At 46.9% G+C, this 71,774-nt stretch overlaps 2 long non-coding RNA genes and 1 pseudogene across 8 annotated transcripts; 2 read left to right on the top strand and 1 right to left on the bottom strand.

The window, feature by feature from the left end:
- The first annotated feature begins 14,924 nt into the window (after positions 1–14,924).
- On the top strand, positions 14,925–23,772 carry LOC135268116 (uncharacterized; annotated as a pseudogene).
- A 16,227-nt stretch (positions 23,773–39,999) lies between these two features.
- LOC105707585 (uncharacterized) lies at positions 40,000–58,158 on the bottom strand. 5 transcript variants are annotated; one of them, XR_010341496.1, is made up of 9 exons: positions 58,045–58,158; positions 54,279–54,495; positions 53,901–54,007; positions 53,300–53,365; positions 51,859–51,928; positions 49,043–49,101; positions 47,702–47,773; positions 41,767–41,933; positions 40,000–40,836 (listed from the first exon to the last, which is right to left on the bottom strand). It is a non-coding gene; the product is annotated as an uncharacterized LOC105707585 (long non-coding RNA). The 5 variants fall into 5 exon arrangements; XR_010341495.1 differs by having other exon boundaries at positions 53,901–53,989; XR_010341494.1 differs by having other exon boundaries at positions 53,901–54,495.
- Positions 58,159–58,282: 124 nt separating this feature from the next.
- LOC105707583 (uncharacterized) lies at positions 58,283–65,464 on the top strand. Of its 3 annotated transcripts, XR_001105108.2 has the most exons (4): positions 58,701–59,104; positions 63,500–63,564; positions 63,882–63,963; positions 64,598–65,464. It is a non-coding gene; the product is annotated as an uncharacterized LOC105707583 (long non-coding RNA). The 3 variants fall into 3 exon arrangements; XR_010341498.1 differs by adding an exon at positions 58,283–58,539 and having other exon boundaries at positions 59,035–59,104; positions 63,500–65,464; XR_001105107.2 differs by having other exon boundaries at positions 63,500–63,963.
- The last annotated feature ends 6,310 nt before the right edge of the window (positions 65,465–71,774 follow it).

The raw sequence follows: 71,774 nt of genomic DNA, 5'->3' as shown, positions 1-71,774 counted from the left end.
TTGGGGTCTGATGTCCATTTGGAGTGAAGCGTCCACTTGAGTCCTCATGTAAACCTGGGGCCCAGGTGTCAACCTAAAGCCTGATGTTCACCTGGGGGCTTGTGTCCACATTGGGACTGGCTATTCACCTGGTGCCACATGTGTACATGGGGCCAGAGTGTTTACCTGGCCTTATGCCCACCTGGGACCTTATGACTACCTGGGGGTTAGGTATACTCATTAGGCCAGGTGCCTACCTTGGTTCTGCTATCCATGTCAGGCCTGGTGTTCACCTGTGGGGCCTGAGTGTTCACCTGTGCCCTGATACGTACTTGGGGCTTGGGTATCCTCTTGGGGCCTGATGTGCCCCTATGACCTGGTGTGTAACTGGGGCCTGGGTGTCAGCCTGGCACCTGAATTCAAAGTCCATTTGGGGTCTGGCATTTAGCTGGGCTTGATACCCACCTGAAGCCTGGGTGTTAAGCTGTGGCCTGTTACCTTTCTGTGGCCTGGGTGTTTATCTGGAGCCTGATGTTCACCAGGCTACCTAGGTATCCACATGGGGTCAAATATCTCTGGGCCTGATGTTCCTTTGTTGTTTGGTGTTCACCAAGGGCTTGGGCATCCACCTGTTGACTGATGTTCAGCTGGGGCATAGATACTCACCTGGGGCCTCATGTCTACCTGAGGCCTAGTAATCCCCATGGGGCCTGGTTTTTACTGGAGGCCTAGGTGTCAACCCACATCCTGTTTACCTTAGGCCAGGTGTTAACCTGGAGGCTGGGTGTCAACCTGGAGCCTGGGTGTCAACCTGTGGCCAGACATCCTCCTGGGGCCCTGTATCCACTGGTAGATGGGACGTCCAGTTGAGTTCTGATGTCCACCTAAGGCCTGGTGGTGAAATGTAAAGGAGAGCCTGAAAAGCTATCAAGCCACGTGAAACAAGGAGAGAAAGGGGATTCCATTCCAGCAGTGAGAAGAAATGTGAGTTCAGAGTTGGAGCTATGAACAGCTCAGTAGACATTGAAATCTGCATGAGGGAAGTAAGTTGTGCGTGCACTGCAATACCAGATCAGGGACAGGAGGATGCTTTTCAGCCTGCCTTTTGTTTTCTCCTCTAACATCATAGGAAGTCAGACTTACTCTTTGTAGGTCAGAGTTGAGTGTTATGTAACATAAACGCTTGCAGGAAATGAAGTGGAAACACTTTTCGTAGATAGAAGCAGGAGCACTTGCAAAAATTTAGAAATGTGAGGGAACATAAATTGGGAATGATTTTGTTTTTAGAACAATTAGTTCATAATACTTTAGTTTCTTTTTATTTATTTATTTATTTTTGAGACAGAGTCTTGCTCTGTTGCCCAGGCTGGAGTGCAGGGGCATGATCTTGGCTCACTGCAACCTTCACTTCCTGAGTTCAAGTGATTCTCCTGCCTAAGCCTCCTGAGTAGCTGGGATTATGGGCACAAGCCACCACGCCCAACTAATTTTTGTATTTTTAGTAGAGACAGGGTTTCCACATGTTGGTCAGCCTGGTCTCGAACTCCTGACCTTGTGATCACCTGCCTCAGCCTCCCGAAGTGCTGAGATTACAGGCATGAGCCACTGTGCCTGGCCAGTACTTTAGTTTCATACTGTTTATTTTATGCTATGGTTTAGCTTTATATGCATTTATTTAACAAACATATTTAAGGGAACAATTAATATCTTTTCAAGTCAGGGATTATAGATAATAAAGAAAATATTTGTATTGGATAAATACTTACATTTTTGTCAGTGTTACAATCCAGTTTTTCTTACTTTGTAATATTATTTTTTTTAATTCTGTTTCAGATCACACATAAATTTCAGTGTTAGAACTAAGTGTATGTCTGATGATGATGAAAAGTGTGCAGTATTTAGCAATTCCTGGAGATCTAAAAGACCTATAGGTTTTTGTAAGCTGGTTGGTTATTACATGAGTGCTTATATTTGATGTGTTTAGATGAAGTGATTCTGCTTATGGCATGAGAACCAAGATCTTGTAGGGATAGCATTTCCAGGTGTCTAGTTACAATATATATGTATTTTTTTGCTTGGAGAGCTGTTGTGTTCAGCTTTATCCCAGATATCTTTTCTGGGCTTATACCCAAAAGCACTGTACTAGGGTCTACATTACTTCAACACATGCAAGTGACGTGGTAGGATATTTAATCTTTTTAATGTATGTTTACTAGAAGTTATTGAATAGAGGAATTTTACCTCTCTAAATGGAAGGGGATTACAATATGAGCCTTCTTTAACTGTCCAGACTGGTGAGGATTCTTCCTGGTAACCACTTCATAGACTTCTGTTCCTTTTGTTCAGAGTACTATCTTAATTAGCAAACATATTTCAGTATATTTACTTTATTATGCCTGCTTACCCTAATAGACTGTGTAAGCTCCTTGAGATCAGGATCCATGCACCTGTCATCTCTCTTATATCTCTGGCACAGTGCCTGCCTCTTAGGAAGCCCTTAATAAATATTTGTTGAATCAAACTCAAGTGACTACATAAACTACACACCTAATGTGTGCCAAATATTTTATGAATGAAAGAGAAACACTGAGACAGCATTTTATAATTGTATTGGTATTTGAAGAAGCACTTGATGAACACAGGTTTTGCTAGCACAACTTTCAGAACATACTGCATGAGTAAATCTGGGGGTATCTCTGTTTCCTCTCTCAGACATCCCCTAAAGCTATAGTGAAAATGTGCCTGTGGCAGAGATGCTAATTCTCTCCCTGTACTATTACTATTCCTCTCTTTCCCAGTAACTGCCCCAGTGGAGCATGTGTGCAGTTTAGGGTGTGTGGGGCTGAGGAAGGTGACACAACTTGTTCTATGAATGCAGTCTTCCAGCAGTGTCTATGCAGCCTGGGCTCCCTGAGAGGATTCCCTTCCTTTGTCCTGTTTGGTGTGATAGATGTGTATGTGTATTGTCTGAAAATTGTTTCAAACATTTTTATTACTTTTAGAGTTTGCTAAAACTAGACATAACTTAGAAGTACTGTAGTAGTTTCTGAAATCTGCAGACATGTTGTTCATAGTCACCACATTTCAGTAAATCTGCCGTTGTGATAAGCTGCCTGTACAACAGATGAACTTGACCTAATATGATTTTTGAACTCCAAAGCTACTCTCAAATTAAGTTATATAAAATTACTAACATTGTATTTTTGAAGTATGTTCCAGCCTGGGCAACATAACGAGACCTCATCTCTACAAAAAAATTAAAAAACTGACCAGGCATGGTTGGCACGTGCCTGTAGTCCCAGCTGCTTAAGAGCTAGAAGGAAGAAGATCGCTTGAGCCCAGGAGTTCAGGGGCTGCTGCAGTCAGCTGTGATTGCACCACTGCCCTCCAGCCTGGGGATCAGAACAAGACCCTGTCTCTAAAAACAAAAAGAAAGTAATATATAGGCTTGATCTCAGAAATTTTAAATAATGTTGTAGTAGCTTATGATACGGCAGTCAGCGATACTGAAGGTTTCCCATTTATGTTGTGTTGCACTCATCTGTTGAAGAGATCCTGGTATTATTAGACTGATTTTTCTTAATTGATCAGAGGCTCAAAGAGATGATGTGTTCATAATTATACCAGCTAGGAAGTATTGAAACTGAATATGTGTAGAGTTGTTGTCATGTTTGAGCATACATGAGCATTCTGAGAAAGCAATGTGGGTGCTCACGAGTACATCTGTCAAGGCTTTCTGTGAAGTCTGTGTAAATATTTCTAATTTAAGTTTTATTTTTCCTTTTTAGTCTTTACTTTCAGAGGATGATGACACAGACAATCCAGAGGACAGCATGTTCTACCAAGTGCAGTGTCCCTTTTGAATCTTCGATGGAAAGCAAGCTGCAGTGTGATGTGTATGAGAACTTCTGGAAGGTATTTCACCTCATAACTCTTTAGATTTAAGGCTGCTATATATTTGGAGTTTGGCTCCACTGTTTCCCTGGTGATAATCATTTTTGGTCTTTATTAACTCCAGACTAATTCTGTCACCAAGAACCTATAAAAAGATTGTCTCTATCATTCTTCTTGAAATTGGTAGTTGGTTTCAAATGACTAGAATGTTGAGAACAGCCATTCATTATTCATAGAGATTTGCTAATAGTAATTATTTTGAATATTTTTATGATTCTTATTTTAGCTCTTTGAAATATTTGTTCAGATGTTTCCTCTAAAAGTACATTATTTTTCAATGCTGCTTTACTATGTTTCACATGTTGAAGGACAACCTTATGTTTTATCTCGTAGATTGGTTAGTTTCTAAGAGAGAAACCCTCCATTTCATGGCCTTAGATCTCACGCTGTACCCACTTATGGTAGAGGGTCCAGGGAAAAGCATAGATGGCTGAATAGAAGCACATCTTGCTTCCGTAAAAGCTTCCACATCCTAATACGTAGTGAACTTGGTTGTTAGAAGCATTTAAGTGCTCTTTCACATTCCCTTTCTATTGCATTTGGGAATTACTACTTTTTCTTTAAAAAGTGTTTGCAGCTGTCCACTTTGGGCCCACTCCAGGTCTTCACAGCTGTTCTCATTGGGCCCAGCCCAGTTATTCGTAGCTATTTTCCTTGGGCCCAGACCAAATGTACACATCTATCCTTTTGGGATGGAAGAAGCACTTGACTGTAACTGGGTTCACTGCCTCAGTGTGAGATTTCTATGGGACCCAAGCTTCAGTGTCCTGCTCTGTAGCCATGTAACTAGCCGGCAGGTGAACCCCTTAATCACAATGAAAAGAAGTCTTTCAGAAAACCAAGGTTTCAAGCTGAAAAAAGAAAAAAGAAACCAGTCCACCCTGCTGTGCAACAGTGTAACCAGAATTCACACCTCTCATCTAGTTGTGATTTCATACCCATTTGCAAACCTCCCACGCAGCCTCAGGTAGCCACCATTGATATTTCTGCGTCTAGGAGATTGACCTTGTTACATCCCACATGCCATCTTTCTTTCTCTGCATGGCTGATTTCATTCCACCTGGTGTCCTCCAGGGTTCTCCACCTTGCTGGAGAAGAAAACAAAACCATCTATACTCAACTTTGAAAAGAAAAACACCAGAGAAGGCACACTGTGAAGAAGCTCTCACAGAAGCTCCTACCTCAGCAATCAGCACTGGGAACAGGAGCTATTTCTTCCCCAGGATGCGACCCAAGTCATCTAAAAGCTTCCAGTGGCACCTGATGGGTCCTGAGGGAAGAAGGCTGTGAACACCCGAGCTGGACATAAGAAGGAAAGCTATTTACACTTGGTCTGGGAACCTATAAGCATGCCAGTGAACAACTAGGCTGGCCCCGGTTTGGATGGCTATGAAAATCTTGGCTCAACCCAATGAGGACAGCTGTGAACATCTGGGCTCAGCCCAAGGAGGAGAGCTATTGAGCCCTGCGCTGCATCCCCATAAGAAGGAATGTAAGTTCCTGGGCTGGCTCAGATGAGAATGGCTGTGAGCACCTGTGGGCTCCAATGAGGACAACCATGAACACCAGGGCTGCCCGCTCTTAGATGGCTGTGAGCAACTGGACTGGGCCAGTGAGAACAGCTTATGAACCATGGGCTGTGCCAGCGTAGACAGGTTTGAAAACCCGATCTGCCCTGATGAGGACTGCTTTGAAGTCCTGGGCTTGGCCCAGTGAGGACAGCTGTGAACACTTGGGCTGGCCTCAATGAGGATGGCAAGGAAGACTTTTTGGGGGCCTAGTAAGGACAGCTGTGATCACCTGGGGTGGGCCTACTGAGGATAGCTGTGATCACTTGGCTGGCCCTGATTAGGATGGCTGTGAACAGCAAGGCTGGGCCACGTTAGAACAGCTGTGAATATCTGGTTGTCCCTGTGAGGACGGCTATGAACACCTTAACTGAGCAAAATGAGGACAGCAGTGAATACCTCGGCTGGTGCTTGTGGGGGATGGCCATGAACACCTGAGCATTCACATCTTCCCTTCCCACTGTTTAGAATGGATGCTAGGTTGTTGTTAATGCCAATTTACCCTGTGCATGACAGTACAACCAGAATTCATGCCTCTCATTTAAGCATGACTCTCTACTGATTGGTAGCCCTCCCCCACAGCCTCAGGTAGACACCATTGAAGTTGCTGATTCTGGGAGATTAACTTGTTTAGAATCTGCATGCCATGTTTGTCTTTCTCTGCCTGGCTCATTTTGTTTCACCTGGTGTCCTCATTGCTCTGCCTTGCCAGAAGTGAGGTGATGTTCTGAAGTTCAATGACTGAAGGGTACTCTGTGTGCATACATCCTGCAGTTTCTGCCTCCCTGCACCTGGGGAATGAACAGGTAGGCTGACTCAATTCCTTGGCTCTTGTGAACAGTGCTTCATGAAACAGAGGAGGGCAGTCATCTCCTTAGGGACTGGTTTCCTTTTCTGTAAATGTCTACCCAGTGCTGAGGTGGCTAGATGAACTAGTATTTGTAGTTTCAAGTTTGTGAGAAACCTCCTACTTTATTTTTCCACAGCATATATAATACTTTACATTGCCCCCAAGAGTGGAGTAGAGTTTTTCTTTCTGCAAGTCTACCCTGGCCCCTGCCTTGAAAAACTTGTATTGCCTTTTGAGTAATACTAATTCTCAGTGGGGTTTGCCCTCACTGGGGCATGTGAGTGTGGCTTTGATTTCTTGGGGAATGACTAGTGATGTGGAGAAAATTTTCTTTTCCCTGTGAGTCAGTTTTATGTCTTCTCTTCAGCAATGTCCATGCTGTTCCTTTGGGCACTCTTGGCTTGTGGATTGAGTTTTATCTTGTGGCTCAGTATCCCTTGTTTCTTATGTATGTTAGTTAAGGGTTCCTTTCAGATACCTGACTTTTTCATAATGTTCTCCCAGTCTGTAGGAGGCCTTTTCATTGGGTTTATTGTTTTGCCTCTTTTGCAGAGTCCCTAAAGTTGTCCTTAGTCTCAGGTGTTTATATTTGCTTTCTTTTTCCTCCTTCCTTTCTCCGTTCACCATATATTTGCTTTTTTATATCTGGGTCCTGTGAGGGGAAAAGAGGAAGATGGTGAGGCTGTTGAACTGTCTGTGGTTCTATTTTTTATAACTTGTTTTCATTGCAGCTTGGGTGCTTGCATTCAAGTTGTCCCCAGATAAATGCTCAGCATGTTTTCCTTGGAGTTTTCTGGCCTCAGGATTGGACTTAAGTGTTCAGTTTATTGTGTGTTGATTTTTTGGGTCCTTTGCAACACAAGGGTCCTGTTTCAGTTCTTTGCACATGAATACCCGGGTTTCTCAATGGTTGTGTCTTTGGTGTGCTTTCGAACAATGTATTGACTGTCTGTCATTTTGGGTGTATCTTGTGGCTCCCTTATTTTGTCCATTCGGTTATGGCTCCACTGAGAATAGCTGTGAAAACCTGGACTAGGCCCAACATGAATGGTTCTGAACACTTAGGCTTGTGTGATAAGGATGACTGTAAACTGTTACATTCACCCAGACCAGGATGGCTATCAACACATGGGCTGGCACTGGTGAGGACAACTGTGAATACCTCTCATGAGCCCAATAAGAACAGCGATGACCACCTGGGCTAGGCCAAGTGAGGGCAGCTGTTGACACCTGGACTGGCTGTAGTGAGGACAGCTGTGAAAACTTGAGCTAGAGGCTGGGCATGGTGGCTCATGCCTGTAATCCCAGCACTTTGGGAGGCTGAGGCAGGCAGATCACAAGGTCAGGAGTTCAAGACCAACCTGGCCAATATGGTGAAACCTGGTCTCTACTAAAAGTGCATAAATGTAGCTTGGCATGGTGGCACATGCCTGTAGTCCCAGCTACTCGGGAGGGTGAGGCAGGAGAATCACTTGAACCCGGGAGGCAGAGGTTGTAGTGAGCTGAGATTGCACCACTGCACTCCAGCCTGGGTGACACAGCGAGACTCAGTCTCAAAAAAAAAAAAAAAAAAAGAAAAAAAGAAAACCTGAGCTGGGCCCAAAGAAAACAGCCATGAAAAACTGGATTGGACCTAATTGAGGATGGCTGTGAATACCTGAGCTTGCCCCAATGAGGACAGACGTGATCACCTGGACCATCCTCATAAGGGTAGCCCTAATATTATACCTTGGCTGGATTCAAAGAGCAAATGTGAATGCCTAAGGTGTCCCTGACAGGGACTACTGTGAACGCCTAGGCTGGCTCCCATGAGGATGGCTGTGAGCACTTGAGCAGGGCACAATAAGATGGTTATGAACACTTGGACTTGCCCTGAAAAGGACCACTATAAACGCCTGGGCTGGGCCCAATGAAAATGACTATAAACACTGGAATTGGGTCAGCTGAGGATGACTATGAATGCTTACGCTGGACCCAGTTAAGAGCTGGGAACTTCATGCTTGGGAATAACGAGGATATCTATGAAAACCTGGGCTTTGCCCAGAGAGGATGGCTATGAAAACCTGGGCTGACCCCTAGCAGAAGGGCTTGGAACACATTGGATGGCCTCTATGAGGGTGACTAATAACACCTTGGCTAGCCCTGATTACCATGGCTATGAACAAATTGACTAGTTTTGATGAGGATGGCTATGAATATCGAGGCTGGTGCCAATGTGGATGGCTGTGACTACCTAGGCTGGCCTTAATGAATGAAGACCACTGTGAACACCTGTAAAGGCCCAGATGAGAACAGCTATGAACACCTGGGTTGCTCCCAATGAAGATAGCTCTGAACACCTGGGCTGACCATGATGTGGTCAGCTGTGCACACCTTGGCTGGGTCCAGTGAGGACAGCTATTGACACCTGAGCAGGGCCCCAGTGAGGACAATGATGAACACCTAGATCAGGACGACTGAGGATAGCTGTGAACATCTTGGCCGGAGGCAATGCGGACAGCTTTTAACACCTGGGCTGGCCCCAATGAGGATAACTTTGAACACCTGGGCTGGCCTCAATGAGGATGGCCCTGATGAATACCTGGGCTGCCTCCCATGAAGATGGCTAGGATCACCCGGGCTAGACCCAGTGAGTATTGCTAGGAACACCTCGGCTGGCCTTAATGAGGACAACTGTGACAACCTGGGCTGGACCCAGTGAGAACAGCTGTGAACACCTGAGGTGGGCCCATTGTGGACAGAAGTGAACACCTGGGTGTCCCAGATGATAGCTATGAACACCTGGGCTTGTCGACGTTAAGACTGCAGCAAACACTTTGGCTAGACTCAATGAGGACGATTATGAATACCTGGACTCACCCCGACACAGATGGCTATGAATAACTGGGCTGGGCATGAAAGGATGACTGTGCATATTTGGGCTGGGTATAATCAAGACAGTTTTGAACATCTGATCTCTGAGGACAAGTATGAACACTGAACTGATCTTCTTGATCACTGAGAACACCTAGGCTGATCCCAATGAGGGAAAGCTACCTAACACCTTATGAGAACCACTGTGAACACCTGGGCCTGCCCAATGAGGATGATTATAAACGTGGGTTTTCCCAGATTAGGCTGTGAGCACCTGGGTTGGGCCCAATGAGAACAGCTGTGAACACTGAAACTGGGCTCCATGAAGATAGCTGTGATCACCTAAACTAGGTCCCATGAGGATGACTGTGAACATTTGGGCTGAGCCCAATGAGGATGGCTGTGAACACCTGGGCTAGACATGAGTATAGTCTTGAATACCTTCATGGAGCCACATTTGGATGGATATAAACATCTGAGCTTGCACTGATGAGGATGGCTGCGAACTGATGATGAGGCTGGGGAATGTACACCCAGGCTTTGCTGATGAGCATGGCTGTGAACATCAAAGCTAGGCCCAATGAGACTACCTGTGAATGCCTGGGCTTCCCCCTGTTAGGATGGCTTTGAAAACCTGACCTATGCCCAGTAAGGATGGCTGCCTATAGCTGGGCCATTCCTGATTAGAATGGCTGTGAACAGCTGGGCTGGCTTCAATGACGATCGAGTCAACACGTGAACTGGCACCAAGGAGGAAAGCTTTGAACACCTGGGCTTCACCCAATGATGAGAACATCTGGGCTGGCCTCAATGAGGACAGCTTTGAACATCTGAACTGGGCCCAATGAAGACAGCTATTAACCCCTGGACTGGGTCCCCATGAAGAGGACTTGAAATACTTGAGCTGACTATTAGTAGGGCTGTGAACACCTGGGTTGGGCCCAATGAGGATGGCTCCAGTAGCCTTCTAACTCCCACTTCCATGCCTTGCTTGGATTATCATCATCATTTCTGCTGTCTATCACATCGGCTCTTAAATGAATGGTCACTAATCATGGGCTTGTGGGCAGCCACTGCTCTCTCCTGGAGGAAATTGGCGCAGCCACTGCTCTCTCCTGGAGGAAAAGGCAGTGTTGGGGTGATCTCTCTGGATGCGGCACCCAGGCTGGTAACCTGTTCTGCCTCACAGACAGGAACACTCAGCTCAGAGCACAGTATTTTCCAGCTCAGTTTGGCGTTCAGAGCAGCAGCTTTCTACCAGGAAAATGTTGAAAATATGTAATTTTTAGAGATAATTGCCCACTCCAAAAATGATGTTTACACCAAGACTTCGCTGTGTGTTTACCTGCATAGCTCCGTGTAGAGTTGCAGTTTTGTCTGCACTGCATTTTCCTGCCTTCTCCTGAGTGAAGACTTCTGCCTTGGAGCATCAACATAGACTAGATCCTGAGCAATGTCCAGCTGCCTCCTCCACAAATGGAGCTAGATAATTTTGTGCTATCACTTCTGCATTCTGAACATCACATCTATGCTTAAACAGAGAACAAACTCTCAACTCCAGTAGCTGGTCCATGAAAAGCTACAAAACTTCATCAGTTGGACTTCAGGTGTATCCATCAACCTTTCCCATAGGTGGCCTTGCAGCCTGACCTTGATGTCAAATCTAATTAAAACTACAGCTTCCCAGGCCATCCCCAGCATTACAAAAGAGCCTGCATTTGGAAACTCCCACACTGTACATTTTTAAAAGTGTCCCACACGCCTGTGCACCCTAGGCCAATGCATAGATGGCATTGCCTTGCTGGGAAACCTTCTTTCCCCACCTGGATATCTATCCAGCTACCAGCCAAGCAGCCAGCGGATCTTGGTCGACCTCTTCCTGATTTCTGGGCATTGCACAGATCTCTGCTGCGAGGGAGGAGCTCCCCACCTTGAGGAACTCTTAGGGCCTGTTGGAAGGCAAGGCACATGCCCAAAAAGCGTCCTCCACACAGGGCTGTGTGTGGACTGATTCACTACATTCTCGGGGGACCTGGGGAGAAGGAGTTCTGACTTACCTCTGGGGCCCAGGGGCTTTAGGTAACCCACCAAGGGCACAGGGATGAGAGAGCGAGCCAAGACACACTCAGAGTCCCCCAGAGGCCTTCCCACCAGGCCACTGCCCCAGGCCACATCTAGACAGTTTCCTGGAGGAGAGAACCATGGAAGAGGGACAGAAAACACCCCTACTATCTGCTGAGACCATCCAGTCCCCCTGGCCAGTCCTGGACCTTGTATCCCAGCCTGGCTTCCCTGCCCTCTCTCTGCAGCATAAAGGGGAGAATGTAGGGACTGCAAGCAGGAACACATGGTGACAAGAGCAGTTGTGCCTGCAGAATCGATGGAACTCAGGCTACTGATAGCCTTTCCAGCACTGTGCCCTGCTCCAGCACTGTCACCCTGCTCCTTGATCCTCCCCATTCCCCGTCTGGCCCACACCCTGCTCCCATCACATTTTGCTTCCATCTTTATCTCACTGTGGTCTGTGTCTGGCCCACACCCCTCTCCCATCCTCACTCTGTTCCTGCCCCCTGCCCTGTGCTGTGTCCCTCTCTTCACCCTGCTCCTACCCGCTCCCTGCCTGCACCCTATCCTGGCTGCTGCCTCCTACACTGCAGGCACTCTCCTGGCCTCAGTCCAGTGACAAGGGCAGGATGGACAGCAACACAGAGGGCCCCAGAATCTCTGCCTGGAGGTGCCACCCTGGCAGTGTCCATTGCATTTGAGTGTCCCTCGAGTTTGCTGTGTCCCAGGAAGGTATGGGGCAGTGGAGCTGAGCACTGCACCCAGCGGTGGAGGCTGCCTGCCAGAGTCACTGTCCCACCAACAGCGGGCCCTGCTCACCTGGGCGATAGTGGAGGTGTTTAATGCTGCACCTGCGTTCCTTCTCCAGCTCTGCCACCATGGCTGGCAGAGTGTTGTGGAGGCTCTTTTAGGAAAGGTTATTTTTCCCTCCTGCGTTTTTGCTGCGCTGGTGTTTAAACACCTGAAAGCCTGTGATTTCTGGGGTGGCTCCCCTGGAGGGGCTGCCATTGTCTGAGATCCACCCAGCAGCCTTGGAGTCCTGTGCTGTTGCTTAGCAGGGCACCTAAAGATGTGGCCTGGGACAGCTCAGCCCCAACACTTAGTACTTTAAATAAGTGTTGACCCGGTTAGGGTAGGGTATGTGGGGTAGGCTCCAGGGGACTCCCAGGGGTGGGCTCCAGGGGCTGCCCCCCTTGGCATCTGCGTCTTAGAATCTGCTGCCTGTGCCTGTACATCATGACACTGGCTACTTCAGATGGGCTGCTGCTGCCATCAGCTGGGCCTGTTGCCAGGGCGTGGACTGGGTCTCTAGGGGATGAGGATATTTCCCTAGCTCACACAGGCAGACTCACATGCTGGCTTACCACAAAGACACACTCTTGTCTGTTCTCATGCAGACATGCTCCTGAGGCTATGGACACAGTGTGGCTGCTTCACACCCTCATTCCACCCAGGTCCATAAAGGAGCCGTAGCCCCTCTTACCACTCACATACACAAGGATCCTACATGGGCACACAGGAACACATAGCCTTCATACATGCGGGCGTATCCTGTCATTGCCAGGTATCCTGGAACCAGAACTACAGAGCCTCCATCTAAAAGTTACATTCATTTAAAAGTGGCACCTAGAAGTTTCTGGTATTTCACTGCTCAACACAGGTGTGGCTTCCCCCATTGCATGGATGGGAAAACTGAGTCTGGGGCTCCCCCACAGGTCCCAGGCTGGCCCCACACCCCAATCTCCCACAGCTCCACAGCAAGCCTCTCATCTTCCTGGCCTGATTTCTTGGGTCCCATTTTGTGGCAAGGAAGGACCTGCCCTCTCTTTCTCTGGACCCAGGGGCCTTCTGCTCCCAGCATGAAAGAGCTGGGCACTATGACTTGGCAGAGTCCCTTTTCCAGGCTGCTGGGACTCCCTCTGCATAGAGTCTGGATGGTCTACCTCTGCCTGCACCACCAGGTGTCAGTGCGGATAGCTGAGGCCAGGGACACAGCTCTGCCTGCTTCACTTCTTTCTCCCTTTCTGGCCAGAGGCTTCACCAGGCTTCCCTGGACCCAGCCTGCTTTCTCCACCATGCTAGCCTGCTGAGCCAATCTGACCTCCAGAAGCCACCTGCAGCCCTCACTGGTGGGCTGGGTGCACTGTGGGGCACCCGAAGGTGGGACCTGCAGAGAACCAGTGGGGAAGGGCATTTAGTGGATTGGCCTAATGGCCTTGATTCTGCAGAGTCACTTTAGGGACAGGCTGAAAAAATCAGTGTTCCCTTGGTGCTGTGAAGAAAATGGGATGTGTTAGCCTAGCGGGGAGCTTATGGCCTTTCAGCCAAGGGAGGAGGAAACCAGTTAAAACTATAATGTCTGTTACAATGGAGCTTTGAGTGCCAAGGGGAAGGAAGGCCCAGAAGCTGCCATTTCCCCTAGGATTTCTTCTTTGTAGCCTAAGGACCCTGCAGATAACCCTGGCATTAACTGGGTAAGGCTGATACCAGCAGTAGCACCCTTGGGGGCTCAGAGCATGCTGCTCCTGTGCTGCGAGCTGCCCATGTGCCTACTCACTTTATCCTTCCCACAGGCCTACAAGGGTTGCTGCCTCCACTCATTTCACAAGTGAGGGAACTGAGGCTTCCATGGTCAATGAACTCTGGTGCTGGGGGAAAGGATGTATGAGCTCCCCAGCCTGGACCCTTTGGCTTGCTCCAGCCCCTTCTCTGGGCCAGTGGTGGGGGTCATGGGGTGGGGCTGAGGAGGGCTCCCAGAGGAAGGAGGTGGCCCTGAGCCTGCCCATCCACTGGCAAGTCATCTGCCTCGGGATCCAGTTTCCTGGGGACAGTCTGGCCCAGATACAGAAATGATACATGGAACTGTGCTCAGAGGCTGAAATAGGAGCCCCTCAGGGTCTCAGCTGCTTTCTTAGGCAGGACCCTTGCTTTAGCTGATATCAAGGAGTGTGATAGGTCTAGGGACAAGCAACAGGTATGGCCATGTCAGAGGAGGCTTGAGGGAGGGCCAAGTTCTTCAGGTATGGTGGGAAGACATCTGTGCCAGTGGTGGTGCAGGTGTGTGGCCAGGATGTCAGGCTGTGGTCCTTGCACTCCATGTTTGCCTGCCTGGGAATCTGGCATCTGATGGAAGCTACTGTGCTGAGGACGGGGTTCAGGGTGGAGGCTGTGCATCAAGGGCCAAGGGTCAACTGTTTCCTTGTCCAGAACAGGATTTCCTTCCCACGTCCCAGCAAACCCTGGGAGAAGGAAGATGGGCAGAGTGGAGCACAGCCCAGCCCTCACCTTGACACTTCTCTCCATCCTGTTGGAGTGGAGGTAGCTGTGTTTCCATTGTGGCAGCCCCCTCCAGGGGGTGCCAAGAGGCCACTTCCTGGTTCTAGAGCTGTGCCCCCAGCCACTACCCTGGCTGTGCCCTCTATCCTCCCCACCCCCACTTTCCCTCCTTTCCACAGCTGTTTCCCCATGAGTGACTTAGGATAATCCATGGCAGCAGCTGTGGGTAGCCCAGGAGACTCATGGGGGAGTCTCAGCTCCTGCCAGTCTGTGCTAGCACTGGGGGTGCACTGGGGAGACAGCAGCAGGGACCTCATGAGCTGTCACTTGGTAGGGAGAGGCAGCAGTCAAAACCCTGTGTGGCGATTTCTTCCACACGCATGTGTGGTGAGGTGCAGGAGATTGAGAGCTGGCTGCCAGACAAGGAGCATGCCCTGGCCATGGCCACAGGGGACCATGGCATTGGGGCCATCTCTCCGTGACCATCTGTGCCTGAGTCTGCCATCTGTGCTCTGTGGGGTGGGCGGGGTCTTTGGCCTCTGGGAGGCTGTGGGTCAGTGTGACTCAGAAAAGTCAAGCTCAGGGGTCCTCTGGGGTCTCTGACCTAGGCCCCATGCCCCTGGAGGGTGGAAGGGGTGAGAAGGCTCCAGGACTCCCAGAGCCCACCTGCCTTCCCCACCAGAGTGGCAGCCCAACCCAGGAGGTGACACTGTGCCCCCTGAGGCAGGCTCCACCTCCCCTGGGAGACCTTGGAGGACCCTTTTCTGACCCAGGCTCCAGGACACTTGGCAGTCCCTGAAGTCCTGCCTTCCCTCCCTGCCTTGGTCTTCCCTTCCTGAACTCTAGGGTGAGCCCCAGGCATACGGATGGCTCTGAGCAGACTAGGCCTGAGCCTCTATGGAGCCCTGGTCTCATAGATGTATGATTGTGGGGGCCTCAGGGACCCTCCTCTCCTTTGCCTCAGAGCCTGGAGGATATAAAGCCTGTGGATCCCTGAGCTGTCCCTTCTGAGACCCCAGGCAAAGCAGGAATATGTGAGAGCAGGCAGTGAGGTGTCTGTGTTCCTGCAGTTTCTCCCTGCTTGGCTTCTGTCCCCTAGAGAGCATAAGGCAGGGAGATGGTACAGGAAGGACTTTGAAGGTGGCAGTTCAGGTGGCACCAAGAAGTACAGTGGCCCAGGCGCCACCTCAGAAAGGTCACCTGTGTCCCCAGACAGGTGTGCACCCACCTTGTGGCATGGTGGGTGCAGGCATTTCTCTCTCAAACTGGGGGTACCCAGAAGGCCTGGGGCCATCTCAGGGGAGATGTCTGTGGCCTGCAGGCCCAGGTCCCACAGCAATGGAGGTGCCTGCCAGGTTCAGGTGCTGGCAGTGGCACTTCTGTTCATGGTTCTGGGCTCATCTGTGCCCTGGGCAGCTGATATCTGTGCCCTAGAGAAGCCCAGGGATCCAAGGAAGTGGCTGAGGGGTAGTGTGGCCCCAGGCAGGACCCAGGGGAGGCAGGACAAGGGCCATCGAAGTTGCTTCCAGTTTCCTCCTGTGCCTCTGTGACTCCAGAGAGGGTGTGCTTCTACCCACGGGCTCTTCCAGCAGGAGCTGGCAATGGGCCCAGCAGCTAGGGGCAGAGAAGGAGAAAAAGGGTAGGAAATAGTTATGAGTTATTTTTTTTATTGAGATGAAATTCACATAACATAAAACTAACCTTTTTTTAAGTGAGTGATTTGGTGGCATTTAGCACATTCTCAGCGTTGCACAGGCATTGATTGCCTCTATGTAGTTCCAAGACATTTCCATAACCTCAGAAGGAAACCCCATGCCCATTAAACAGGTGCCTGCCACTCCCTCCCCTGGCCCCTGATAACACGCAGTCTGCAGTTCTGTCTCTGTGGCTTGGCTTCTTGACATTTCATCTACATGGACCTTTGTCTGGCTTTTGTCACTCAGCATAAGATCTTCAGGGTTCCTCGCACGGTCAGGCATGTGTCAGGCCCTCTTCCTGTTGGGGTGACTTGTGCTCCATCGTGGGATGGACATGTGGGTGCTTTCCACCCTTTGGCAGTTGTAAAAAATGCTGCTAGGCACATGCTTGTTACAAATATCCAAGTCCCTGCTTCCACTTCTTTTGGGTAAATACTTAGGTCACAGGCATGATATTGGCTGCCAAACTGTTTTCCACAGTGGCTGAATCATGTTTCATTTGCAGCAGTTTTGCAGAGGGGTCATCATTTATCAGGTCCTCACCACCACGTGCTATTCTCTGGTGCGGGTCTAACCTGGCCATCCAGTGAGTGCACAGTGCTATCTCATTATGGTTTTGGTTTGTCTTTCCCTGGTGACGGTGCTGCTGGGTGTCTTACCTTGTGCTTACTGGCCAGTTGCCTGTCTCTTTGAAAAGCTTCTTTTCGAGCCCTCAATCAGGTTGTCTCATGGGTGTCCTATCATGTGGCTGACTTTACTGTCACATCTGTACCCAGAGCTGTTGAGAAGTGGCTTCATCTCAGGTGTCCGTCCTGCAGTGTAGCTGACTTTGCTGGCACAGCTGCACCCAGGGCTTCTTAGAAGGAGCTTCACTCAGGGGCATCCCTATCAGTGTCTGAGTCCCAGGTCCCTTGTGGGAAGGACGTGGTGGGTTTATCTGTGTCCTAATGGGAACATTGAGTCACCACACCCTCAGATACCCTGAGAACATTCTCAGAAGACCTGGACTCAACACATTGAATGCAAACTTCCTGGAAGCAATGATGTTACCACTTACGTGTGAGAAGGGGCTGCTGAGGAACCCCCTTATAAAGGATGGGAGGAGGGGGAAGGGGCCAGGGACCCTGAACTCCACTGATGAGGCAGGGCTTAGCAGTATGGGAAAGCAGGGCTGCTCTCTCTTGCTCAGTCTCTATCTGGACTCAAAATAACCTGGCAGATCCGGTGTGAGTTGATTACTGTCATTGCTGTGGTGTGATGTCATGCTGCCAGCCCTGGAGCCACCTTCCTGGGAGAGTGGTGCTTGCACCTAGGCAGCTCTGGAGGCCAGCACAGGGGTGGGCTCCTACAAATCTGATTGCTGGGGGTTGGAGAACTGGCATCCATAGGCAAACACTCCATAGGCAGAGGCATGTGTTGGGCTGCTCTGCCTTGCCTTTGGGCTCCCAGGGAGGAGTTTCTGTCCCCATTCCCAGCTGGGGACAGAGTCAGAGAGGTCTTGTTTCCGGCCATGGCTCATAAGAAAGGGGTGCAGAGGCATGGGCTGGGCTGCCCTTCCTTGCCTTTCTGCTCGTTCCCGTTGCTGAAATCACTCCTTTGGACTAGGCTCACATCTTTGCCTCATGGGTTAGTGGCCTAGGAGGACACTTGAGGTTCTGGTCCTCTTTTGGTCCCATGTCCCTCACCCAAGAGGGACCACCTAGGCCAGAGCCCATCCTGATTTCCATCATGCCCAGAGTCCTGCTTCTTAGCCCCTGGTCAGAAGTTCATTAGGTAAATGCTCCTGCACAGACATCACACAGGCTCAAAGGGCATCAGAATCTCAGCTGAGAAGAGCCTCAGCATCAGGTACAAAGCTCTCATTTGTTTGAGCAGGTGTATTCATTATCTTGGCCAAGCTGGTGCATTTGGGCTGGGTGGGTGTGGAATTGTGGGTGGTGGTCATGGTGCTGTTTGGGGCCCACACCCCTCAGAGCAGAAGACTGGGCTTGTGTGCAGAAGGCAGCCTTGGGGTGCTGACTCCCCCAGTGCCCACTTTCTGACAAAACCTCAGCCATGCCCTGACACCTACCCACCCATGTCAGAAGGTTCTGTGACTTCTTAGGGTGTCAGAGGCTCAGGTCCTGGTCACGGTTCCACCATGAGTGTGAGAGGAGATTTCTGGTTCTCCATTTTTTGGCACAGAATGGGGAGAGGGATGTCTGTGTTCACCAGTGGGTGGCTCAGGTGGAGTCTTGGAGGAAGAAGCCTCCAGGAAGAGAGGACTATGCAAAGATGGTGCCATCCAGGCCACCTGTCCTGGCTGGTGGCTCAGGAGGAGAGGTGACTGAACAGTCCCTGCACCCCACACTGGTCCCCTGCTCTACATTTTGGGAAGAAGGAATTTAAGTCTGGGACTCACGCTGCACTCATCATGACAGTTGTCCTCATTGGACACCAGGGAGGTAGCTGCCCTTGGCATTTATTGAGTGTCCAGTGTATGCACTAGGCTGTCCATGCATCTTCAGAAGCTAGTGTTTTCTTGGTGGTTTGACAGAGAGATGCTTAAACTGAGGGCACTAGGAATGGGACAGGCTGTCAGATTTTCCAGATGGAGGGACTGACTTGTTAGTGAAGTTAGGCTGTGGAGCCATGAGCTGAGGCAGTTGGCTCCCCAAATGAGGCTCCTGTGGACCACTCAGTCCAGCCTGCCCTAGGCCTTTGCTCCTCACTGGCTCAGTGCCGGGTATCAGGCCACGACACGATGGGCAATCTGATGCCTCGTCGTGCCCCTTTTCTTTTATGGTTTAGACACAACTACACTGTATGAAAGCTCCAATAGAGATCATAAGACTGACAGAATGGAAGCTTTGGGACATCAAGGTACCAAATTGTAAACAACACCAGGCGAGGGTTGAGTCACACACCCCTAAACCTAAGGAATAAACTGTTCTGACTGCCACAGGGTTTTCTTTGTCTCCAGCAGCTAAATAAGCACTATTAAAACCATGGTAGCTCGGCACCAGACACTGACTAACTGGCCCCAAACCCCTCTTCTAGCAGCCATAACTACAGCTCTGATGGGACAGGAGACTGTTTTTAGTAACTTTCTTGTATGAAGAGACAACCCACCATGGACTGATTGTGGCCGGTTGATAGAGGCTGTGCACTTGCGTGCCTTGTGTCCTGAAAAGACCTTTTGAGGTAAAGAGCCTAATTGTAACACATTTAAATATTGTCTTCACCCCAAAGCAAACATGGGTCATATGTTACATGCATGTTTGGTCTGTACATGTGCATCAGGACTGCTGTCATGAATATTCATAGCTCCTGTAACCTGCTGAAAGTTTCTATTTAGCCAGATTGTCTAGGGTAAAACTCCTGCCCCGACTCCCTTCCACGTGCAGTGCCAGGCTCTTCCCTTCGTGGGAGATGCGCTTCCCAGCCTGTAGGGTGGCCCCTTTGTGGGCCATATGTAACCTTTTATAAGAAATAAAGTTTCTTGCTGAGCAGAAGCTCTTTAGTTCAATTAGGTCCAATACCAAGCCTCAGCAACACGTGATTTACCCACATAGCAAGCCTGCACATGTACCCGTGAATCTAAAGTAGAGGGAAAAAGCCCCCTCTCCATTTCCAAAGTCATACATCATGTGATTGTTTAAGTTAACAGAGTGGATGAAATGGTTTGTTCGTAGAGCAACATTTCAGGTCTACATTACCTTTTGTTACCTGTTAATCCTGTAATACTGGTTAGTTTCCCTGAATGTTTGTATTTACTGTCAGTCAACTTACACTGGCTGTTGCAGAAGTAAAACCCACAGTTATCTTACCCTTGGCTTGTGCCATAAAATGACAGGCCCTTTTTCATATATTTGAGAGGTATTTGGGGATTTTTAAACTGGAATATGCATGTGGCTTTTAAAACGTGTTTGCAGTTTTCCTACTATTCTCCTTTTGAGAAATGGAGTCTGTGCTCACACTCACTGGTTAACCAGACTTGACACTGGTGCTTACTTGTCACTGGCAGATGATGTCGAAGTGATCTTGTGTAACTAAAATTATGATAGAAACGCCATGAGCATCTGCCTGCTTCATTTGGGACACACGCCAGTGTCTGAATGTCCCCAGACTGCCTGCTGCTGGGAAGTCCGGTAAGTTCTCCAGCCAAGCCCAAGTTCCTGTGTGGACCTGAGCATGATGTCAAGTCCAGATGATTCCAGTCCCCTGCTGTGGATTCCATCCCACTCCGTGAGACTTCTCTGCAGTCCCCAGACATCAGGTGCACCAATAAGCTATCTTTTCCTGTGTTTTACCTGAATTCCTGTCACTGTGAAGCATTAGCAAATTGAAATGTTTGTTTTCTACCAGCATTTGGGGGTATCAGTTTTTTATTCTAAAAAAAATCACAGTAAAGACATCAGGAATAACACACTTGCAGGTCATTCACGAGGTACAGAAGAGTGCACACTGAAATCTGGACTTGTCTTTCCCTCTTCTGCAGCCTGCCAGCTTCTGCCTCTGGAAGTAACAACAATGAAGTTTCTGCACATCTTTCTAGATTTATTAACTGAACAATCATGTAGCACTGACACCATGACAAAGCTTTGTAAAAGGGTTTTGACTATCAATGTAAAAGACTCATTTATTTTCATATACTGTGAACACTCAGGTGGCAGCAGGAAAGAAAGCCTTATGCTCATTTTTTTGTATTTTTCCTAATATATTCTGTTTTTAAAAATTTCTTTCCCATTTTGGCATTAAGAGATATAAATCTGTTGTCTGGATTTTTAATTAAGTTTTCTCTCTCACACACACATATGTGTATATTTATATGTGCACACCCCCACATTTTTCTATTCAGTTGTTGATAACTAAAATTCTCCATTTTCACAGGTATGTTCCTTCCCAAATCCTGTTAACCACCCCTTCAATGAGATAATCCCTGAAAAAAATTGTAGTATTGGCCGTGCATGGTGGCTCATGCCCATAATCCCAGCTTGGGAGGCCGAGGTGGGCAGATCACGAGATCAGGAGTTGAAGACCAGCCTGACCAACATGGTGAAACCCTGTCTCTACTGAAAATATAAAAATTAGCCAGACATGATGGCACACACCTGTAAACCCAGCTAATCAGGAAGCTGAGGCAGAAGAATTGCTTGAACCCAGGAGGTGGAGGTGGCAGTGAGCCGAGATCGCACCACTGCACTCCAGCCTGGGTGACAGAGTGAGACTCCATCTCAAATAAAAAAAAAAGTATCTATATCAATGCAGTTTTTTTTTTTTTTTTTTACCTAAGCTATGACCCATTTGATTTAATAATTTTTAAAACCTATGATGAATCAACACTGATGGAAATTTGTACTGAATTATTTTAAATCTATTTTTTTTCTTTGAGACAGTCTTGTACTGTTGCCCAGGCTGGCGTGCAGGGGCAAGATCTCTGCTCACAGAAACCTTCGCCTTCTGGGTTCAAGCCATTCTCCTGCCTCAGCCTCCAAAATAGCTGGGATTACAGGTACTTGCCACCACACCCAGTTAATTTTTGTGTGTGTGTGTGTGTGTGTGTGTGTGTGTGTGTGTATTTTTAGTAGAGATGGGGTTTCCCAATGTTGGCCAGCCTGGTCTCGAACTCCTGACCTCAGGTGATCTACCTGCCTTGGCCTTTCAAAATTCTGGGATTACAGGTGTGAACCACCATGCTTAGCCTCATTTCCTATCTTAATGGGTAGTATCTACCTTTTTAAAAAAATTACGATTCTCATTTTCCAAAAATTTTATCTCTATTATGTTTTGGGGGTTTTTCAATTGCCTTCAAAGTGCTAATTCTCATGGTCAGAGCATAGGAATGTGTGTGATCAGGTGTTGACTGATGAACCAGAATGCATATTTGATCCTGGAGTTTGAGGTTATCAGAACTCTCCATTTAGAAAAGCATTCTTTATATATTTTCAAACAACCCATGATGAACACACAGTGCTGATTTCTTATTCATCTGTCAATGAATATCATACCTTATATATATATAGTCAGGGAAATTGCTAAATAAACTCAAGAGATTCAGAAATCAGTATGCAAACTTAGTTGCATACAGAGAAAAAAGGAGGTGTAATGTACGTAGTAGATAAGATTTTATATGATTACTAAGAATTATATTATCAGAGATTAACTTTAAAACTGAACTTATACATTTTAAATTTAATTTGGAGCTAGTTTAAAATTGTTGAACCTAGGACTGTGGTGACTCAGGAATGGTAGAAATTGGTAGGAATGACATTTCAGAGCAAGCAGGATGTATAGAAGTGATGCTAGGAAATCACAAATGAATGTTTACAAAAGCAGCGATGACACCCAGTGGGGCCCAGAGTTCATGCCCACCCGCCTGGCCCACCTTCACACATGTAGGAGCCATTGATGCTCTTACAAAACTGTGCAGCACAGCAGGGAGGTGTCTCAGCCACACACTCATCCACATCTGGAACAGAGCAGCACAGCTGTGAGTGGCCCAGGACGGCCTGACCAGGGAGCAGGGGAGGACCGATCATGGCCAGGGCCGGCTGGGGAAGGGCAGGGAGGGCAGCCCCTGGTGGGAATTATCTCAAATGCCATCCTCAGATGCCCCAAATGGCAGGAGAGGGGATGAGGCAGCAGCTAGGTCCTGTCCTTAGACACTCAGCGCCAACCGGGAGAGGGGCCCGTGAGGATGGCAGCGCATCATGTGAGGATGCTCTCATCCTGCAGGTACAACAAGAGGGAGGACCTGCAGCCGGGAGCAGGCATGCTGGCATACACGCACATCCTCATGGAAGTGGCCCCTGACCTCCTGGCCCTCTACAGGGACACGCACCGGGTCCTGGCCAGTGCTGCAGGCACCACAGGAGTGAGTCTGAACCTGACCCAGCTGCCCCCCTTCAACATCCACCTGCAGACAAAGCTGGTGCTTCTGGAGAGGCTCCCCCAGCCGTCCTGAGGGGGACTGGGCAACCCTCAGCAGCCACAGGCCCTCCCGGAGCTGCTGTCACGGCCAGTTTCCGCACACTTGTGACAATTCAGAGAAGCAAATCAAAGCACTGTGCACATGGCTCTGACTGACACCAGAGCAGGGCTAGGGCCTCCTCTGCAGACTCACCTGGGGCTGGCAGTGCCAGAGAATGAGGGGCCCAGGTCTTGTTGGCACCCTGGGAGCCACTGCCTAGGGTGATGGTGGCCTGCTCAGGCCTTCCTGCGGGTGGGCAGGGTGGGTGACACAGTTGTCTGACATCCAGACCAATTGCCATTCGTGACTAATCGGGAGCAGCAGGCCCCCCCAGGCACCTGTCTGTGAGGCTATGTGTGTCCAGGCCTCCCAGGGGGATCTGTATTTTGGAAGCACCCCACACCTGCTGCACAAGGGTCTCTTGGGGCATCTAAGACAGCACCCCCTCTCGGGAGGCCATGGTGACCCCGGCCACCCCTCATCCACCACCGCCTCTGCAACTTGTGTATTCGCAGGCATCCGATCTCCATCACAGGTGAAATTTTAGGAGCTAACCATGTTAAAAAAGGAATGAGATAAAAAGAATAAGGCAATAAAATGTTGATTGGAACCTTGAGATTACAGAAAAGAATGAGAATGGAAACTTTACTGTTTCCCGTGTTATAGCTTATCACATGTTATTATTCCAGGTGCATGGTCAAGGGACAGTTTGGTGCTGTCAGCTTCATTGACCATACATGTATAATGCACCAAAGTGCGTGTGATGCTGCTGGGCACTGGAGACTGGGGACTGGGTGCTGCTGCACACACATGCACACACGCTCACGTGCACACACCATGCACACACCATACACATGCTCACCTGCACACATGCACATGCCATGCACATGCCACACACACACCAACCATGCACATATACACACATGCACACATCACACACACGTACTACACACCATGCAGACGTGTGTATAAGGACACACTTTCTTCCTGAGCTCTTTTTGAGAGTGTGTGACTGTTGGCCCAGGTGCCCTGGCACTGCCTCTCCACCTGGTGCCTCCTGTTTTCCCCACTGCATCTGGCGAACATCCGTGCAGACATTTCCTGACTCAACAGAGGCCAGATGTTGAGGCTGGAGAGCAGGCTTCCTGGCCCCTGAATCCCACAGACAGGGCCCCCTCCTCCCCTGTCTGTCCACCTGTGTGTCTCAGGTATTTACTGGTTATCTGCACTCATGTCACTAGGTGCATATGGATTGCTTCCCGACTCCAGAGGTCTGTGAGTTGCTCCTGTCTTTAATGATTCTGGTGTTCAGAGATTTGCTGGTGGGAGCCCTGCCACGCTCCACTGGTACGCTATACGCTGTGCCCTCTCCTTTGAGCACCTCCTTATGACAAGGCATGGTGGGGTGTCCTCTTGAGCCTCTGGCCTCAGCTCTTGCTCTGTGGAGCTTGGCCCCATTTGGTAGGGAATGCATTAGAGACCAGGGTCTCAGCACAGGCGTGCTCAATGCCACTGGGTGCCTGGGCTTTAGGCCCTTTCTGTGGACAGGCTGGGGAGGACGGGGGTGTGCTGACATGCAGACACACATGCACATATGTAATATGCATGTACAGATCTGAAACAGCACAGCTGTGCCCGCACCTCGAATTCCATCTCGCCTTGCAGGGTTCTCCGTGCACCCCTGTCCCTCCATTCACCCCTCCCCCATCTCCACCCTGAGGACTGTGACCCCCATCAACAGCAGCCTCCTCACACATCTGCTGGGGAGTCCAGTGCACTCCTGCTCAGGAGCTCCAGTGCTGCTTTGGCACAGGATTGCAAAAACAAACCCGCCATCAAGAGGTTGGGATTTGGGCGTAGTTCACTTCCCACCCACAACCGCGGGTGCCGTTGCGTGCTGTGCTGATGAGTTCCTTGGATTGGCTTCTCCACCAGCAGTGTGGTGGTGCCTTCATTGGAAATAGAGCTGGGTTCACCCTTCCCGCTGGCTTTCAGTCTTTGCTTTGCACCCCATGTGCCATCTTGTTGGGTTTGTAGAGCATGACTGTGCTTCTAGATGTCAAAACTCCTAAAGGCAGGTGCCCTCAGGGATTAATTATGTCTTATTCACCTCCTGTCTCAGAAAATCAATGTCTGTTAGAGGAACACACAGGAAGACTTCTAAATCAGATGCCAGCATCTCCTCATTCCTAGAGAATGAGGCTTGCTCAAGATGCATATTATATCCAAGCACCACCAGGCCATCCACACCCCTACTGCACCCCTAGATGGATGCTCCCAGGCTGCCGTGATTACTGCTCTCAGACATCCACAGCCAGGTTTCTCTCTCTTGCTTTCTCTCACCACATGATCTCTTTGGACCCACCTGCTCCTTCTTCACTCCCTGCCATAAATGGACTCAGCCTGAGTCCCTCACTGGGTGTAGCTGCCCAGTGGTAGACTTTTAGCCACCAGAATTATGAGCATAACAAACTTCCCCTGCTGGCAGCGGCACAGGGTGGGCAGACCCGAGGGCTGGCTATGATGTCACTAGACAATAAGAGTTTTTGAGCTCCTTTACAGTACAGGTAACCACCATTGTAAATGTGGTCCACCATTGACCAAAATGTTGTTATGCAGTGTATGATTATATAGGTCTGTGTGTGGTATGTAAACCTAATGTGTTTCAGAAAGACCAGGGCTTGGCAAACTACAGCCTACAGGCCAAATATGCTCTATCACCTGTTTTTGTAGGGTCCACGAGTTAATAATGGCCTCTTTGTTTTTAAATGGTTGGAAAAAATGTCAAAAGAAGAATATGTCATAAATGAAAATTATATGAAATACAAATTTCAGTGTCCATAAATAAGTTTTATTGAAACAGAGCTCTGCCCACTTATTTACATATTATTTTTGGCTGCTTTTGTGTTACAAAGGCAAAGTTAAGTACTTGAAACAGACATCACCTGGCCTGCAAAGAATCATGTCATTGACAGCAATCTAAGTTATCTAAATACACACAGACACACACACATATACACATGCATACTTCCTAATTCTATCCACTGAGATGGCCAAGACACAATGATACCTCAAAAAGGATGAACACACCTTGCACTGAAATCTTAGTTTCTAAACAGCATTCTCCACTAAAAATCATTAGAACTCCTTGCAGAAATGGCTGATTCCGGAGCTAGGACTGTAAAAGTATACAATCAGTCTGGAACATCTTGTGCCAGAAAGGAAGTACTTAAAGAATGAGGATACATCAAAAGACTATGGGAGCCTTTTTGAGAAATAAGAGAAAATTTGAACATCAAAATAAATAATAATAGTAAAGGATTGCATCCTTCTTTTGTTCCCTGTATTCAGCCCTCCACCTGCCCGCGGGGCCGCCTGCCCCACGCCACACCACCGCTGGCTAAAGTATGACCCCCTCTAATATTAATACAAATACATTTTAACAGATATTCCCAGCTTTGAAAGGCATGACTCCAAGGGTTAATGCCTTAGTGGTAGAATGAAAATCAGTGGGTAAAGCATACATGCTCTGTCAGGAGTGCAATGAAGTGAAGTTAGATTTAGGCAGAGGTATGTATGTGCTTATTCATAATGCGTTAATATATATTTGAGAGATATGAACTCTGAGAGGGACAGGGGAACCATGCTGTGGAAAAAGGAAGAACCTCTGATATCTAGGTCAGGCAGACAGATGGCAGTGAGGGGTGGGAGAGATTGAAAGTAGAACACAAATGAACACACACATGTGTGCACACACATACGCACACATACGCACACATACAGGAAATGGGATGAAATTACCCAAAGTAAAGGAGAAACTCCACAGCTTGCTCTAACATTAATGTGAGCAAAGGCATGAAAGAGGAAATAAGTTTATTGGATATCTATTTTTATTATCTTCTTGCCCAACTTCCCTTCCCTTGGTAAAAAAAAAAAAACACCTTTTTCCTGTAGTAAACCAAGTCTACAATCTGATCCCACTCTCTTTGTCCTAGGGGATACAGACCATATGTCCCAGGATTGAGCATTCAGTATGTCCTGTATGTCCCTGGCTGTGGTGATTCATTCCAAGTGGGCACCTGACCTAAATAAGCACAATCAGAATCCTCCGCAGCAGTGCTTCCCAGACTGTAACGTGCATTTAAATCACCAGAGCACCTTTTAAAATGACAGTTCTGACCCAGAGGTCTAGGGTAGGACTTGAGATCTTGGACTTCCAATAAGCTTCCCAGTGATGCTAATACTGCCGGTTCAGGGACACAATTTTGAACATTAAGTCTCTTTAGAACCTTCTGCCAGAGCAATGAGGGATGATACACTCTTTATACTAGAGCTGCTAAGTGACAGACTGTGATTCTCAGGCTGTTGGATTTTCCATAAGTGATTTTTTTTTTTTTTAATGTTTCTGTCACTTAACGTCTTTGTGTATTCTCTGTCATTAGGTTATATACTCATAAAAAACAAAAGTCATATATTTAACTTCTGTTACTCCCCACAAAGCCTTTTTTGGTATTTTATACATAAAGATGCATAATCAATGTTCTTCAACAACCAAATGGGGAAAAAACTTGAATTCTTTATATGAAAGAGATGGAGAATATATTTTAATGACATTGTGCCAGTTTAATAGTAAGTGTGCTGTGTGTTGGCAAGACTCTAATTCAAAGTAGTATTTCTACAATATGGACCTTGGGATTACTTTTAGCACATTCACTACCTGTAAGCAAGACTTTGGCCCTCTTCATGGTACAGATATTTACTGGGCAATACCTCCCAGCACACGCTACACACTGGAAATAGAGAAAGAAGAAGTGACTGCCTTGTGGAAGGGGAGGAGGTTATCTTCATGCCAACACAACCTAAGGGAAGCTCAGAAATTCCATCCTCAATGACTTTTTTCCCCTAAAAGCATAACGCATGTAGTAGTTCCCCCCTTATTTGTGGTTTGTTACCTACTGTCAGTTGAGGACAAAAACTACCAAATGGAGAATTCCAGAAATAAACAATATAAATTTTAAATTTCCCACCATTTTGTGGTGATGAAATCTCTCACTGTTCCACTCAGCCCTGCATGGGACAAGAATGATCCCTTTGTTTAGGGTATCCACATTCATGCTGTATATACTAACTGCCTGTGAGTCACTTAGTAGCCATGTTGGTGATCAGATGGATTGTCATGGTATTGCAGTGCTTGTGTTCAAGTAACTCTTATTTTTCTTAATAATGACCTTAAAGTGCAAGATGGAAGATGATGGCATGTTGTTATAATTGTTCTACTTTATTATCCATTACTGTTGATTTCTTACTCTGCCTAATTTATCAATTAAACTTTATAATAGGTATTAATGTATAGGGAAAACATGGTATATATAGCATTTAGTACTATTAATATCTGCAGTTTCAGGTATCCACTGGGGGTCTTGGAATCTATCCTCCACAGATAACAGGGGATTCCTGCATATTGGTTGATTTAAATGGATTTCCTTCATCCACCCTGCCATGTGAGTCCACCATAGCCTCTTTGACTAGACCCCATGATTCAAAAACAATGTCATGGTCTCTAACATGACAGTAATTCTTTAAAGACTTTTAAATGAGTCTATATGTTGGCAACTGTAATTTCATGTGCATTTTTTCTTGATAAATTTTGACTAGCTAATGAAGTATAGCAATACCTAATAACTACACAATATTTATAATAACTCCTATTTCAGCCTCATATAAAAATTTAAATTAAATCTTTAACATAGTATGTTGTGGTTACTTTGAAATATCATGAGCTGAGGTAGGGTGCTGATTTGTTTACTAAGCACTTACAAATATATTGTGTTTCGTTTACTCTCAGTATCACTTTATTGTTGCCTCACTTCCTTCTATGTTTTAAAATAACTGTTCTATATTTTAGAAATAACACATACAGCCAAAAGCTTGGAAAACAAATAAAAACTCAAAAGAAACAGGAAAATAAGTTACCCTAATCCTATTGCACATGGGTGGTGTTTTGGTACAAGACAAATACTAAAGAGACCAAGCTTGGATTTGTTTTAACAGGCAGGTTCGTGGGGAGGAAAAACACCAGCCGAGAGTATATAGAAAAAGAGATTTATTTACTATATATATATATATATATATATTTACATTACCATCTGCATCAACACCGGCAAAGAAATCAGCACGGGTAATCGCAAAGTCAATCTGGAGGCCTCACAGCAACACCGGCAAATAAATCAGAAAGGAATCAGCACGGGCATACACCGGAAAGAAATCAGCACGGGTATACACCGGCAAAGATCAGCACGGGCGTCCGGCAACAAAGATCAGCACGGGTGTCCGGCAAAGAAATCAGAAAGGAATCAGCACAGGTATACACCGGAAAGAAATCAGCACGGGTATACACTGGCAAAGATTAGCACGGGCGTCTGGCAAAGAAATTAGCACGGGTAACTGCAAGGCCAAGCCTTCTGTCGACTCTTAGTAATAAGCCCTTTTCTGTAACGTAACACTAGACTGTTCTCTCTCTCTCTTCATAACGCTAAACTGTCTTTCTTTATACTGTATTAACACTGGACTATCTTTATACTGTACTAAAAAAAAGAAATTCATTTCTTTTATACTGTGCTAAAGAAAGAAGTTTATTTACAGTTTAAGATATGCTGACTCCATCTTCATTACGCAACTGCGTCCTTGAATTGCTTATTAAAAAGTGGACCACGGGAACTGGCCAGGTTCCCAGATCCGGGTTCAAGGTGAGTTGAGCTCACTCTGTGCACCGAATGCTCTCAACTTATACAAGGAAATGAAGATTATGTGGAGTCTGTGTAAGACTTCATAAACAATCTAGTTAACCCTTACAGGTGGCTTCTGTTATGTTTGGCAATGCCTTATAATGTTTATTTCATGTATCTTATGTTGCTTGACAAAAATTGTATCACATTATATTTACAGCTTTGCACCTGTTTTCTATTAACAACATATGGGGGCTGTTTTCCCATGTCAGCAAAGATTTCATTAAATGGCTGAATAGCATTGAAGTGTACTATTCTTAAACTGCTGCATGCTGCCTTACCATGCATCAGCAGAAATACAGCCCCAGAAGCAGTGGTTTTATCCAAACCAAGAAACCATTCTTTGCATTCTTTGTGAAGGGTCCTCCCCTTAGGAATGTGGAGCTGATGATGCCAAGTGTGTCCTTGACCTTCTGGGCGGGATGGAGATCTCATCTATTTTCTCAGGCTTCTTCTTGATAAGGATGATCTGGGATTCAAGATTAATTACTTGGGAATCTAATTTATTTGCAGGTGTTCAGAATTTTCATTGGTAACCTGATACTTTTATTCATTTGCTGACTTACTTTAGAAACTCACCAATGGAAACCAGTATCAATCAACAAAACCCCAATTTGCACCCTATTTACAATTCTGAATCAGTTTCTTTTCTGTATTAGTGCTTTTCTTCCTATGTGATTGTTTCTATAGTGGTCAATATCAATATTTCATATTTGGCTACCACTTTATTTAGGCAAAATGTTCATTAGTTGTTTAAAAATGTAAATCCAATAAAAAATTTACCTCACAACTTAACTGTAATATGTACATGAACGGGTATATTTACCTATATCTATTATATTGTTATATGCATAATTTTTAATAATGCAAGTTTCGATTTTTAAAAATATTTTTCTCTTGAATGTCTCATTTATATAATTCATGAAGTTATTAAATCATCTTGGGGTTGCCTGTGACCCCTGAAGCCCCAGAAGGAGTGTTACTCTCAGTGCCATTTTAGCTCTGCCATCCATGGACAGCTTAAGTGTTAACACCTCAGTAGAGGGTCAGCATGACAGGCTTTTGTACCTGCACCTGAGTTCTTATCTGGTGTCCAGGAGGAATGTTGCATGAATGAATTTGAAGGATGGTCAAAATGGGGGATTTTATTGCCAATGAGAGAGGCTCTCAGCAGGAAGGGAAGCTGAAGAGGGGATGGATTAGGGGAAGATAATCTTCCTATGGAGTCTGGCTGGAGATGGGCCAACTCATCTCCAAAGCTGTGCCATCAAGCTGTCCCTCTGAAGTCAAGCTGCCTCTCTCCAACTGTAGTCTCTGAGATCCAGCTGCATCTCCTCTTCTCCTCCCTCTGCTGGCTGAGCCTGTGGTTTTTATGGGCACAGGATGGGGAGTGCGGTGGGCCATGGGTGGTTTTGGAAAAGGCCACATTCAAGTGGGACAACAGGGATGTATGTTCTCACTTGGGCCATGGTTCCAGGCTTGAAGGTGAGGCCTTTGTCAGGGACCCACCTTCTTCTGCCTGGAATGTCCTTGTTTCCTGTCCTTATCAATGTGAAAATCGGTTTTGATTTAAAATGATTAAATATTAGTTAACAGAATCAAGTTTTTTATTTCTAGAAAGACTTAAAAAATAGATCCCACATTGATCTAGCTTTGTGGTGACAGAGCCTGCCGCTTAAGGGACGCTCGATAAATATTTGTTGACTCATGATTGGAAAGTATCAATTTTGAGGCTAAAATGAAAACTGTACTTAGAGTATAACAAGTTTATATAACATATCTTAACCACTGTAATGATTTTAGCTGAAGTTTTCATTTTTCTTCCTTCATTTAGATTTCCTGACCTCTGAAAAGTGGAAGACAATTTTATGTTAAAAAAATTATCTCTAAGACAGTTGTGATGGTTCATGCCTGTAATCCCAGCACTTTTAGAGGCCAAACTAGGAGGATCACTTGAGGCCAGGAGTTTTATTTTTTTTATTTTTATTTTTATTTTTTTTTTGAGATGGAGTTTCGCTCTTGTTACCCAGGCTGGAGTGCAATGGCGCAATCTCGGCTCACCGCAACCTCCGCCTCCTGGGTTCAGGTAATTCTCCTGCCTCAGCCTCCTGAGTAGCTGGGATTACAGGCACGCGCCACCATGCCCAGCTACTTTTTTGTATTTTTAGTAGAAATGGGGTTTCACCATGTTGGCCAGGATGGTCTCGATCTCTTGACCTCGTGATCCACCCACCTCGGCCTCCCAAAGTGCTGGGATTACAGGCGTGAGCCACCACACCCGGCCACAAGGCCAGGAGTTTTAGACCAGCCTGGGCAATATAGCAAGACCCTGTCTCTACAAAAAATAAATAAAACAATAGCTGAGTATGGTGGCACATTCATATAGTCCCAGATATGCAGGAGGCTGAAGTAGGAGGATCACTTGAGCCTGGAGGTCAAGGCTGCAGTGAGCTATAGTCTCTCAACTGCACTGCAGCCTGAGTGACAGAGCAAGACCCTGTTACATATACACACAAACTCTCTAAAACCTCTAAAATAATATGATGGCTGGGATTAGCTTCAAAACAATGAACAAGATGAGCTTCAAGTTGATCACTGTTGAAGCTGAATGATTCATACAAGGGGTGCATTATATTACCCTTTCTACTTTTATATATATCTAAAACTTTTCAATAAATAAGTTTAAAAAAAAGGATTTGTAAGATCGAAATGTAGTTCCTGTGTCTTTCCCAAATATTTATTTCTTATTCTGGGTTCCTTACTTAAAAGACAAATGGAGTTGGGGAGAGCATTTCCAGACTCCAAAGAGTAGTACTGATTATCTCCCTAACCCTAGGCCTCCTCTTTAGGAGCTGCTGGGTAGGAATGAAGGCTTTTGGAAGCTTCCGAAGACTTATGGTTGAACAACCTACTTTAGTTTCCATTACCTTCTTTTCTGGATTAAGGAAACGCCCTTTAAGTTCAACAATATACAGGGGTGTGACAGGGGAGGTGGTTTTCCATTGAGAATGAGAGAATGGCTGCATTCCTTGCTGGAGAAAGAAGTTGCAAGGATCTGTTGCCTCAGGGCACACTCGGGCAACTGCAGCCAGCTGTTGCTTACTGGGCTGGCTTTCAATTAATTATTTTGGTAATTGTGTTGGCAATTTTCCCTTTTCCTTAGTCTTAAAAAAAAGCAAACACATCTAACTGTTTATGTAACTACTAAAAGAAACACAAGGTTCTTAGCAACTGACCTAGTGTACCTTGACCAAATTGTATTATATTTTGTAGGCATGGACTGTCATCTAACTTGTGAGTCTTTTTTGATCAGTTGTATTTTGCTGGAAATATTTCAATGAAGGAGAGGAGATACTTGGGGCTGTCTTTGCTCTTGCATTGTCAGATGTTCTCAACTTGCTCCAGTATAATTGAGCCAATGTGAGTTTTAATCTTTTCTTCTTCATTAAGAAATGCTCAAATTTATATCTAGAACACTGAAATTCAATATATATTTAAGAAGTTCTCTCTGGTCAGCTTAAAAGAAACCTAGTACATTTGTAATGCTACAATGTGTATAAACTGGTTTTGACTTAAAATAATTAAATATTAGTTAACAGAGTCAACACTTTTTTATTGCTAGAAAGACTTAAAAAAACAAACCCTAGAGATTATTCTATCTGAAAGTTCTTACTTTATGGAATAGAAGTTACTGATACCCAGAAAAGCCATGTGACTTGTCCACTATCACAGGTCCCTTTGAGAAAACTCAAGTTGCTTTTGCTGTCTCTGAAATGCAGTTTTACAGAGCCTGACAAGAAAATTCACTCAGCACAGCCATAGTTCAAAAGTAAGTGAGCCATAGGAGGTATGGCAGAATAGAAAAATGAATTTGCTATCATCTGCAGTTTTATTTTATGCAAGACACATACCATGGAGCCTCCAGCTTTAGGGTTCTCAAGGAGACAATGTAATGTAGTATTTCTATTACAGAAAAAAATAGAGAAAACTTAGCCATAAAAGATCCAGTTCAAAAATTCAGTTAACGTGCATTTGGGAAATCAAAATATCCTTCTCATATTCAAAGAAAATAATTGCTGTTAAAGTCAATTTTGGGGAAGCCTGCTTTTAATAATACTTTCTTTAGAGAACAGTCACTGAAAAAAATTGAGAAAATAGATTCAGCTTGAAGTCAAATATTCTCTATCGACTATACTGATAAGACAGAAATTGGGGGCAAGGAGAGTCTTTTAGAAAAGAATCGGTAAATGGAAACTATATCACCAAGTGAAATGCACCTAATATTTTATTTCTCCTGAAATAATATTTATAAGAATTAACTTTCTTTTGTTTATGAAGTGTACATTATTTATAGCTATTTAAAGTAACTAAAAGAAAATTGAAAAGGCAATTTAAAAGTGTTTACATTCTCTTAACCTTTTTCATTTTGAGTTATTCGACCACTACCACCATACACAGAATCTTTCCCATTCTAAAGGATACACAGACCACTTTGTAGAACAAAAATGCCTTTAAACACTTATCTTGTGGTCTTGGGAGAGTGGAGAAAAGAGGGGGAAGGGAAGTAATGAGGGTAGAAGAAAGGACTCCTTTCTAACAACACTTTAAGAGCAGTATTCTTAGAAATATTTGACTCCTGTAAACTTTGCCTTACATAATTGCCAAGTGCTAATGTAAAAGAGTAGAGGAGACAATAATAACAGTGGGTTATAAAGGTGGAAGCAAGACAACAAAGGTAACTCCAGGAAAGGAACAATGCCCGTCCACTGACCCTGGGGAAGGAAGCAGGGCCGTCTATGTCTGGACAGTGAGTTGCAAAGCACCACTTGACCTTCAGTTCCTCTGTGCAATATGTAAAATGAATAGCATCCCCTTCTTCTTATTTCAATTCCAGGTAACCTAGGTGCATGAAACTTGGGAACTGCATCATCTGTTCCCTTTACTGCTAATGAGAAACTTTGAACTGAGTAATTTCACATGTATGAGCCTGATTATCTATCAAAATGATCTGAAAAAATCAGATACTGACATACTGTGGATATTATTTATACATTATACTATTGACATACTGTAGATATTATTTTAAAGGGCCTCAGAACTATTTTTTGCATGTGATCCACTGTAAAAAATACATTTTATATCATGACCCACATATGCATACATGTAAATCTAAATTACTGAAGTGGAAGTTTTATTTAAAAAATCCTTTTCCTTACTAGGTATAATGCATTCTATTTTTGAATTTCATTGTATCATTTAAAAAAATTCTGCATTCAATCCATTAAATTGATTTTACCACCCACAAAAGAATTGAGACTCAGAGTATGAGTCTGAATCACAAACATAAACAAATCAGGGTGCTGGTTGTGTTTGAGAATAATATGAAATTCAAGTACATTTTATTTAAAACAAACAATTCTGGTAGAATCCAGAAGTTATCAAATTTGGGTTTTATTTGTCATAATATAAAACTTAAAGTTTTTCAGAATCAGGTATTTTTCCAATTAGTATGCGGTTTATGCTGTTGAAAGATGATTTGGCAGGATAGCTCTTTTAAATTTTAGACATGTTGCAACAAGAACAGTGATTTCTCAGTTCTGGGGGGTGCGTTTATTATAAAGTTGGGGCCTTAGATAAGAAAGAAAATCTTCTAAATAGAGAATTGCAAGAAGAAACTGACAACAGTCTGGAGATAGAAAAAGACTCTTAAAAATTATAAAATACTAACTAACACATTGCACCCTTACCATTGAATTTAATTTTCCACAGGATGATGAATGCTTCCAAGAATCTCACAGTTAAAGCATCTTAAAGTTTTGCTTTCCAATGCCCCACTCAATAAATGCAGGATTCCCCTGTGTTATTCTTTCAATTATTAAAAATCTATTTACTAAAAATCTACAATATGTCCAGAAATCCAGAAAGCAACAAAATTTAAAAAGCTGTCCCCAGGATGCCTACAGTTAGTTAGAAGAGCTAAAGATGAGCAGTAATATCCTAAAATGGATGATTCTCCCCAGTAAGTGGTGAGCTCCTCGGGCCCAGCACAGGCAGGAGCCCAACCTGGGGAGGCTGGGCCTGGAGAGGAAGCTTCGGGCCTGGACAGGCCACCAGGAGTCAAGAGCTGGCCCGGGAGAGTCCATGAGAGGTGAGCGGGGCCGAGAAAGGCTGGTGCAAGGAAGGACCTGGGCCCAGACTCGAGGTCAGTGCCAGGAGATAACTAGGTCCAGAGACGTCTGCCAGAGGCACAAACTGGGCCTCAACTGGCCATTGTGAAGAGGCACTGGGCCTGTGGAGGCAGCTGGGATGCAGCCAGGCAGCCAGGCAGGATCCTGACAAGGGGAAGATGCCAGCAGGAAGCAGCTGGTACTAGGGAGGCTGTGGGGAGTCCAGAGTTGGGCCCGGAGGCCCAGTCCTGCTGGCCTTGGGAGGCCCAAGCATTGGGTCCTGAAGTCCGCCTCTGCAGGCACAGCTTTTACCCTCCCGGTGGCCCCCCCAACATGGGCACAATACATCATCACGTGGTCCCCTCCAGGGCCAGGTTCTACCTCCCGGCAGATCCCTGTGGCCCAGCTCCTGCCTCCCTTTGATGTCTCCAGGAGGTCCAGCCTCTGCCTCCCTACTGGCTGCCTCCCAAGGCCCGGAACCTCCTCCTGGCCATTTCTACGGGCCCATGTTTTGCCTCCCAGAAGGCTCTTTTGCTCAGCTCCTGGGGGCCAGGCGTGGTGGCTCACACCTGTAATCCCAGCACTTTGGGAGGCCGAGGCGGGTGGATCACTAGGTCAAGAGATCGAGACCATCCCAGTCAACATGGTGAAACCCCATCTCTACCAAAAATACAAAAAAATTAGCTGGGCACGGTGGTGTGTGCCTGTAATCCCAGCTACTCAGGAGGCTGAGGCAGAAGAATTGCCTGAACCCAGGAGGCAGAGGTTGCGGTAAGCTGAGATTGTGCCATTGCACTCCAGCCTAGGTAACAAGAGCAAAACTCCGTCTCAAAAAAAAAAAAAAAATACAAAAATTAGCTGGGCATGATGGCACGTGCCTGTAATCCCAGCTATTCAGGAGGCTGAGGCAGGAGAATTGCCTGAACCCAGGAGACGGAGGTTGTGGTGAACCGAGATCGCGCCATTGCACTCCAGCCTGGGTAACAAGAGCGAAACCCCATCTCAAAAAAAAAAAAAAGAGGCTGCTGGGAGGCAAAACGTGGGCCCATAGATGTGGCCAGGAGGAGGATCCGGGCCTGGGGAGGCTGCCAGAAGGGAGGCATAGGCTAGACCTCCTGGAGAGGCTGACAGGAGGCAGGAGCTAGGCCCCAGGGGGCCGTTGGGAGGCAGGAGCTGGCCCTGCAGGGGCCAACCTGATGACGTTTTGCTCCCATGGGGAGGAGACACCAGGAGGGCAGGAGCTGGGCCTGGAGAGGCCAATTCAGGACCCAATGCTTGGGCCTGCTGAGGTCAGCAGGAGGAGGCCAGAGCTGGACCAGCAGAAGCTGACTCAGGGACGTTTGGGGCCTGGAGGCACCCTGGGAGGGCAGTAGCCAAGCCTGGAGAGGCCAGCATGAGACATGAGCCAGGTGGGTCTGGAGAGCCTGAGACAAGGGCCTGAGCTTTCGGGCCTACAAAGGCTGCTGGGAACTGGGTAGGAGCTGAGTCCACAGAGGTTGCTGTGAGGCGAGGCTGGAAGGTGGGCCTGTAGATGCCACCAGGAGGAGGAGCTGGGCCCCAAGAGGTTGACCTGAAGATGTTCTGGACATGGAGAGGATGCCAGAAGGTCAATGCTGGGCCCAGGAGGGCTGCCGGGAGGCACCAGCTTGGCCTGAGGGGGCCACGGGGAGGCCAGGGGCAGGGCCTATGGATACAGGCTGAAACAGAGGCAGGACCTTGGCTGAGCAGAGGTCACAGTGAGGCCACAAGCTGGGTCTGGAGGGTCCACTGAACTGTGGACGCTGGGCCTAGAGGGGCCTAGCACAGGCAGGAGTCAGGCCTGGGGAGGCCACCGGGATGCAGGAGCTGGCCCGGGAGAGTCCATGAGAGGTGAGGTGGGCTGAGAAAGGCTGGTGCGAGGGAGGACCTGGGCACAGACTCGAGGCCAGTGACAGGTGAGAGGTGGGTCCAGAGACGTCTGCCAGATGCAGGAGGTGGGCCTCAACTGGCCAGTGTGAGGGAGGTGCTGGGCCTGTGGACGCAGCTGGGAGGCAGGCAGGATTTTGGACTGGGGAAGCCGCCGGCAGGCAGTGGCTGATGCTGGGGAGGCTGTGGGGAGGCCAGAGCTGGACCTGGAGAGGCCACTGTCAGGAGGTAGCTGGGCCTGTCGAGGCCACCAGGAGGCAGAAGGGATGCCCAGAAGGCCCCACCTGAGGAAGCTTCGGGATGACAGATGAAAGGCTGCCAGTAATTGGCCAAGAGACGAGCCAAAAGAGACTGCCGGGAGGCAAAATGTGGGCCCATAGACGCGGCCAGGAGGACGATCCTGGCCTGGGGAGTTCGCCAGTAGGGAGGCACACGCTGGGCCTCCTGGAAGGCTGGCGAGACACAGGAGCTGGGCCCCATGGGGCCGCTGGGAGACAGGAGCTGGTCCTGGAGGAGCCCACGTGACAACCTATTGTGCCCATGTGATGACATATTGCGCCTATGTTGAGGGGGCCACCAGGAGGGTAGGAGCTGGGCTTGTAGAGGCAGACTTCAGGACCCAATGCTTGGGCCTCCCGAGGCCAGTGGGAGGAGGCAGCGGGAGGAGGCAGCATGAGCTGGGCCAGCAGAAGCTGACTTGGGAACGTCTGGGGCCTGGAGGTGCCCTGGAAAGGCAGGAGCCAAGCCTGGAGAGGCCAGCGTGAGGCATGAGCTGGGTGGGCCTGGACAGCCTGAGTTGAGGGCCTGAGCTTTCGGGCCTACAAAGGCCACTGGAAGCTGGGCAGGAGCTGAGTCCACAGAGGTTGCTAGGAGGCAAATTCGGAAGTTAGGCCTGTAGATGCAGCTGAGAGGAGGAGCTGGGACCCGAGAGGCCTACCTGAAGACGTTCTGGGTCTGGAGAGGATGCCAGAAGGCCAATGCTGGGCCCAGAAGTGCCGCTGGGATGCAATGGCTTGGCCCGATGGGGCCATAGGGAGGCCAGGGGCAGGGCCTGTGGATATAAGCTGCCACAGAGGCAGGAGCTGGCCCTGAGCAGAGGCCACCATGATGGCACGAGCTGGGCCTGGAGGGTCCGCTGAAAGGTGGAGGCTGGGCCCGGAGGGGCCTGGCACAGGCAGGAGCTGGGCCTGCAGAGTTCGGGCCCAGAGAAGAAGCTTCGGACATGGACAGGCCTCCAGGAGGCAGTAGCTGGTCCGGGAGAGTCCATGATACATGAGCTGGGCTGAGGAAGGCCGCTGCGAGGGAGGACCTGGGCCTAGACTCGAGGCCAGCAAGAGGTGAGAGCTGGGTCCAGAGAGGTTTGCCACAGGCATGAGCTTGGCCCCAATGGACCAATGTGAGGGAGGCCCTGGGCCTGTGGATGCAGCCAGGATGCAGGCAGGAAGGCAGGCAGGATCTTGGCCTGGGGAAGCCACCAGCAGGCAGCAGCTGGTGCTGGGGAGGCTGTGGGGAGTCCAGAGCTGGGCCTGGAGTGGCCAATGTCAGGCAGTAGCAGGGCCTGTCAAGGCCACCAGGAGGCAGAATGGAGGCCCGGAAAGCCCCACTTGAGAAAGCTTCAGGCCGACAGAGGAAAGGCAGCTGGAAGCTGGCCAGGAGCTGAGCCAAAAGAAGCTGCTGGGAGGCAGGACATGGGCCAGTAGATGCGGCCAGAGAGGAGGATCCGGGCCTGGGGAGACCGCCAGAAGGGAGGCATAGGCTGGACCTCCCAGAGAGGCTGAGGGGAAGCAGGAGCTGGCCCTGGACGGGCCCATGTGAACACATTTTGTGCCCATGTGGAGGAGATGCCAGGAGGGCAGGAGCTGGGCCTGGAGAGGCTGACTTCAGGACCCAATGCTTGGGCCTCCTGAGGCCAGCAGGAGGAGGCAGCAGGAAGAAGCTGACTCAGGAACGTTTGGGGCCTGGAGATGCCCTGGGAGGGCAGGAGCCAAGCCTGGAGAGGCCAGTGTGAGGCATGAGCCAGTAGGCCTGGAGAGCCTGAGTTGAGGGCCTGAGCTTTTGGGCCTACAAAGGCCGCTGGGAGCAGGGCAGGAGCCGAGTCCACAGAGGTTGCTGTGAGGTGAAGCAGGAAGATGGGCACTTAGATGCCACCAGGAGGAGGAGCTGGGCCCTGAGAGGCTGACCTGAAGACATTCTGGACACACAGAGGATTCCAGAAGGCCAACGCTGGGCCCGGGGGGCCACCAGAAGGCACCGGCTTGGCCCAAGGGGGCCATGGGGAGGCTGGGGGCTGGGCTTGTGGAAACATACTGCTGCAGAGACAGGAGCTGGGCTGAACGGAGGCCACGGTGAGGCCATGAGCTGGGTCTGGAGGGTCCACTGAGAGGCAGAGGCTGGGCCTGGAGGGGCCTAGTGCAGGCAGGAGCCAGACCTGGGTAGGCCGGACCTGGAGAGGAAGCTTCGGGCCTGGACAGGCCACCGGGAGGCATGAGCTGGCCCGGGAGACTCCATGAGAGGCAGGCTGGGCCGAGAAAGGCCAGTGCGAGGGAGGAGCTGGGCCCAGATGCGAGGCCAGCACCAGGCGAGGGCTGGGTCCAGAGACGTCTGCCAGAGGAACGAGCTGGGCCTCAACCGGCCAGTGTGAGGAGGTGCTGGGCTTGTGGACGCAGCCGGGAGGCAGGCAGGAATTTGGCCTGGGGTAGCCGCCAGCAGGCAGTGGCTGGTGCTGGGGAGGCTGTGGGGTGGCCAGAGCTGGGCCTGGAGAGGCCACTGTCAGGAGGGAGATGGGCCTGAGTAAAAAAAATCTTGAGTTAAAAAAAAAATCTTAAGTAGAACTTTTTGTTAGACAAGCCCCCCTTCCCTTGACCTGCTCCTTCTGCTTCTGTAATAATCTGCTTACCGCCCCGACCCTAAACTGGTATAAAAATGTTGACTGCCCTTTGTTCTTGGCCGAGAGGTTTGAGCTCTAGCTGACTCTCAGATGCCAGCATAAATGTGGACTCTCAACAAACTCAGTGCATGGCGCTTCTGTTTAAACTCGCTAGGGCATAACACTATGAGACCATTTAATGACTGCCACTTCTTTGGTAGGCTCTAAGCCCTTCCTCCACTTGGTCACACAAGTCTATGCAATCCCACCACACCCACATGGCACTCCTCACTCCACACACAATGGGTGAAGTATGTGAATATGTGACCATATTTGACACCTCCCTGCCTTTACTCATATTTGAAACAGGTTCCCTTTCTCTTTTCGCTTTTTGTAAGTGAAGCAGATTATGTTGTGGGGCTTCTGTTGTGATGGTGATTAATTTTTGTGTTTAAAGATGATCATGTTCAGCACTCCAGGTTGGGTGACAGAGTGAGACTGTCTCAAAAACAAAAACTTAAATGGTTTTCTTTGATGGAATTTGTAATACTTTGCTTTTGCTTTCTCATTGATCTTTAATGAGACAGTTACTGGATATGTCATCCTTGCTTTCTTCCCCAAAAATGCTCAATAACTTTTCATTTTATTTTTCTTAGTATTAAGCCCCCAACGACAGGGTTCTAGTCAGACCCAATTTTGCACATCTAATGCTTATACTAAATAAATGTTTGTTCAATGAGTGAATCTAAATATTAATTGTAAATATAAAGAAGTCATAATGAGACGGGAACAAAAGGCCCATCTTCATCAAATTAATCTCTTCTTAATTTGTTTCTGCAGATTATCTTACCTTTTAATAAAAATTTAATTCAGTTGCCCACTTGACTGATGTTTTCCAGCCTTGGAATTCCATATCATGAGGGACTTCTGAAAGGAATGTTTTCCAGTAGTCCTTCCACATACAAATCATTTGAATGTGCTTTAAAGTTTTGGTCTTAAAAGAGATCTTCAAAGATCCTAAAAGATAAAACTTTTTTTAAATACCCTTAGGAAGAGAGAGAAAGAAAATTATTATAGAAAATAAAGAATACAACCTAAATAGTATTTTTTTTTTTTTTTTGAGATGGAGTCTTGCTCTGTCACCCAGGCTGGAGTGCAGTGGCATGATCTCAGCTCACTGCAACCTCCACCTCCCAGGTTCTAGCAATTCTTCTGCCTCAGCCTCCCAAGTAGCTAAGATTATAGGCACTTGCCATCATCACCTGGCTAAATTTTTTATTTTTTAGTAGAGACCGGGTTTCACCATTTTGGGGAGGATGGTCTCAAACTCCTGATCTCAGGTGGTTCGCCCATCTCAGCCTCCCAAAGTGCTGGGATTACAGGCATGAGCCATCGCACCCAGCCTGTAAATACTATTTGGAAGCAACCTTTTGCTACTCCCTGCTGGTGACCTTTAATAACCCTCCTCCATTGCTGCTGCACACTGGCACATTACAGGCTACACTTTCATCTGCACTGCAACCACAAGATCAATATTCTTTACCCCTTCAACCTTGTAAGCATGCTATTTTAAAAGAAATAACTTTCCATAAAGAATTCATGGAATGTGAAATAACAATAGTAAGCAGAGGCTGGTTTAGATTAAAAGAGGCATAATAACCAAAGTTAGCACAAGAAGATTGTTTGGATCCAGATATAAAGCAAACAATGAGCTGACACCAAAAAATCATTTTTAGTTTTGTCAGATGTGATGAGATAGTGGCTGTTTGGGGATGTGCACTGAACAGGTAAAATGATGTGAAGACTGTGATTTGCTTTACAATATTCTTGCAAAGGGAAGAAAAGAAATAGAACAAAATGTAGGACAATCTTAATGATCACGGAAATTCAGGAATGGGTATTTTAGTGTTCATTGTACTATTTTCTCTACTTCTGAATAGGTATAAAAACTGTAATTTAAAAATGTAAAAAAAGAAAAAAAAAGTGGCCAGACACCATGGCTCATGCTTGTAATCCCAACTCTTTGTAAAGCCAAGGCAGGGGCATCACTCGGGTCAGGAGTTCGAGACCAGCCTGGCCAATGTGGTGAAACCCTGTCTCTAGCAAAAAAAAAAAAAAAAAAAAAAAAAAAAAACTGGGTGTGGTGGCAGGCACCTGTAGTCCCAGCTACTCATGAGGCTGAGGCAAGAGAATCAGTTGAACCCGGGAGGCAGAGGCTGCAGTGAGCTACTGTACTCCAGCCTGAACAACAGAGTGAGAATCTGCCTTAAGAAAAAATAAGTAAAAATGAATTTACTAATCCCTGCTCTTAAGCCTCATCCAAACAGAACTCTAAAGAGAAACATTCAAGCAATTTATGTGATGCTACTTATATATAGATCTCCCATGCACCTCTGAATGTAACATTTAAATATTTTGCAACATGATGGCTGGGAGTGGCTCAAACCTGGGCATGGTGGCACATGGCTGTAGCCCTAGATACGACTTAGGAGACCGAGACAGGAGGATAACTTGAGCCCAGGAGTTCTAGCCCAGCCCAGAAAACATAACACGACCCTGTTTCTTTAAAAAGAAAAGTCAGGGAGCTGTCAGGGAGCTCACTGATAATTTATTTTGGTGCTATCAACAACTGCTATCAAAACACTACTACAAAATCCAAAATTATATCTATTGCCAGACCTTTCTCCTTACTTCCAAACTCATTTACCAAACTGCCTCCCCCACCTCCACAACTCAACTTGAATGTCAACTTGAAATTAATTAATTAATTTCTTTGCTATTAGATTGGCTTTCCTCTAACATCTAAAGACTTGTCTTAAATTCTTAATTCATGTTATTAGCATCAAATCTGAAGGGATCTAGTGTAGGAGCTCTTTGACATAAGAAACACATGTATTTTTGAGAAATCACACAAAGTGAAATAACTATCATAGCTGTAAAAAGAAATATGCCCATAAATAAATAACAGTAAAAGATTAGAGGCTTTCAGTCATACTAGAGAGTGATGTTAAATCAAATTATTCTGTTAATTCAACAAGAAAATATATAAACCTAATTCTGACAAACTTTCTATAAAACAAAAAAGAACCCTTTGTTGTGGTTGAGAGTGAAAACTGAAAGTTTTAGAAAGAGGTGAGACCAACTGCAGAATGTGCTCATCACGCATCACCAAGGCTGTCCCAATCACACCCTCTGCCTCATCATCCCCCTTATTCCACTTAATTCTTTCCCAGACCATAACCCCTTCTTACATAGTAAATATCTCCTACTTACTACACATTTCCCTGTCAGATTAAATGCTCCGGAATGCATGGGGCAGGGCACTGTCTTCCACACTGCCCAGTTTCCAACACCTGACTCACAGGTACCAAATGACTTCAGGATTATGAGGTTGGAAGTAGTGATCATTTCCTCAATACTTGCAGTGGTTCACAGCAATGAAAATCCTAAGATTTCCTTTCCCCTTTTGGGGACCATAAAGAAAGCAGCAATATTGTCAGAGGCATTTGAACCAGAGCAACTCCATCTAAAATAGGAGTTGGGTAAAATGAGGCTGAGACCTGCTGAGTTGCATTCTCAGATAGTTAAGACATTCTAAGTCACAGCGTGAGGAAGGAGGTCAGCACAAGATACAGTTCATAAAGACCTTGCTGATAAAATGGGTTGCAGTAAAGTGGCCAGCCAAAACCAAGATAGTGACGAGAGTGGCCTCTGGTCATCCTCACTGCTACTACACTCCCACCAACACTATGACAGTTTACAAATGCCATGGCAACGTCTCAAAAGGGGAAGCATAAAAATAACCCATTCCTGGCCAGGCACAGTGGCTCACACCTATAATCCCAGCACTCTGGGAGGTCAAGGTGGGTGGATCACCTTAGGTCAGGAGTTTCAGAGCAGCCTGACCAACATGGTGGAACCCCCATCTCTACTACAAATAAAAAATAAAATTAGCTGGGTGTGGTGGTGCACACCTGTGATCCCAGCTACTTGGGAGGCTGAGGCAGGAGAATCACTTGAGAACCTGCTTGAGAAGTAAAGACAGGCATGATCTGGGCTGTCAGAGCCACTATGCTGAAGCAGGAGGAAAAAGTCAGCCAGCAGTGCTCTGTGAAAAATAAAAGGAGGATGAGTCGGTGAGCCTCGAGGCTGAGGTGAGACAGTGCTCAGTGAAGACCTCTCCAACATGGTGACATTTCGACTGTAATGCTAATAGAAAGAAGAAGCACAGAAAGGCCTCAACTAACAGCATTCCACAAACACCAGCCCTCAGTGCAACAGTGCCAGGAGGCTGTGACCTGAGAGGAAGAAAGGCACACAAATGACCAGAGTGGCTGGCACAGAGCAAGTGAGCCACAGTGGGCACGTGGGAAAAGCAGAGGAATGGCAGAGGGCAGCTCACCCATGCCCCTACAGATCCAATCAGGGTCTGAGGTTTACTCCAAGTACAGTGGAAGCCATTACAGATGAGAGTCCAGAGAATGACAGGCTCCACCTCCTACTTTCAATGAGCCTGACCTGGCTGCTCTGTGGCACGGCTCTAACTGAGCACTGGAGGGCAGTGAAGGAGGATGGGGTAGAACCTGGGCTTTGTGTTCGGGCAGAGTCAGCAGGCCTTGCTACGCTGGATATGAGAAGGGAGACAATCATACCTCCGGGTAACTCCTGGGCATCTGGCTTGGGCTTGTAGACCCTGAGAGGAGCTCATGGAGAAGGAAATGGGGACTTTGCCTGGGACACATGAAGCCCAAGGAGGGGTCAAGCAGATAGGTAAATACAGAGGTCTGGTATGAGGAGCATCTATCTTTAGGGCCAGGAATGAGAGTCTCAAAGACACAGACAACATAATATTTTCAAGAGGTGGGCAGGGTGGGATTATCTGTAAGTAAGACACAGTAAGAGAGAAAGAGGCTGGGCAAAGTGGCTCATGCCTGTAATCTGAGCACTTTCGGAGGCCAAGGCAGGCGGATCACGAGGTCAGGAGTTCAAGACCAGCCTGACCAACATGGTGAAACCTCATCTCTACTAAAAAAATAGAAAAATTAGCCAGGCATAGTGGCAGACATCTGTAATCCCAGCTACTCAGGAGGCTGAGGCAGGAGAATCGCTTGAATCAGGGAGGCAGAGGTTGCAGTGAGCCAAGACTGTGCCACTGCACTCCAGCGTGGGTTACAAGAGGAAGATTCTATCTCAAAAAAAAAAAAGAAAGAAAGAAAGAAAGAGGGCTCAGGATGAAGCTGCCAGCTGGCACTCTCCAGTGTAGAGAGGATGAGGGCAGGGGCCTCAAGAGACTGAAAATGAGACAGAGAGGAGCCAAGAAAGAGTCCACAAGATTTGAACATTTTTATAAAAAATGAGGGGGCAGAGAACAATAACCTAGAATTCTGCTGAGAAGCAGAATAAAAATGGGGCAGAGAGCAACTCTGGGTGGCAAAAGGTGTTGAATAAAAAATTAAAACTAAGTATTTTGAAGTGTTGATGAAGTATTTAAGGAACAAGATAGAAAACACAGGTTGGCTGAGGTTGTACCTTCAAATGCCCAGTGGTGGCTACTGCCAAAGCTCTCTCTGTTACTACAGAGTGGCACCCAGGCACAGGTAAAGCCCAAAGAAAAGAGGCTTCCCAATGGTGTCAATCCTCCTGCAGAAAACCTTTGACTGTACAGAAAAATCTACTCAGTAAAAAGCATAAGTGTTTCCATTACTCGACTCTCCTCCTATGTAGGATTAAAATTTCTATAATCTATTCATATTAAAAACTGTAGGATGGCCAAGCATGGTGGCTCACATCTGTAATCTCAGCAATTTGGGACACTGAGGCAGCTGAACCACCTGAGGTCAGGAGTTTAAGACCAGCCTGACCAACAAGGCAAAGCCCTGTCTCTACTGAAAATATAAAATTAGCCAAGTGTGGTGGTCATGCCTATAATCCCAGCTAGTCAGGAGGCTGAGGCAGGAGAATCACTTGAAACTGGGAGGCAGAGGTTGCAGTGAACTGAGATCCTGCCATTGCACTCCAGCCTGGGTGACAGAATGAGACTCCATCTAAATTAAAAAAAAAAAAAAAGTCAGAGAGTCCAGATATAGTGGCTCATGCCCGTAATCCCAACATGTTGGGAGGAGGGGGAATCAACTCAGGTCAGGAGTTTTAGGCTAGCCTGGCCAAAATGATGAAACCCCAACTCTACTAAAAATACAAATATTAGCCAGGCATGGTGGCAGGTGCCTACAATCCCAGCTATTTGAAAGGCTGAGGCAAGACAATCACTTGAACCTGGGAGGTGAAGGTTGCAGTGAGCCAAGACAGTGCCACTCTGCACTCCAGCCTGAGCAACAACACTGAAACTCCATCACCAAAAAAAAAAAAGCAGAACAGTAAGAGAAAACTGGAGCTGAGTCCTACTCATTGTACATACTTTCCTAAGATAAAACTTTATACAAAACATTACCACCAGGTGTGGTGGCTCACATCTGTAATACCAGCACTTTGGGAGGCCAAAATGTGGGAATCACAGAATGAGGAGTTCAAGACAAGCCTGGCCAACATGGTGAAATCCACCTCTACCGAAAAAATACAAAAATTAGCTATACATGGTGGTGTGCACCTGTAATCTCAGCTACTCAGAAGAGTGAGGCAAGAAAACTACTTGAATCTGGGAGGCAGAGGTTGCAGAGAGCCACTGTACTCCAGCCTGGGTGACAGAGCAAGACTCCATATAAAGAAAAGAAAACAAAACAAAAGACATTACTCAGTAATATACTTTAAAGGAGGAAAAAAAGGCTTACCAAATTTTTTGCAGAAAAGCTGATCCACTGTCTTTCTTAATTTGGTGATTCTGGCACATCATTCTTCCTTTACTGTCAAAATCACAAAAATACAAGTTTTCTCAATGTAATGGGTTTACTAACTTGGGTTGTTAAATATTATTATTATTATTATTGTTTTAAGAAGGGGTTTCACCATGTTGGTCAGGCTGGTCTTGAACTCCCGACCTCAGGTGATCCACCCACCTTGGCCTTCAAAGTGCTTGATTACAGGCGTGAGCCACCACACCCAGCCTAAATATTATTATTATAAAATAGGCAGTATTTTTTCTTTCCTGTGACTAAAACTATTTCTAAGATTCCAGAATGTACTTATTACTGAAACAATGCTAACACTGAACAAAAAAAGGAAGGACCAGACATTCATTAAAGCTGGAAAAAAGCAGAACTCGGTGTGCTCAAGAACAGCTACCAGGCCAGGCACAGTGGCTCACGCCTGTAATCCCAGCACTTTGGGAGGCTGAAGTGGGCAGCTCACCTGAGGTTAGGAGTTCAAGACCAGCCTGGCCAACAGTGAAACCCCATCCCTGCTACAAATACAAAACTTAGGCAGCCATGGTGGCAGGTGCCTGTAATCCCAGCTACTTGAAACATGAAGTAGGAAGATTTGCTTGAACCCAGAAGGTGGGAGCATACAGCAAGCTGATATCATGCCACTGCACTCCAGCATGGGCAATCCAGCAAAACTCCATCTCAATAAATAAATAAATAAACAGCTAGCAGGTGACATTTGCTATGGGGAGACCAGGGACATGATCTTGCTGGCAATCCTCCCATTTTAGTAAATCTAAACAGTTTAATTCCATTCTGTTTTGTCACCACACCATGCCAGAGCCAAAACTAGTGAGAAAATCAATTCTATTTCTTTAAAAACACATCTAACAATTAAGACATGACATGCATGGCTCCATACTCTAAAAGGAAACCTTCTTATGTTCTGGGTATCATGAGCATTTGATGAATGCTTGTTCAGTTGACTGGTGTAGACTTGAACAATAAACTGTTCAATGCACTATGCCAAATAAATATTGCATCTGAGAAGGACAAAGATTGTTATTTTACTGCTGTCTACCCATTAATCCCGTATCTACATGTATTTATAATGGGTTAATACAAAGAGAATAAGTTGACTGTTTTAGAGAGTATTAGAATTTTGACAGCATAAATTCTCTTATCCTGGAAAACAATTAATAGTTAGAGACATATTATTTCATGTGGAAGGTACCATTAAAGAAATCAATGTTAATCATTAAATAATTATTGCACATAATCTTCTCATCTGACTTAAGACTGAAGACGTACCTCCTGAAGCTGGTTTATCAAGCTGTAAATCTTCAGCTATTGAATTCATAAGTTCATGTCTGAAAGGTGAGAATATTTAATATTCACTAGGCAATATTTAGCAAAGTAATATCCATTAGTATATATTTAATATTTAATCACCAAGGGTGGTTTTGAAAAGAAAAGTCAGGCTGGGCACAGTAACTCCTGCCTGTAATTCCAACACTTTGGAAAGCTAAGGCAGACAGATCACAAGGTCAAAAGTTTGAGGCCAACAAGGCCAACATGGTAAAACCCCATCTCCACTAAAAATACAAACCTTACCTGGGTGTGGTGGCAGGCACCTGGAATCGCAGCTACTCAGGAGGCTGAGCTGGAGAATTGCTTGCACCCAAGACGGGGAGGTTGCAGTGAGCTGAGATCACATCACTGCATTACAGCCTGGGTGACAGAGCAAGACTCCCTCTCAGAAAAAAATTAAGAAAAGACAATCTGAATGCTTGAGCACAACTAAATCTTCAGTTGAGGTTTCTAAAGAGTAACAAAAAAAATAATTGCAAATTGTCTCATAAGCTGCTTCATGGAGCATGTGTCCTCACAAGTAAAGTGGTAATTTGGCAACACACAGCTCTTTAAAGCATACTACAAAAATCTTAAATGGGATCCTTCAATATTGTATTGCATTCAAAGCTATCTTCCTTTACATATCTACAAAAACAATCATATATTCCCACATATGCTTTAAAAATCTCAGGCCTAAAAGCAAGACATGGATACTCTTTTCTTCAGCAAAAGTAGCACAACATTGTAAAAGAAAATGTAAGTTGCATGCCAGTCAGGTGTGGGCGGTGTTCATGTTTCAAAAGCTAAAACTGGTATGACTTACTCAAAGTTGGACCCAGATAAATTAAAAAGGGGAAGATAAAAAATACATAAAATAGGCTGGGCACAGTGGCTCATGCCTGTAATCCCAGCACTTTGGAAGGCCAAGGAAGGTGTATCACAAGGTCAGGATTTCGAGGCCAGCCTGGTCCATATGGAGACTGAGGCAGGAGAATTGCTTGAACCCAGGAGGCAGAGGTTGAAGTGAGCAGAGATCATGCCACTACATTCCAGCTGAGGTGACAAGAGTGAAAACTCTGTCTCACAAAGGAAAAAACATTCCTTTGGGAAGTCCTTCTACATAAAGATCTTCAACATGAGACTGGAGAAAAGGGGCATAGGATCACCAACAGACCATTGGCTTTTACTGTTTGAGCTATCAGGACAAAAAGAAACAGGGAGATCATTTAAACACAATCTGTATTGCTCTTTAACTTTTTATGTTTGAGATGGAGTCTTGCTCTGTGGCCAGGCTGAAGTGAAACAGCACAATCTCAGCTCACTGCAACCTCCGTGTCCCAGGTTCAAGTGATTCTCCTGCCTAAGCCTCCTGAGTAGCTGGGACTACATGTGCCTGCTACCATGCTCAGCTGATTTTTATACTTTTAGTAGAGACGGAATTTCACCATGTTTGCCAGGATGGTCTCGATCTCCTGACCTCGTGATCCACCCGCCTTGGCCTCCCAAAGTGCTGGGATTACAGGCATAAGTCACTGAGCCAGGCATTGCTCTTTAACTTTTATAATTTGATGTTTACTTCTGTTATTGTAATTCAGTCCAAAGAAAAACAGTGTGAGGAAAATAAAAATAACACTAAAAATGCTAATATTCTGTTCATCAAAGTTTGCAGTGAAATATCCCACTACAGACAGGCAGGGTGACTTACCCCTGTAATCCTAGCACTTGGGAGGCCAAGGCAGGTGAATTACCTGAGGTCAGGAATTGGAGACCAGGCTGGCCAACATGGCAAAACTGCATCTCTATGAAAAATACAAAAATTAGCCAGTTGTGGTGGTGAGTGCTTGTAATCTTAGCTACTTGGGATGCTGAGATAGGAGAATCACCTAAACCCAGGAGGCAGAGGTTGCAGTGAGCTAAGATCACCCCATTGCACTCTAGCATGGGTGACAAAAGCAAAACTCCACCTCATAAAGAAAAGAAAAGATAGGTAGATCCCATTACTTTAAGGCCATGTAGCTACAGCCAGACTTTCTACAGAAATCCGAACCACATTATAAGGTGAGAAAAACATACCAGCTAATATTATTTAATACATACAATACTAAATGGAAGAGGTAACATTTTCAAAACAGAAACATTAGTGTAACCTTATTGGACTTATAAAAATAATTTTTTTAATAACAGAAACAGAAGATTCCCTGAACTGCAACTTTTAAGCTAGTATTCATTTACTCAAGATTCAACTAATATAACAGCTATAAAAAGTCAAGAGCTGGGCTGGGCATGGTGGCTCACACCTGTAATCCCAACATTTTGGGAAGCTGAGGCAGGCAAATCACCTGAGGTAGACAGTTCCAGACTAGCCTGACCAACATGAAAAAAACCCATCTCTAATAAAATATAAAATGAACTGTGGCATATGCCTCCAGCTACTCTGGAGGCTGAGGCAGAAGAATAGCTTCAACCCGGGAAGCAGAGGTTGCAGTGAGTTGAGATTGAGTTATTGCCCTACAGCCTGGGCAATAAGAGCAAAACTCCATCTCAAAAAAAAAGAAAAAGTCAAGAGCTACCCAAGTGGGGGTGGTTCACACCTGTAACCTGAGCACTGTGGTAGGCCAAGGTGGCTGGATCACCTGAGGTCAGGAGTCCGAGACCAGCCTGGCCAACACGGTGAAACCTCATCTCTACTAAAAATAAAAAAATTAGCCAGGCATGGTGGCACTTGCCTGTAGTCCTAGCTACTAGGGAGCCTGAGGCAAGAGGATCGATTCAACCTTAGAAGTGGAAGTTTCGGTCAGCTGAGGTCACACCACTGCACTCCAGCCTGAGTGAAAGAGCAAGACTCTGTTTCAAAGAAAAAAAAAAAAAGAAAGTCAAGAGCATGGGGAGTATTAAAATCAAACATAATCAACAGTCTCCCAACAAAACAGCTCCATTTTGTTGCTATCATTCTGTTAAGGTCTATCTGCTAAACACTGATATTTGTACTAACATTTCAAGTGCACCATATAGCACATTAGTGCTTAGATTTAATATCCTTTGCTGTACACTAAACTTGAATATCATACTTTCATATTACAAAAAAAAACTTTTCCTAAGGCAATTACCATTAATATTGCTTTAAAATTATAAAATGTGAAGATTTTTTATAATTTCACTTTTTATAATTTCACAACAGATGAACATTGTTGTCTTTAAACAAAATAATCTAATAAACCACCATCACAACAAAAGCCCCACAACATAATCAGTTTCAACTTATAAAAGCACTGACATTTATAAAAATTGTCAGTCAACTTATAAAACAGTGAATTCATAAAACTTTAATAGCAAATGATTTTTACTCAGAATACTACTAAATTAACAATATCATAAAAACATAGGCCGGGTGTAGTGGCTCACACCTGAAATTCCAGCACTTTGGGAGGCCAAGCCGGGTGGATCACTTGAGGTCAGGAGTTCAAGACCACTCTGGCCAACATGGTGAAACCCTGTCTCTACTAAAAATACACGTTAGCTGAGTGTGGTGGTGCATGCCTATAATCCCTGCTACTTGGGAGGCCAAGGCAGAAGAATTGCTTGAAACCATGAGGCAGAGGTTGCAGTGAACCAAGATCTCATGCCACTGCACTGCAGTTTGTGCAACAGAGCAAGATTCTGTCTCAAAAAATAAATAAATAAGTAAATAAAAATATAAGATGCATTTATTGTGTATTTATATACCCGGTATTATGTGAAGCACTGTAGCATGTTATCAAATCTTCGAGATAGATCTTCCGTTCTCACAACCACAAAAGAGCATACTAAGGCTCAGACAGGATAAGAGACTTGGCCAAGCTGACCTCAAGATCTGCCCACCTTGGCCTCCCAAAGTGCTGGAATTACAGGCATGAGCCACCATGCCAGACCAAATACCAAATTTAACAAAGCAGATAAAGAGAAACAATTAGTTAAAAAATATATATATATATTAATTAAATCCCTAAGATCCAGGGCTTTGCAATAAATATGTAAATAAATCCCAAATATCCATGCTGAAAGTTTAAAAGAAATGCTAACCGATAATTTAAGGATACAACTTTTCCTTAGCTTTGCAGTAATCTAGAAACAAAGAATGTTTCTAATATTTAGACAGACACTACAAGATGAACAGTGACTCTATTGTGTAAATACTCATGAACAAAGTATTACAGGACTTTTCCAGTTTAGACATACCATATTTTCTTTCAGATAATTCTTCAATGGGTTTACACAGATCAGTGATAAGATCATTCCATTTCTCTGAAAATTGAGCAAAGGTTGATTGTCAATAATATGTCCTTATATCAGAGCAACATTAACATATAATGACTTATTTCCTATATTTTACATCTCAACAGTCCGTATCATTTTACTGCTTTTGAAAAAATTTTTCCCTTTTTTGGTGGTTCGTATAATTAGTTTAACTGGAGATAGTAAGAAAAGTTTTAAAGTCTAGTACCTCTTTTTATCCTTTTAATTTCTGAAAAGGAGGAGGGCAGAAAAGATCAATCAAATTAAATAAGACAACAAGGAGGCCACAATGAGAATATCTCCAGGGGTCTTTTAGCAAACTTCCTAAAACATGTCTCAGCTGTGCGGAAATAAGACTTTACAGCAGCCAGCGAGGTGATGCAGGCCTGTAATCCTAGCACTTAGGGAGCAGAGGTAAGTGGATCACTTTGAGCTGAGGGCAACATAGCAGAAACTTCTGTCCCCTCCCCCACCTTCCACTACCCCCCCCTTGTCCCCATCTCCTCCAAAAATACAAAACTTAGCCAGACATGGTGGCAGGCACCTGTAGTCCCAGCTACTCAGGAGGTTGAGGCAGAAGAATCACTTAAACCCAGGAGACAAATGTTGCAGGAAACAGAGACCGCAGCCAGCCTGTGCAAAAGAGCAAGACTCAAAAAAGAAAAAAACAAGTTTAAGAGGAACCCCAAAGCAAAAATCCCAACCCTTTTTCTCCCAATCACTGAAACACCAGAAAGGTGTAATAGTTTTACAGCATACCTGTAATAGGCTGACAGTGACCCCCCCAAGATGCTCATAATCTAATCCCAGGAACTGGTGAACATGACCTCATATGGTAAAAGGGGCTTTGCAGATAATGAAGTTAAGGATTTTTGGCAAGGAAGATTATTCTGGCTTGTCACAGTGGGGTTGATGTACTCACCCAGATCCTTATCAGAGCAGAGCAGGTGATGGAGAGTGATGGGAAGTGTAGTGATGGAAGCAGGAACCTCGAGTCATTCAAGATGGGCAGCACAAGCTGAGGAGTGCAGGCCACCTCCAGGGCCAGGAAACTCATTCTCCTACAGAGCCTCAGAAGGTACCTGCCCTGCTCCCACCTTGAGTCAGTGGGACTGACTTTAGAATTCTGGCCTTCAGAACTGTAAGGGAATACATCTGTGTTGCTTTTTTTTTTTTTTTTTTTGAGAGAGAGAGAGAGAGTTCCACTCTTTTTACCCAGGCTGGAATGTGATGGCACAATCTCGGCTCACTGCAACCTCCACCTTCCAGGTTGAAGCAATTCTCCTGCCTCAGCCTCCTGAGTAGCTGGGATTACAGGCACGCACTACCACGCCCAGCTATTTTTGTATTTTTAGTAGAGATGGAGTTTCTCCATGTTGGTCAGGCTGGTCTCGAACTCCCGACCTCAGGTGATCTGCCCACAGCCTCCCAAAGGGCTGGATTACAGGCATGAGCCACCACACCCAGCTACGTCAATGTTGTTTTAAGCCCTAAGTGTGTCATAATTTGTTGCAGTAGAAACAGGAAACTAGTATTGTAGTGAAGCCTCAAAACCCACCTGAAGGGGCTGGGTGCAGTGTTTCATGCCTGTAATCCCAGCATTTTGGGAGGTCAAAGTGGGCAGATCACTTGAGGTCAGAAGTTCAAGACCAGCCTGGTCAACATGGTGAAACCCTGTCTCTGCAAAAAAACTAGCTGGGTGTGGTGGCACATGCCTGTAATCTCAGCTACTTAGGAGGCTAAGACATGGGAACTGTTTGAACCTGAAGAAGGGGAGGCAGAGGTTGTAGTGAGCTAAAATTGTGCCACTGCACTCCAGCCTGGGTGAGAGAGCCAGACTCCAACTCAAAACAAACAACCCCACCTGAAGAAAGTTTCCAGTTCTGCCAGCAGTCCCCCACCCAACCCCCAGAAGTAGACATTTCTTCTTCAGGGTATTTTTTTGTTGTTGTTGGAGTCTCACTCTGTTGCCCAAGCTAGAGTGCAGTGGTGTGATCTTGGCTCCCTGCAACCTCTGCCTGCCTGGATCAAGACATTCTCCTGTATCAGCCTCCTGAGTAGCTGGGATTACAGGCAAGTGCCACCACACCTGGCTAATTTTTTTGTTTTTAGTAGAGACAGGGTTTTGCCATGTTGCCCAGGCTCTACTCAAATTCCTGGCCTCAAGTGATCCATCTGTCTCAGCTTCCCAAAGTGCTGGGATTACAGGTGTGAGTCATGGCACTCAGCACTCACCAAGGCCTTTGATAGCATGCTTTTCCTGGTGATCAGTCCTTGTCTGGTCTGGCTCTGCCACACTCTTCACCACACCAAGGTGGAATCCTTAGCTACTTTTCAGAAGAGGAGAATGTGTACTTTAATCCCAGCTCGGTATGGTTCAGATCTGCATTTAACTCATGGAACCTGGCTGCTCCCCAGGCCCTGGAGAAAAAAAGGGTCTCTCTGTGGGTATGATACAGGATGAGCCAAGATCATGCCACTGCACTCCAGCCTGGGCTACAACAGCGAGACTCCACCTCAAAAAAACAAAACCAAAAAAACCAGACTCCATCTAAAAGAAAAACAAAGACAAAACAAAAACAAATGTGGCATGGCAAAGAAAATAATTACTGTGTTAAAGACAGTTTCATAGAAAATAAAAGACAGTACAATAAGCTGTCTTTTTGGATGAGTGTAATTGTTAATCTCATTTTACAGCTAAACAAATGAGCTCAGGGCAAGTGTGGTGGCTCACACCTGTAATCATGGCATTTTGGGAGGCTAAAGCAGGTGGATCATGAGGTCAAGAGATCGAGACAATCCTTGCTAAAATGGTGAAACCCCATCTCTACTAAAAATACAAAAATTAGCTGGATGTGGTGGCACGTGCCTGTAGTCCAAGCTACTCAGGAAGTTGAGGCAGGAGAATCGCCTGAACCTGAGAGGTGCAGGTTGCAGTCATCCAGGATGACACCACTGCAAAAGAGCAAGACCCCGTCTCTAAAAAATAAAAAATAAATAAAATAAGTAAAAGAGAAACAGGCTCAGAGAATGTTATTTGATTGGACCATGTTGCATCTCTGAACAGTGAAGCTGAGATCAGACTTCATGTGTAACTCCCCTAGCCTACCAGGGTGCCTCTCACAAAGGGAAGACATATAAATTTGGGGTAATATACAAAGATGCTGGAACAGTCAATTCTACATACAGTACTTCCATGTTCATCAAGGGAAACCTTAAAGGAAGGTGAAAATGCTTCTAGAAGGGCCTGGACACCAATGCCCTTACTTGTTGCCTTTGGGCTCTTCCTCCAAGGGTAACAGTGACCTGAAATTACTGACTGTTCCAATCAACGGGAGAAAATGGTACCAAGGTCTCCAACATCAGGCAAATTCACTTGAGGACCTATCTGTGTGCTTGGACAGACAAAACTGCTTTTGTAAAGGATACTGTATTTCAGAAAAACAGAATCACTTTAACAACTAATAACACTGTAAAATGCTGATGCGTTGAGTGCTACTTTAGAAAAATATGCTCAAATGTAGGAAAAAATTCTGATAGAAAACTACATATCAATTATCTAGCTAGCTATCTAGAGACATGGTCTCATTCTTTTGCTCAGGATGGAGAGCAGTGGGATGATCTTAACTCAGTGCAGACCTGCTCCTGGCCTCAAGTGATCCTCTTGCCTCAGCATCCTAAGTGGGTGGGGCCACAGGTGGACAGTTACACCTGCCTTTTTTATTCGTTTGTTTTGTAGAGTCAGGGTTTCACTACATCGCCCAGGCTGGTCTCAAACTCTGGAGTCTCGCTCTGTCACCCAGGCTAGGGTTCAGTGATGTGATCTCGACTAACTGCAACCTCTGCCTCCTGGGTTCAAACAATTCTCCCATCTCAGCCTCCCGAGTAGCTGGGACTACAAGGCATGTGCCACCCCATGGAGCTAATTTTTGTAGAAACCAGGTTTCATCATGTTGGCTACACTGATCTCGAACTCCTGACCTCAGGTGATCCACCTGCCTTGGCCTCCCAAAGTGCTGGAATTACAGGTGTGAGCCACCAAGCCGAGCCACAGACTTTGTTATTAAATAGTCTAACCCAAGCGGGGCGCCGTGGCTCACACCTTTAATCCCAACGACTTTGAAGGCCAAGGTGAGAAGATGGCTTGTACTCAGGAGTTCGAGACCAGCCTGGGCAATATGGGGGCAAGACTCCCCCCGATCTCTACAAAAAAATACAAAATATTAGGTCAGACATGCACTATGCCTGGCTAATTTTTGTATCTTTTGTAGAGATGGGGTTTTGTCATGTTGCTCAAGCCGGTCTCACACTCCTGATTCCAAGCCATCCTCCCACCTCAGCCTCCCAAAGTGCTGGGATTACAGGGCCCAGGCAGCCTCAATTTTTCTTTAAGCAGTCCCTCAATGTCGCACGCTTGGATAGTTTTCTTTATTTTTTTAGACAGGGTTTACCTCAGTCTCGCAGGCTGAAGTGCTGTGGTAGAATCATAGCTCATTGCAGCCTTGAACCTTGGGGTTCAAGTAGCTGCGAGGCTGAGGTGGGACTACAGAAATGGGGTCACACCACTTTGCCAGGCTGCTCTTGAACTCCTGGCCTGAAGAAAACTTCCCACCTCCCCAGCGTCCGGACACACTTTTTCTATTTTTGACCCACATTAACATTGTGCTGGGTCGGAGTTTGTTACCTACCCTTCTCCAGCCAGCAGCACACAGGATGCAGCGGGAGGTGGAAGTTACCAGGCTCTGCTCTGCGGAGAAGACAATCCAGCTCCAAGGCAACACACCTCCGCGCGAAGTCGCCGAAGGTCTGCCTCTGTGACGTTTTCAGAGGCCGGCCCCTCACGTGGAGCCAATCGGAAGTAGAGGCGCGGCTGCTGGTTCTTCCAGGAGCGCACATCCGCGGGCTGGTGACAGAAGCTGATGCAGAGCCGGCACTTCCGGGTTGACAGGCTCCTGCCTGGCTGCAGTCACCTATAAGCTCCAAAGAGGAGTTTTAAGGTTTCCGAGTCTGCAGGGCCAGGAGCGGCAGGGACCCGACGCAGCGAGCAGGTGCTGCACACCAACCTCCTGCCGCCTGGTGGGCACGAGTGCAAGGTCGCACAGAAGCAGCTCCTCAATGGCCAGTGCAAGGGCTACCCAGCACCACTGCTACACTGGCAATGTATTCGCCTTGCCTCAGCCTGGGTTCGTACGACCCCCAATACCTTTCCCAGTCAGGGCCCCGGGGACCCCAGGAGCATCCTTCACCACTGCTTATCCTGGGCAGGGTGCCGACCCTGAGGCTGCCTCCCATTAGGGAGCTGCACCCCCCTAGCTTGACCTTTGATGGCCGTTGCAATAGCCTTAAAGCTTTTGCAACTTTGTAGGTGGGTATTAGGGAGCTGGGAAACAAGGAAAACATCTTTATAAGAATCTAAGGGATTGGCAGGCTCAGGCCTGCAATCCCAGCACTTTGGTAGGCTAAGGCTGGTGGATCACGAGGTCAGGAGTTCAAGACCAGCCTGGCCAGCATGGTAAAACTCCATCTCTACTAAAAATTAGCCGGGTGTAGTGGCAGGTGCCTGTAATCTGAGCTACTTGGGAGGCTGAGGCAGGAGAATTGCTTGAACCTGGAAGGATGAGATTGCAGTGAACAATGAAAAGGAAATGATGCTGTTCTTTGTTTGCTTTTTGAGACAGGGTATTGCTCTGTTGCCCAGGCTGGAGTGAGGTGGTACAATCGTGGCTCACTGCAGCCTCAACTTCCTGGGTGAGTGCAAGCAATCCTTCCCCTTTGGCCCCCCAAGTAGCTGGGATTACAGGTTCATGCTACCAAGCTTGGCTAATTTTTGTATTTTGTATAGCAACAGGGTTTCACCATGTTGCCAGGCTGGTCTCCAACTTCTAGGCTCAGCTGTCATCCACCCTCAGCTTCCAAAAGTGCTGGGATTACAGGCATGAGCCACTGTGCCTGGCTATTACTGTTCTTTTCAAATGCATGTTTACCTTTTTTTTTTTTTTTTTTTTTTGAGATGGAGTCTCAGTGTTTCCTATGCTGGAGTGCAGTGGTGCAATCTTGGCTCACAGCAGGCTGGTCTCGAACTCCTGACCTCGGATGATCCACCTGCCTTGGCATCCCAAAGTGCTGGGATTACAGGTGTGATCCACTGCACCTGGCAATTTTGCTCATTTTAGATATTAGAACATTTTTTTTTTTTTGAGAAGGAGTCTTGCCCTGTCGCCTAGGCTGGAGTGCAGTGGAGTGATCTCCACTCACTGCAACCTCCACCTCCTGGATTCAAGCAATTCTCCTGCCTCAGCCTCCTGAGTAGCTAGGATTACCAGTGCCTACCACCACATCCAGCTCATTTTTGTATTTTTTTAGTAGAGACAGGGTTTCACCATGTTGGCCAGGCTGGTTTTGAACTCCTGACCTCAAGCAATCTCCCCACCTCGGCCTCCCAAAGTGTTGGTATTTCAGGCATGAGCCACCATGCGCAGCCGATACTAGAACTTTTTAATTAAAAATTTTTTGAGCTGGAGTGCAGTGGCATGCCCTCAGCTCACTGCAACCTCTGACTCCTGGGTTCAAGCCATTCTCCTGCCTCAGCCTCTCGAGTAGTTGGGACTACAGGTACATGCTACCAGGCCCAGCTAATTTTTGTATTTTTAGTAGAGATGGGGTTTCACTGTGTTGACCAGGATGGTCTTGATCTCTTGACCATGTGATCCACCAGCCTTGGCCTCCCTAAGTGCTGGGATTACAGGTGTGAGCCACCACCCCTTGCCAAAAAAAATTTCTTTTTGAGACCAAGTCTCACTCTGACACACAGGCTGGAGTACAGTGGGACAGGATTTCTGTATGTACTCCTGTGGGTGGGTAGAAGAGACTAGGACCTCAACATGATGGGAGGTCAAATGTTTTTTGAGATAGGGTCTTACTTTCTCACCTAGGCTGGAGTGCAGAGGCAAGATCATAGCTCACTGCAGCCTCAAACTCCCAGGCTCAAGCAAACAAGGGAGGCTGAGGCAGAAGAATCACTTGAATTCGGGAGGCAGAGTTTGTGATGAGCAAAGATTGCACCATTGCGCTCCAGCTTAGGCAAAAAGAGTGAAACTCCAACTCAAAAAAAGTGTTTTGTGGTGGAGCATGGTGGCTCCTGCCTGTAATCCCAATGCTTTGGGAGGCCAACATGGAAGGATCAGTTGAGACCAGGAGTTACAAACCAGCATGGGCAACATAGCAAAGCCCCATCTCTACAAAAAATAAAAATACAAAATTAGCCAGGCACAGTGGCACACAGTGTAGCCCTAGCTATTCAGGAGGCCAAGGAAGAAGAATTGCCTGAGACCAGGAGAATTTTGTGACACTGAGCACAGGAGCTGAGACCTGCTAAGCAAGACAGGGCCGTGGTCAAAGGCCCATCTCCTTCCCCAGTTCTTCCTCCTTCCATTGGTGCTCAGGACACCACATCACAATGCATTTTCCTCGGGATTGCTCTGAAATCATTTTTCACTGTAAGCTGTCTTGGTTCCTAGGCTGTAAGCTCTTTGAGAGCAGCAAAACCCTGTTTGCTTTGCCACACTCTCTCCTGTATCATTCTTCTCTACTCCCCTACCCTACCTCACACACACACACGCACACACACTGTGAGCTCTGCATTGCCCAGTGAATGGTGAGAAATTCAGAACGATGTTGCACTCTCTTGGTTTTCCCTTCCCCCAACTCCAGACCAGGCTTCTGTCCCTTAGGAGACATAATCCCACCTGGGCTGAAGCACCCAGGCCCCAGGCACTTTCCTTTACCTGTTCCTGCTACCTTTAGCCTCTGTTTTCCAGACAGGCAGCCACTGAGTGATTACTACTAATCAGAGCAACATACAACCTTTATTGAGTGCTTTCTATTTGCTACAACCTATTCCCCCAGTGGACAAAGCTATGAGCAGGGATTTTGTTCTCTGCTGTATCCCAGCACCTATCACAGTGTCTAGCCCAGAGCACGCACTTAATAAATCAAATGAACACTTAGCATGTTCAGTCTAGAGTCAACTTTCAGAACAGTATGAGGTCATGACTGTGACACCCATTTTGGAGATAAAGAAACAAAAGCATGGAAGGTTAGGTTATAAAACCTGCTCTTGCTCCTGCCACTGGTATGTGAGAGATCCAGGGCCACCCCAAACAGAAAACAGAAGCAGGATGTCAGGGCAGCTGTCTGGTGGGGAGACCCTGGGAGAAGGACAGTGGGGAGAAGGGAAGATGGGGTGAAACTAAGGAGGCAGGAGGAGGGAGAAGAAGAGTCAGACCCTGACGGAGACATGCTGCTTGGAGACCTGGGGCTGGAAATGTGGGACCAGAGTGGAGCAGAGAGGAGGTACAAGGAGACTAGAGAGAAAGGATTTCAAAAAAGAGGCTCTTGGAAGTCTGGGGAGAGTATGGGGAGATTGTTGGAAAAAGGAATGGTGGGAAAGGAAGAGCATAAGAGAGAGGAGGTAGGCACAGCTTTTGGAGGCCAGGCAGGGCAAGGCCACAAGAGGGCAGAGAAAATCTGCCTGATTTGATGGGCCCAGGGTGACTGAATGGGATGATTCCCTGACCAAGACATGGAGGATGATCAAGGATACATTGAAACAAGGCAGAGGTCAGAGAAAGGGACATTTTCCAGTGATGAAACAACTTTCTACCAACTTCCCCAAACTGAACTGTAGAATCAGAAACCAAGGGATTGTTGTTTAGGTCTGTGGGAAGTGGGGGTCGGGGAGGGGAGGCTGGAGGACAGGCCCAAGGACACTTTCCAGGTGGGGATAGTGCTAGCTCCCTGGGAAGAGTCAGTCCCACAGAAGCCACCTGCCTACCAGCAGGCAGAAGGCTAAGGAATGTCCCCAGGTGAGAGGCCAGGACACTGGGGCGCTGTCCACTGGGTTGCTCTGCCCCATCCAGCGTCCCAGCCCATTCTCAAATACCTCCCGCCATGAGCATCCCAAACCCACCACACCAATGTGTCGCTCCTGGACTCACTCTCTCCACTTCCCTAGCCGCTTTACTCCTGCCCTACAGGCGGTGCTGGGCCAGGCTCCACAGACAACCTGGCCTCCCCACAGCCCGACACATTCCACACCAGCCAGCTGACCAGAGGGACAGAATTCAGAACTATCTGGGCTCCTGGAGCACTAACCTTCCTACTCCCACTCCTTTCCTTTCCCTGCCAAATCTGCCCCACCCTGGACCTATCACCTGCCCCCCATTCCCATGGCTCTGGCAAACTCCCACACTGTCAGGGGCCAGGGCTTCCTTTTACTCTCTCCCTGTCGAACTTCTCCAGTTCCCCCACCTCCCCCTACTCCAAGAGGTGGATGAATGGGTAACCCCACACTGGCAGAGGCTGACGTTAGGACCTGCCAGCCTGAGGCTGGTGCCAGAGCCAGGCCGGGGCAGGAGAGGCTCAGCCCCCTCCCGGATAGTGCCCACACCGGCCGGGCAGGGCCTCGCCCACCAGTCCACACTTCCCTTTCTCCCTGGTCTCACCAGTGGCAACAGCAGGTCAGGCACGATGGGGAGGCCCATGCCAGACACCTATGGCCTCTCACTCCCCCATTTGGGCTCAAGGCAGTGTGGCAGTGGCAGCGCAGGAGGCTTCCCGAGTCTCATCTCAGTCTGTCCAGGACGTCACAAGTGTCTTGGGATGACAGTTGAGGGTTGAGACTCGGGCATAGAGACCACGGCCTGGTCCCAGTGATCTTGAACCCCAAAGGCTAGAACTGGAGTCCAGGTGCAGAGAATTCTCAAAAAATTAAAGTAGAGAGGATGTGGGAGGGGAACAGTGAGGCGGTGTTGCAACAGCGCACCAGGAAGAGCTAGAGGAGGAGACAGGAGGCGGGTTAACTCTTTGTAAGCCCCAGTCACAAGCACGGGAGTCCCAGATTTGGCTGCCTTGCACCCTGAACCCACCAATCCGAACCCACCAATCCAACCACTCCCAACCAAACACCAGGGTGCAATAAGCCCCTCCCCCCTCACCAGCCTTTCCCAAATGGAACACGGCAGTGAAAAGACCTAAAGCTTGGGAGTCAGAGTCACTGGGTTCCAGTTCAGAATGCTTAGCTTCTTAGCTGGGTGGTCTTGGTCACATAACTGAACCTCTCTGGGTCTGATTTCCAATTTGCAGAGTGGAGATAACCTGCCTCCTGGGGTTCCTGTAAGGATTTATTCAGACAAGAGAGATACAGATAAGTATCTGACGCATCATAAGTACTCCATTTCTCTTACTGGCACTCCCCTTTATTTACTCCAGAGTTCTTCACTAGCCTCCATGCCTCCCTCTTTCTTGGGAATTTACTTGTCCAATCCAAACCTCAAAGTAAGTTTTAACCCTCATTTTCTGTCCTGACTGGGTCCCTGCCACTACTTACCCCAGGTCTCATCCAGTCTCTGCCTGGCCAGGTCCCCCTGCCCCACTGCCCCACTGCTGATCCTGGCTCTGCCACCAATCATGGGGCATCAGGCGACTCCTCTCCTCATCCTCTGTTTGTTTCTCATTTATTAAATAGTGGTAACAATGCCTGCCCACTACATGTGGAAAGTGATGCCATGGGGATCAGTGAGACACATGAAGCTGCTGTGGAAATAAAGGTATTTCCATCCGGTGTTCCTCATATGTTCCCAAGGCCCTTTTCCCAAATATTCTAATACATCAATTATAAGTGACCCTAGAGATCATATACTCCAACCCCATAGGTTTTTTCATTTCTCTGTTTGCTTGTTTTTCATTTTTGTTTTTGTTTTGAGGATGCACCTGGTTTCCCAGGCTGGAGTGCAATGGTACCATCACAGCTCACTGCAGCCTCTACCTCCTGGGCTCAAGTAATCCTCCCACCTCAGCCTCCCAAGTAGCTGGGACTATAGGTGCCCATCATGAAGCCTGGCTAATTTTTGTATTTTTTGTAGAGACGGGGTTTCACCCTGTTTCACGGGCTGGTCTTGAACTCCTGGGCCCAAGAGATCTGCCCACCTCAGCCTCCCAAAGTGCTAGGATTACAGATGTGAGCCATTGTGTCTGGCCAACCTCCTGGTTTTATAGAGAACAAAACTGAGGTCCAGAGACCCAGTGTGCCAGGAGGCAGAGCCAGTAGAGAACACCAGACTCCCAACTCCCGGTCCAAGGGCCCCTTTGGCTAATGAGAGACACACTGCCACTTTTTCTGTCACTTTGAGTCAGACCCCACATCCTGACTCTGGGTACTTTATGCCATCCCCACTGATGCAGGTATCTCCCAAAAGAATCCTACAACAAAGAGACAACATTTACACAACTATCTTCCGGGTACAATGACCTTCCCTACACCCAGCCCCATCCAAGGGCCTGCAGCAGCTGAGGCTGCTAGAAATGAAGGGAGTCAGAGAAGATGGGGGTCCTAGAGCTTTGGAACTTGAAATTGGAGCTCCTCACCCCTTCTCCCTCTGAGATGACCTCCCAGTCCCAAGACCACCCTCCCTGGCTCTTCCTGGCCTCCCTTCTGTGATCTGTAGATAAGAATGGTGCTTTGGTGTCCCGCACTGCGAGGGGAGCTGACTTCACTCCACCCCATCGTCCAGCTTCTGGAGAATGGTAGGGTTGAACCTGGACTCAGAGAGGAAGCAGCTCGCCACCAACATGAAGGGAGACCCCAGGGACAGTAGAAGCAAACCCAAAGCAGAGTTCTTGAAGAAGCAGGGGCCTTAGAATCAAGTGCAAGTTTCCAGTATGAAGCAGCGAGAACTTCAGTCTGCTCATCTAAAAACTAGGGCTTGTACCCTTCAAAGAGCTGGCTTGATGCTTAAATCAAGCATGTGAAGTATTTAGCAAGTGTTTGCCATATATTAAGCATTCAATGAGTGATGGCATGATGGCAATTAATTTTTTTTTAAACAGGTGCTTGCTCTGTCACCCAGGCTAAAGTGCAACGGTGCAATCATAGTTCACCTAACCTAGAACTCCTGGCCTCAAGCTAGCCTCCCACCTCAGCCTTCTGAGGGGCTAAGACCACCATCACACACCACTGTGCCCAGCTAGTTGTGTTAATGATTAATAACAACTTCAGGAAGATAAGTGATACAGGGGAGTGTGGTGTGGGAGAGGGCTGCAAAAAAAAAAAAAAAAAAAAAATGACTTCAATGTCCTATTTTTAATGCTACAAGGTATTTCTAAAAGTCTAAAAGTACCAAAGCCATGACACATAGCCTGGCACAAATGTAGAATATTTCTCAATATTTAGGATAAATGCTTATTTACTCAATAACTTTACAACATTGACACATGTAGTATTAAATTGTTCAATAAAATGTTGTTTAGAAAAAAAAGAAAAGACAGTGAGAAGTGGATGGATCTAGAAATATGAAAAACTGGCACATTTCATGGAAGAGGTGAGAATGAGACCATCATCCCTCCAGGGATAGAAAAAAATGATGATCAGAGGAGATGCAGAAACAGGAGAGGGGCAGACAAGGAAGGACAGAATTGGCTGTTAGGGTTTGTAGAACAAAGGATGAAGAAAACAGCTACCGATAGCAGTGACCTTCCTCCCCCATCATGAAACACACACACACAGGCACACGCTTAACCCAAAGAGTCACTGGACTCCAAGTGCAGGTGACATGGGTTCTTGCCCCAGCCCTGACATTTAGACTGCATGTGTCACAGCATGGCAGGATGAGTCAGAAAGAGACCTGGGTTCATGGCTGGTTCTGTAAGAATTATGAACCTTAGCAAGTCACTTCACTTACTAAGCCTGATAAGGAAAATAAGTCAACTTAAACCCTTTTATTGCTAACAGCCTGATTCCAACTCCTAACCCCAGGGTCCAGGAGTAACCCACAGACAAGAGAAGATAAGGAGACAGCTCTGGGGAAAAAAGCAGGAGGAAAGAGAAGCAGGATCCTGGAGGAGATGACTGCAGTCATCCGTGATACACCTGGCTGTGTCTGGCAGGTCCTCCTGCATCAGCCAGAGGAGAGGGCGCCAGAGGATCAGGTGGGCCAAGACTGAGGCTGAGGGGGCAGACAAGGGCAGTCTGTGCCTAAGGGCTCTGATGGAGGAGACTGCTGAGGCAACACCGTTTCCCCTTCCTCAGCTCAAATCTAGGAAAGGGAAGTCAGCAGTCATCACACCGTTTCAGGTCACAACACTGCCTACCTTCCTACCCGTCACCAGCTCCTTCTCCTTTTTCCCCAAGTCCCTTTCTCCTTTGGCTCCTCAGAACAGGGAGACTGTAATTAAGATGAATAAGACCAGGCTGGGCATGGTGGCCCATGCCTGTAATCCCAGCACTTTGGGAGGCTAAGGCAGGTGGATCACGAGGTCAGGTGCTGGAGACCAGTCTGGCCAACATGGTGAAACCCATTTCTACTAAAAAATTTTTTAAAAGAAAATAGCCAGGTGTGGTGGTGCGCACTTGTAATCCCAGTTTCTCAGGAGGCTGAGGCAGGAGAATCACTTGAACCTGGGAAGCAGAGGTTGCAGTGAGCCAAGATCGCACCACTGCACTCCAGCCTGGGCTACAGAGTGAGACTCTGTCTCAAAAAAAAAAAGAAAAGAAAAGATGAACAAGACTAATATGGCAGGGACAGAATCCCCAAAGATGGTGAGAAAGGGCTGCTTCTGGATTCCAGGTCTTATGCTGGAGTTGGGGAGAAACCAGGATCAGAGAGCTGGGGTTCCACTCACACATCCTTCAGCCCCTCCCAGGACTGCAGTCTTTCCTTTTACTAAAGCTGGGAAGGTTCCCAGTGCCCCTCTCTGCAATCATGTGTAAGACTATATAAGGCTTTGCAGTTCCAGGAGAAACTGGCCTGAGCCTCATGATCCTCCACCACCACCAGGTGGCTGATGGGAGGTGAGTAGATGAGGGTTCATTGTCACCATGTGGTGAGTGAGACTCAGCAAATGGAGTCAGGGCGGGGAGGGGAGTATTAGTGATGATGGTGACTACAGCAGAGAAGGAAAAGGAGGTTCAGACACTGGACATGGCAAGTCTCCCCAAATACTGTCAGGTAGGTCCCCTGAGGGGGTGGCACCATGTCTTCCCCCTTCCACCCTAACATGGCCACGGGCACATAGCAGCAACACCCATGGAGGAATTCACCAGATCATTTGTCCCTCTTAAGACCCCATGAAGAATGGTCACTTCCATGGTGCAGCCAAGGGGTATGGGGGTCTATAGCCTCCCCCAACCCCAGGACCACCCAGAAGCTTGGGCGGTGACTTGTATCCACTCCCTGCCCCCTTCATGGTGCCCCATCCAGCTCTCCAGACATTCGTTTATGCAACAAACATTTATTGAGCACCTGCCTACTTGCTCCAAGCAGGATGATGGGCTAGATGTGGAGCATATGTAAATGGGCAAGATTCAGTCCCTGACCACAAGGCCCTGACAGTCTGTTGGGCAGGCAGACACAAATGCACAAGTCTGACACAACAGCAGCACTCCAGCAGATGACACAGCATGCTATAGAAACCCAGGAGAAGGGGCAGCAATCAATTCTGGGAAAGACAAGATGAGGCGAAAGCCTTCACAAAAGTAATGGTGTCTGAGCAGGGTTCTGAGGGATGCATAGGAGTTCTCTGGCAGATGGTTGGGGAAGCTTTCAGGCTGAGGAAATATCCTGAGCAGACTTGAGATATGAAAGACACAGGGCATAGATGCCAGGGCATGGCTCTGTGAGGGCATGGATATGAGGCTAGAGGAGCCCTGGGGCCACCTTTACTACATGGGTGTGCTCCAGCCCTCGCCTGGGGAGTCAGGGAAGGAGAACTGCCTACGAAATAACAAAGGGGGCTTTTGGGTGGGGTTTCCCACTCAAGTTCAAGAGGAAGAGCAGACATCTGTGTCACTGGAGAGCAGTGTGTCCAGGCCAATCAGGGGCTGGCTTTAACTGTCACTGGGCAGGAAACCCGTGCATGCCCGCGTGTATCCTTGATTGTGTTTGTTCTGGTCGTCAGTCCTTTCTTAGGGAAGTTCCTTGTCAAAGCTCCAAGTTTGGCTTGGCTGATTCAAGGGAAAAGGAGACTTGTCCGCAGTTGAGTGGGGAAACCAGAGTGCTCAGAGGCAGTTCCAAGGGGCACGGAGCCAGAGGCAAGGCATTTCTAGGCAGCTTCATGGGCCACTGTTCTTGGAGCAACTTCCTGAACTCCTTACCCATCTCCTTCCCCTCCACACATCAAAGACACTTTAGGTGTCTCTGAATGGAAACCTTGCACATCCTTCAGTCCTGCCAAGGCCAGCCCCTCCCACCAGGGGAGCATCTGCCTTGGTGGGAGGAACTTCTCCTCTCTCAGACCCCCCAGAGGACAGGCAGAGGAGCTGGCCCCTGTGGTGCCCCCTGGAGATGGGCAGGGGCCCAGGGTGGCATAGGCAGGGGGAGGGGCTGTCAAGGCTAGGGAGGAAGCAAGGCCCAGCTGGGACAAGGACAGAGATTTGGGGTGTCCAATCTCAGTACTTTGGGAGGCCAAGGTGGGCAGATCACCTGATGCCAGGAGTTTGAAATCACCTGGTCAACATGGTGAAACACCGTCTCTACTAAAAATACAAAAAAAATTAGCCAGACATGGTGGTACATGCCTGTAATCCCAGCTACTCGGGAGGCTGAGGCAGGAGAATTGCTTGAACCTGAGAGGTGGAAGTTGCAGTGAGCTGAGATCGTGCCATTGCACCCCAGCTTGGGTGGCTAAGTGAGAATCCATTGCAAAAAAAAAAAAAAAAAAATGATGTTTAGCTCATGGGAGAAAAAACCTTAGATTCTAATTTTATACTATGCTTGAAAGTAATTCCAGATAGACTAAATATTTAAACTCTAAAAATGTAAAACTCTAAAAGAAAAGATAGCAAAATTATTTTAAATCATATTGAAGTGAGAAGGCCTTTTAAACTAAACCACAAAACTAAGAACTCATTAAGGGAAGGATATATGACTTTAATCACATAAAAATTTAATTTACAAAAATGATTCATTTCAAAAGCATAAAGAAAAAACTTTTAAGTTGGGATGAAATATGTTAAAAAAAATAAAAGGTTTATATCCATAGTGTGTGTATGTGTGTGTGTGTGTGTGTGTGTGTGTACTGTATATCTATCTATCTAGATAATTAAATATAAAGAGTAATTAAAAATCAGTGACCAGAGGCTGGGCATGATGGCTCATGCCTATAATTGCAGCACTTTGGGAGGCCAAGGCAGGCGGATCCCAAGGTCAAGAGATTGAGACCATCCTGGCCAACATGGTAAAACCCTGTGTCTACTAAAAATACAAAAATTAGCCAGGCATGGTGGTGGGTGCCTGTGGTTTCAGCTACTCAGGAGGCTGAGGCAGGAGAATTGCTTGAACTCAGGAGGTGGAGGTTGCAGTAAGCTGAAATCACGCCACTGCACTCAGCCTGGCAACAGAACAAGACTGCATCTAAAAAAAAAAAAAACCAGGGGTGGCTCACACCTGTAATCCCAGCACTTTGGGAGGCTGAGGCAGGCAAATCATGAGGTAAGGAGATGGAGACCAGCCTGGCCAACATGGTGAAACCCGTCTCTACTAAAAATACAAAAATTTAGCTGAGGGTGGTGGCACACGTGTGTAGTCGCAGCTACTCAGGAGGCTGAGGCAAGAGAATCACTTAATCCAGGAGACAGAGGCTGCAGTGAGCAAAGGTCACGCCACTGCACTTCAGCCTGGGCAACAGAGCGAGACTCCATCTAAAAAAAAAAAAATCAATGACAAAACAACCCAACAAAAAATTGTTACATGGGAATAAATAATTCGGAAAAGAAATGCAAAAAGATGATCAGTTTTACTTGTAATTAAAGAAATGAAATTAAAAGAAACAAAACATATTTTGTTCATTACATTGGCAAAAGTAAAAGTTTTTAATTGGATAATATCCAAGATTGATGAAAGTTTGGAAATTTTGTGTTTCTTTTTTAGAGGGCAATCTAATAGCATCTGTTTAAATTTTAAATGTTTATATCCTTTGCTCCATCATGTCCACTTTTATAGAAACACTTTTGTAGATTAATAGCAATATGCAATTTATATCATTTACAGTACTGCTTCTACTAGTGAAAAAAATTACAAATACATCAATGTCCTTCAATATAGGAATGGTTAAATAAACTATTTTCACTGGATTTTTGGAGTGTCAGTTTGTTAGCTGGAAACCTCTGTGGCTGGTGGCACCTTCACCCAAGTTTTACTCGGGGCCACTGGGCTTGTTCCACTCACTCAGCCCAGAAGGCTGCCCTTGGCTTGTGCTACCTGCCCGGATCCCATGCCTGCCAAGGGTTAGCCAGGTGCAGAGCACCAAGGGGTGTGTGGGCAAGTGCGGAGTCTGGCCATGTGCACAGCTAGGCTTGTCATCTGTGGCAGGGCAGGCAGCTCCAGGCATCAGCAAAAGGCCAGGTCAGGCCAAAAGACCAGGCCAAAAGGCCAGGATAAGGCCAGGCAAGGCCCAAAGGCAAGGCCAGGCCAGGCCAGGCCAAAAGACTAGGCCACAAGGCCAGGCCAAAACACCAGGCTAAAATGCAATGGGCAGGCCAAAAGTCCAAGCCAGGCCAAAAGGCCAGGCCAGGACAAAAAGCCAGGACAAAAGGCCAGGCCAGGCCAGGCTGGACCAGGCATACTGCAAGTGGCTTCTACTGCAGGTACTGAAGAACATGGTGGAGCTCAGAAACTTGGAGACACCAGGAACCACAAAACCCCAAGGAAGGTGTCACATCCCTGGCTCAGGGCACCCCTAGGTCTGGGCTCCCTGGCCTTTTGAGATTGCAGGCATGAGCCACCGTGCCCAGAAAACATCATCTTTAATCACTACGTAAAATCCCTTAACTAGGCAGGAATAGTGGCTCATGCCTTGTAATCCCAGCATTTTGGGGGGCTGAGGCAGGTAGATCACCTGAGCTTAGGAGTTCAAGAGCCTGGGCAACATAGTAAGCCCTTGTCTCTTAAAAAAAAAAAAAAGATGAAAATATGTTGTGCTATGGTTTGAATATGTTCCCCAAAGTTCATCTGCTGGAAACTTTATCCCCAATGCAACACTATTGAGAGATGGGACCTTTAAAAGGTGATTAGGTCCATTATCTCAGGAGTGGGTTTATTATCTCAGTAGTGGTGTCCTTACATAGGGTGAGCTCAGACTCTTTCCCTCTCTCTCTTGCATGCCTTCTGTCACCATGTGATGCCTTCTCCCATGTTACAATGCAGCAAGAAAGCCCTTACCAGATGTGGTACTTCCATCTTGGACTTCCCAGTCTCAAGAACCAGGAGCCCCCAAAGCTTCCATTGTTTGACAATCTGTAGCATTCTGTCATAGCAGCACAAAACAGACTTAGACAGACTTGTGGGCTCCAGGGTGCTGGAGAAAAGCCTGGAGTGGAAAGCTGAAGAACAGGCTACTTCACACAGAGGAATGCTGTCATTGAGCG

Source organism: Aotus nancymaae, unplaced genomic scaffold, assembly GCF_030222135.1.
Source record: "Aotus nancymaae isolate 86718 unplaced genomic scaffold, 86718_ANA_hifiasm-v0.15.2.pri h1tg000008l, whole genome shotgun sequence".
In the NCBI taxonomy this organism is placed as follows: Eukaryota; Metazoa; Chordata; class Mammalia; order Primates; family Aotidae; genus Aotus; species Aotus nancymaae.
This window is presented reverse-complemented; position numbering and strand designations above follow the sequence as displayed.